Here is a 72,089-nt window from a genome sequence, read left to right on the forward strand (position 1 = left end):
CAATAGCTAAAGAAGTTAAATGCTTTTCACCAACTAGGAAAGTTGAGTAGGGAAATACCTTTGAAGTAGACTTCAGCAAAGGCTGTTGCACTCCCCCCAGGGAGTCTCTGACGTCCTACAGCCCCTCTAAAGCCAGAGCCAGCAAATGTTTATATTAGTAGATAAGGACAGGAATTGGCCCTTCACGACCCAATAGTTCCTCACCCATATCCTGAAGACCATAACCAGCTGACCTGATAACTTCTGGAGGCAAAGTTAACAAAAGAACGTGCCCTCATGACAAAAACAGAATGTAATTTAGAAATTATGAAAGATCTGTACATCGCAGCCCGCTGACAAGGATATTTTGTGAAATGTCGCATCACCATGAATAAGATACTGGGACTCCCATATTTGCGTGATGCTCAGGAATCGAGAATTGCATATCTCTGACCAGATGCGTCCAAAACTACTCATGGGTGGGCTCAAAACGCACGTAAAATCATAGGAAAGAATGACGTTGTCATATGTTCATGATGGGTCACACCCACACGGAGTTATGAAAAAAATATGTATTTCAGGGATTAATATTAAACTTTAAATTAATTAGTGAGCCTCGTCCGTGTTAACATGAAACCATATTCTCTGAAGATTATATTAATAACTCATAAATCAGGTTTCAATTTACCATTACAAAATTGGTGGTGACAGCTATATGCATATTGTAGAGCTCTGGAGTGCGTTAGAACAGATCAAGTGTGTGAATTGAGCTTTTCGCTTCACATGCAGAAGCATGTGAAAAAGTTCCGTACAAATCAGCCTGTATTCTAACGACTGCCAGCTTGCAATACAGCAGAGTGTTTGAGGACCAGAGGCGGGATTGATAGGTATCGTCCCTTCTACTCTCTCTTTTTTTGTCCAGTGAAGGACAAATTGGTTTACAGTGCAGGGCCAGGCGGATTGCTGTAGAGTTGTGGCTGTGGCTCATGGTCGCTTTTCCAGTGTCTTGGAAAGTCACTCAACAATCTAAGAGCCTTCCTTCCTTGCCCTCGGCTCTTCCCCCTGCTATGTGACAGTATATGTTACGGAATTTAAAAGAATCCTGGAATTCGATCCAATAAAACCACCATTTTTCAAAATTTATCATGTGTACCTTTTACTCCAGCTCGTGAGTCAGTCATTCAATAGATTATAAATATGCGAAAGCGTATGTCTAGATGGATCCTTTCCCAGACATAGCTTTTCAAACTGGGTCTTTGGGCAGATGAAACCTTGGGGTTGGGGGAAGGATGTAGGGAAGTGTTGAAATTGAAGAATTCGCCACATTGAAAGGGCGTCTGGGTCCGTGACATTTGACTGAGAGCCAAGTTTCCTGTTGTATAAAATCAATAGCACAAATTTTTTTGTTGTCTAGCCATTTGCAAAAATCCCCGTACTCTAATCCCGGTGGAAAGCAGGGGTTTCCCCTAGATTAGGAATAGTGGAGAGGGGCCGGTGAGAGATCCTTTCTCTGGAAGACCTTCAGGGTCATCTTCAAAGTGGGACCAATTGTGGGGTGATCTTTGACTTCAGGGGGCAAGTCTCCTTATAACCAGGGTAGTGCTATTAAGGACACAGATGAGGCTCCCCCCTCCACAGAGACCCGTTGCTTGGTATCCCCATGTCTGTATGAATCAACCACTCTCTGTAAATTGGATGCTTGGTGGTATGCTCTTATGTCTTGAAGATCCAGATCCCCCTCCATTTTAGGCCTTACCAATGTGGGCTGAGCTATAAAATGGGTTTGTCTGCCCAGATAAATAAGTTAATTAGGAAATTCAGGTGTCTTAAAAATATTGATGGCATATTGACTGGAAGGGCCTGAAAAAAGTAAAGCTGTTTTGTCAGAATGTTCATTTTAAAGATCGAACATCTACCAAAACACAAGAATAACCCTTTCGTCCAAGCGTTCAAGTCAGTTTTAAACTTCCACAGTAAACCCGGCTAATTAGCTGAGTAAAGATTCTTCATATCTGTGGTTAGGTGTATACCTAGGTATTTTATGTGTTCTTTGACCCAACAAAATTATAAGGACTCTTTCAGGTGTGCTACAAAGAGTTGAGGTAGGGTAATATTTAGTGCAGCGTAGTGCTGATAATTTATTTTGAAGTTGGGTAATTAGGCATATCTTCTAAGTCCAGCTATTAAGTTGGGCAGTGAGACATGTGGTGCTAAGAGAAAGAACAAAAAATGGGCACAGACCCACTCGTCTGTATCCCTGAGATGTTGGGGTTGGCACGGACATGCCTTAGAAAAGGTTCCAGGAAAAGTACAAAAAGAAGGGCCAAGAGCGGGCAACCTTGTCTCATATAATTTGAAATATCAAATGATGAGGGGATGTGACCTTTGGTCCTCAACAAGGCTGATGGAGATGTGTAAAGATTTGAAACCCATCGCATCACCTGTGACCCCAGGCCAATATTTTGCAGGGTTTCCTCCATAAACTTCCAGTTCACTACAAATTCTTTAATAGTATCCGTGGAGAGGAGACATAGTGGGAGGGATTTTTTTTTTTAGCTATGTGAATGAAATTAACAGCTCTGATGGCGTTATCTCTTGCTTCTCTCAGGGGAATAAAGCTTACCTGGTCTCTGTGTATTATCTGTTGGAGGAAGGAGAATAATCTGCTAGCTAATACCTAAGTAAATAATATCCTCAGGGCCTCTACAGCACTTTGTTGAAGATGGCGACAACACAGTCGTAGAGCGCTTCTGGAGGGACGTCCTCCAGTATACCCCTTAACTTCAGATTGTTGTGCTGTCCCCTATTTTCTACATCGTGTAGATGCAGAGTTAGGTGACTCAGCTGAGCGTGAAGAAAGTCCCCTGTCTGAGATAGTTGCTCAAACTTCAGAGGTAGACTTGGAGGCATTTTGTTCTAACTTTAGAATCTGTTCTGATAGTGATTGGACTTTCTAAGACATGGCTTCAATGGCTAATGCATGTTTTTCTTCTATCCACCTGAGCTGTGCCTCCAAGTCATCCTTTTTGGGCAGTGCACTCACCATCTTCCATAACTTCTGCAATGTATAAGAAATGTCATTGAGCGTGGAAGGAATGTATCTGCCCCTTGTCTTGGAGCACCCTGATTGCATGTGTCTGCTCCTGTGAATGGAGTATGAGAAGCCAGTGTCCAGAATAGAGCTGGCAAAGCTGAGGTTACCCTCCAGTTGACCCATGCCTGCTGCATGGTCTTCAATACAAGGTGTCTCCCTGCTTCTCCTCTGTGCTTCTAGTGACAGGGTGGGGGAATGTGGGCTCTCAAACTGACCTCTAAACCATTCAAAGGGGGGTGAAAGAGCAGAGCCCTGTGTCACTCTCTCCGTTTGGACTATATCTCTACAGCCATCCCCCTCTCTTCTCAGGGACCTGTCCTTTTATCTGAAGGGTATGACTCTCTCCCCTTCAATTGCTGTTCTCCCTTCCAACTGTCAGGCAAGGTGTCTTTGGGCTGTCCTGCTGGCTGATCTCTATATCCCCATGCAGGGGGGCTCTCATGTTGGGCAGACCTGTCTCCTGAGTGTAGAGTTATACTCACCCCCTTCTGATGATCCTGAGCTGGCTGTTCCTCCATGTGATGTGCAGCATTCAGCTTGTTCAACATTGCCTCCTGTCTCTCTGCAGCACTGCTCACCCCTCTCTCAAAGTTCCCTGTCAGTGTGCCTTGCGGGGAGACATTGACAGCTGCCTCTTTATCTCCTGGCTTGCGAGCTGCCACATGGTCTGCCGGCTCCATTACAGTTAGCTGCTGGCCTGCAGAAGTTGTAGCCGTGCTCTGCATATAGTGGCTCGGCGGTGTATCAGCTGCTGCCACTGCCGACCCCCTCTTCTTGTTGCCTCAGGCCATGCTTTTAAGTTTTCTTTATGGTCCTGGAGTATGGTGACCAGGCAATAAAATTGTGTAGGTCCGGGGTTCTTCCTTCTAGCACCCACTCACCGCCATGCCCTGAATTCATACAGTTCATGATGTCTTTAAGAGTTTCTTTCCACATAATGCACATGGTAATTTGTCAGAAACAATAATTGTTGTAAAATTAATTTCTGATTCTGAATGTGATTTAGGTTTAACCCCTTAAGTGGCACTCCCGGAAATTTTCCGGGATGAGCTCCACCGCCCATAGTCATATAGCCTGGAAGATTTCCGGGCTATGCTTCACTATGGGACCTGCAGAGCACAATGCCATAAATTGTGACATTGTGCTCTGCCTGCCCAGTCCCACGCAGAACAGTGCAGGACTTTAAACAAAGAAGCAGGAATATATTGCCATCTGCTGGCAACCTCCCGCTTCTGTTTTTAAACTCCTGCACTGCTTTGTTTACAGGTTGCCACAGAGACCATCGGCTTGTCAGAAGCCGGCCGTTGGTCTCCTTGGCAGGGAGAGCTGGTGCTTGGCTCTCAGAGGATAGCCAGGCACCAGCTCTTACACAGCAGAGAATGGAGAAAACCTCCGATCTCTGCTGTGTTAACCCTTTACATGTCGCGGTCTATACGATTGCAGTATGTAAAGGGCTGTCACCATCGGACCCCTGGAATGTGATCAGGACGTCCTGATGGGTCTCTGTAAAAGTCCCCTAAAGGGAGAACATTTTTTAAAAAGTTAAAAAAATTATAATAAAAATAAAAACAATGTACTGTTAGAAAAAATGTCCCTGCACTTCACGATATTGTTGTGAGAAAGCTTGTCTAATCCAGAAATCGGTAGTGGACAGAAATTACAGTTACTGGACAGGAGGGGAGTATGGTGACCAAAAGCCCTCTCCTTGAAGTGTCAAGTCGCAGTCAAAGAAAATACACTGGGATCGGGAGGATATGATCCAGTACTTTAATATGAAAGGCAACGCGTTTTGGTGCTTAGACCTTGGCACCTTTTTCAAGCCAACAGATAAAAACCACATACAAACACTCACATGTATATAGAAAACCAAATACATTACATTGCATTCTGTGCTGCGTGCAGAGTCATCCTGGACGTGACATGACACGTTTGACCACGTAAGTGGCGGCTGCATCATCACGCTAACGTGCCACGTCATCACGGGATGTATATTTGGTATTTCAGCCGCACTTAAGCAGCGCTGCTGATTAGAGCCACCTGATTGGCTCTTCGGCACCACGTGACTACACTGCGTGCACACGGATTGCCTTAAGCAGCCGTGCACTACACACTACAGTTAAGAAGCCGTGCACTACACACTACACTTAAGTAGCTGTGCACAGACCCCCCTTTGGAGATGTGCACGAGTGCTACTTCACGAGACCCGCGGGGGGTTAGGGTTTAGGGTTAGGTTTAGGGTTAGGGTTAGCACGGCCCTTCATGCACGGCTGCTTAAGTGTAGTGTGTAGTGCACGGCTGCTTAAGTGTAGTGTGTAGTGCATGGCTGCTTAAGGCAATCCGCGTGCACGCAGTGTAGTCACGTGGTGCTGAAGAGCCAATCAGGTGGCTCTAATCAGAAGCGCTGCTTAAGTGCGGCTGAAATCCCAAATATGCTCACGGGATGGTAGTAACGTGCCGCGTCATCACGGAATCACCTGACAGGTCTGTGTAACACGTGACATACCGTCAGGATCTCTTAATGGAACTCATATTTCATTTTATTCTCAATTAGCGAACTTACAATGTTAGTATGAATAATGCATATAATATAATGTGAGGTATTACATGCATTATTCATACTAATACCTAGAGGGTCATTTTCAAGTATTCGTTTTAGATGGTTTGATATTGTTTTTATTATCTTTCTATATGATAATTGATTTAGATATTTCATATATTGCAACCCACTTTGAGCAGTATACATGGGCATTGTAAATTCGCTCATAAAATAATTTTTACCATAAATTCATTAAGAATTATTCTGTTATTGCTCAACCCCTGACCGATCTTACCAAGAAGGAGGTCTACTTGGTAAGAGGGTCGCCAGAGGCCCTAGAGGCTTTCAGTCATCTCAAAAGGGTGTTTACTGCTGCTCCGGTGCTTGTACAGCCTGACACACGGCGACCGTTCTTTATTGAGGTTGATGCGTCTGAGGTGGGGCGGGGGCAGTATTGTCTCAGGAAGTTAGCGGGAGATCTGCGTATAGCCGATGTGTGTTCTTCTTGCGGAAGTTCAGTTTGGCGGAACATAACTATGACGTGGGTAATCATGAGTTATTGGCGATTAAGTGGTCTCGAGGTGGTCTTGAGGTGGCTAGGCATCCCATTACCATGTATACTGGTGATAAAAACTTGGTATATCTCGCCAATGCCAAGAGACTCACAGCTCGTCAAGCCAGGTGGGCGTTGTTTTTTGCCAGGTTTAACTTCGTCGTTACATATATTCCATGGGAGAAGAACGTGAAGGCGGACACCCTCTCACGGACTTTCAGTTCACCGGAACGTGAGACAGTGGCTCCCGAGAATATCTTGACACATGGGGTGGTAGTGGCCGCTGTAGAATCTGATCACGTTCCTTATCTACAAAATTGTCAGCAGGACACTCCCTGGGGGGTGCCGGAGGGCAGATGGTTTGTGCCAGAGACCTTGTGTCTCAGAGTCATTGAAGAGTCTCACTCATCTGTTTTCGCAGGCCATCCGGGGGTTATGGGGACTCTGGATCTTTGTACTAGACACTACTGGTGGCCAGGCAGGTCTCATGTGATCCGCTGGCGTACCAGTGGGTAGGATACCGTAATATCATTATTGAAACCTTTTGTCCCTTTTGTTACTCCCTGATAGGGCTTCCTATTGAATGACAGCCGAAAATTAATTATATTGTGGTCCCTATGCCTGCAGCCCAAGATTCTGTCTGGTTTGTTAGTTAATACTAAGTGCAGTGTGGCCCACCCTCTAGTTGGCTCTGGCACGAGTTGGGTAAGGTAGTTATCTTTAATTGTTCTCAAGAACTTATCACCCTTGTGAGATTTGCAGGTTTTGTCTTCCCATGTTATGTCTGGATAATTAAAGTTCCCCATAATAATTACTTCATTGTGGTGCAGGCAGTATTTCAGAGAAAAATACTTTGGAGGTCCTTGGATCCTAGGTCCCTGAAATCGTTTTTGAGGGCCCTCCATTGAACTCTAATTTGTTCATTGTTTCCATTGTGCACTATGACCGCTGGATCCTCACCAGCCACCCCCCCCCCCCATACCCCCAGTAATCTATCACCCGATTCATGATGTGTTGAACTTGAGCGCCAGGAAGAGAATACACCATTCAATGATCCCAATATTTGTGGCAGATTTCCCTATCAATCCCCCTTTTAATTGAGTCCTCCACCACTAGGACCTGTCTAGCCTGCCCTGCGCTCCCCTTTTTATACTACCCTTGATACGCCAGCCCGGGTGCCCTAGGTCTCACCCACAACCCCTGTCCCTGCTGCTTGCTTCCACTCCTGGCTAACCCCAGGCGGGCAACTGGGCGGCGGTCCCTACTCTCACTAGGGCCTGAAAAGGGACGCTGGCATACCTGGATGGAAAGGGTAGCATACCGACACTAAAGGCAGATGTAAATAACCAACATGAACAAAACTAAGCAGAACTAAGGCAGATGTAAAAACCTGGCGGACAATAGCGACCTATAGCAGACAAAAAGACAGAGGCAGGAGACCAACAGAGGCAGACTAGCTAGCACACTGAGGGAAACCAATAACTGGCAGTGATTGCAAGTCTCTGCCCGACCATTAAACAAAAGCCTCCGCCCAGGGGCGGAGAGAGGGAGACAGCCAACTCCCAACAGAACATAATAAAAGAGAGCTCGTGCATGGCAGCTGCACTCGCAGGTGCGCGAGCGAATGGTGCTGCGTGCCACCAGCACCATGCTGCCCACACCGGCTGGGCACCCGCGCCCCGGCAGCTGGACAACAAGCCAGGGGGACGAGCCCCAACCGCAGTACCCCGCACACCGCCACCCTGGGAGGACCAACAACCGCCGCATGGTAACAGTCATCTTCCTGGCGTTCAGAGGGCATGTCGTGCTGCAGCGCTGCTGACTCTGTAATGGCATCTCCCTGATCTGCCAACTTTGCAAACTTGTTGGGGTGTGCCAGTTCAGGACTACCTCCCTGGTTCTCTTCCCTTTACCCCTTCTAACTGTCACCCAGCTAACTGCCTGCTCCCCCTGCTCTTCATGTTGTTGATGGCTTTCAGTGTTGTCAGTTGCTCATTTAGATCCACGATTTGGGCTTCCAAATGTGTGATAAGCATGCATCTTGTGCAATAGTATGCACCCTTGATCGGCTGATAAAAAGACTGCATACATTGCACAAGCAGCACATTGGACAGGATTGTCAAGCATGGAGCTCATCCTAATGAGGATCTACAATTTATTTCTGGAAGTAGTAAAGATAGACTAGATCACATTCCTCCCACGCCTCTGCCCGTTTGCAAATGCTCATGTGCCTCCACCCATCTGCAACCACTCACGTGCCTCTGCTCATTCGCAACAACTCATGCTTTTTTTAAAACGCTCACACACTTACTGCTTGCTCTCACTCAGTTACCCAATTCTGCTTCACTTACACTTCACCCACAGGCACTTACTGACGGCACTCACACCCAGACACTCACTGATGGGCACTCACACACGCGCACTTACACAGACACTTACTTATGGGCACTTACACACACAGACACTTACAAACACAGAATATACTTATCAGCCCTTAGCAGCAGCAGCAGACTCTTCTTCAGCCACCGATGACATCATCCTAAGGCTCAACATCGGAACTTCTCTACCAGCGGACACACTCTCTGACCTTCTGCCATTCCAGGACCCACTCCTCTGTTTCTGCCCACTGGATGGATCGCTCCCTCGGTCTATTGGCTGGGGCGCCTTTGCCACTCTGTTTTCCTCTTCCGCCCTGCTCCCGGCTGGCTTCTGGTGTCTGACATCACTTTCGATCAGGCTCAGTAAGCAAAGATTGGAATGCATCACTGAAGGGTAGACAGATAGATAGATATCTAAGGATAAGAATTCCAACAGGTATGTGAAAATAGTTCTTGCTTTGTCAATTGAGATGCAAAGTAAGGCATTGTTTTAGCTAAAACACGAGTGTTTGAGCATATACAACAATCAGATAAGGTCTTCATGCGTGATACAGTCCCATGATGCTTAATAAACGTATTACTCCATCCCTGATTAACCTCACCTACACAATTATCACCACCTATGAGTAGAATAGATACACACATGTAAATTACAATGAATGTAGAAAGACATCTCTTTGTCTACCTCTCTTGAACTGTAAATCATTTGTAATGAGAGGCATGCATCTATTTTGACTTTCATTTCACTTTCACAAACATTAGGGTAATCAGACTTGATAAGGGCCCTCAAATAGTGGTTCCAAGGTTCTCTGCATGTGTTTCCAAATTGTAATCCAATCTCCTGGCTGCAGATTATGTGTACCTTGTAATGACAATGAATCTGGAGTAGAACTAAAGACTAGAGATTAGCAAACCTACTCGTTTCGAGTAATTACTCGATCGAGCACCACAATTTTCGAGTACTTCAGTACTCGGGTGAAAAGATTCGGGGGGCGCCGGTGGGCAGGGGGAGGCATGGTGGAGCGGGGGGTAGCAGCGGGGAACAGGGGGATCCCTCTCTCTCTCCCTCTCCCCCCCCCCCCACTCCCCGCTACAACCCCCCACTCACCCACGGCGCCCCCCGAATCTTTTCGACCAAGTACGGAAGTACTCGAAAATCGCGGTGCTCGGGCGAAAAAGGGGCGTGGCCGAGTAGGTTCGCTCTTCTCTACTAAAGACATGTTTGTAAATTTGCTGTAATGTTTTCTGCAAACCCTGCATATAAGAGTTTAAGTTTGAGTGGAGGATCTGTACCTATTGAAGAATGTATAGGCCTGTTTTTGGAGGTGCCATAAAGAGTACATTGTAAGGACTAATACCTTGATATTTGATGCTACCCAACCCATTTAAAATATAATTTTTTTTACCAACACTGCAGGTACCTGAAAGCGAACCTGAAATATTTTTTGAGCAAGAGTACAGGGTATTTGTTTACCAGGAGTATAGGCGAACCCCTGAAACATTTGTTTACCAAGAGTATAGGCGAACCCTGAAAAATTTGTGTACCAAGAGTATAGGCGAACCCCTGCAACATTTGTTTACCAAGAGTATAGGCGAACCCCTGAAAAATTTGTGTACCAAGAGTATAGGCGAACCCCTGCAACATTTGTGTACCAAGAGTATAGGCGCACCCCTAAAAAATTAGTGTACCAAGAGTATCGGCGTACCACTGAAACATTTGTGTACCAAGAGTATAGGTGAAGCCCTGAAACATTTGTTTACCACAAGAATAGGCGAACCCCAGAAAAAATTTGTGTACCAAGAGTATAGGCGAACCCCTGAAACATTTCTTTACCAAGAGAATAGGCGCAACCCTTAAAAATGTGTGTACCAAGAGTATAGGTGAACCCCTGCAACATTTGTGTACCAAGAGTATGTGCGAACCCCTGAAACATTTATGTACCAAGAGTATAGGCGAATCCTTGAAAGATTTGTGTGCCAAGAGTATAGGCGAACTCCTGAAAAATTTGTGTACCAAGAGTATAGGCGAAGCCCTGAAACATTCGTTTACCACAAGAATAGGCGAACCTCAGAAAGATTTGTGTACCAAGACTATAGGCGAACTCCTGAAAAATTTGTAAACAAAGAGTATAGGGGAAGCCCCTGAAACATTTCTTTACCAAAAGTATAGGTGCACAGCCTAAAAAATTAGTGTACCAAGAGTATCGGCGTACCACTGAAACATTTCTGTACCAAGAGTATAGGCGAAGCCCAGAAACATTTGTTTACCACAATAGGCGAACCCCAGAACAATTTGTGCACCAAGAGTATAGGTAAACCCCTGAAACATTTCTTTAACAAGAGTATAGGCGAACCTCTGAAACATTTCTTTACCAAGAGTATAGGCGCAACCCTGAAAAATGTGTGTACCAAGAGTATAGGTGAACCCCTGAAACATTTGTGTACCAAGAGTATGTGCGAACCCCTGAAACATCTATGTACCAAGAGTATAGGTGAACCCTTGAAAGATTTGTGTGCCAAGAGTGTATGCGAACTCCTGAAAAATTTGTGTACCAAGAGTATAGGCGAACACAACAGTTCAGACAGCGCCAACGGATAGTGAGTGGGTTCTCCGGTATGCTATTTTCCTATCCTCCGTAAAGGAGGAGAGCTGCAATGACAATGTGGGGGGCTCTCACCAGGAGAGTGGTCCCCCAATAAAGAACAAACAGCAAGTTTTAAGTAAAAAGAGTATGCGCTCGTGGAAAATGCAAACAAGTATATTAAAGTAAAGAAGTCCGTTTGGTGGAAAACGGAAAAGGAAAAGAAATAGAATGGTATCCTAGATATCTATAAATGTGAGTATGTTTTCCCTCTTCTATATGTATGCATTGGCTTGAGAAAGGTGCTTGTCGCACCGAAACGCGTTGCCTGCCTGTAACTTAATTTTATTTCACAAATAAAATTGGAAAAATCAACCTGCCTGCTGCAATAACATCCGCGATTGAGAGAATCTAGAGGAGTCAGCACTTAAAGGAGGGGGCTTCTTGTTCAATACACCCCCTCCTCCCGAATAAGTGCCATTCTATTTCTTTTCCTTTTCCGTTTTCCACCAAACGGACTTCTTTACTTTAATATACTTGTTTGCATTTTCCACGAGCGCATTTTTTTTAACTTAAAACTTGCTAAGAGTTTAGGCGAAGCCCTGAAACATTTGTTTACCACAAGAATAGGCGAACCCCTGAAAAATTTGTGTACCAAGAGTATAGGCGAACCCCTGAAACATTTGTGTACCAATGGTATGGGTGAACCCCTGAAACATTTGTTGACCAATAGTATAGGCGAACCCCTGAAAAATTTGTGTACCAAAAGTATAGGTGTACTCCTGAAAGATTTTTTTACCCACAGTGCAGGTGAACTCCTGATTTTTTTTTTTTTTTTACATGGAGCTCGAACATGCTTAATGGGATCCAGGTGGTGGTCCACCAACAGGCAAGCTACTGCCTGTCCTAGCCCAAGCCACTCCCTAAGGGGCTTGTTGACCAGTGCCCCAGGGAAAGACAGCATGTACTCTGAAGAAATTAGTGTCCAAACCAGGACAATTCATTCTGTCTTGGTGTCAGATAGCTGGACACTGCGCTGGGATACATTTGTGGATTCTGTGGGCGTATGAAGCTGGAACCAGCACGTTTGCTGAACTTTAGTGGTGAACCTCTTCAAAATTGGGGGGTGAGAACCTGGAGGCAGCCCTCAGAAAAAATTGTTTTGACAGAGCCTGGAGTCAGCCCTCTGAAAAAGTAGTTTTTACAGAGCCTTTTGGCCCTCTGAAGAATTGGCTGTTCAGCGTGCTGACATGCTGGTTTAGAAGGAGGAGGAGGAGGAAGATCAGAGAAAGCTACTACCCTTTTTTGGGGTGATAGAGGGTGCATGGTTCTCCAGTTTCAGCTTAAAGATACTTTATGTTAAGTTGCTTTCCACCGGTGGAGAAGAGAAATCTGGGGAAATCCAGGTTTGTTCATCTTAATAAGTGTAAGCCTGTCAGCACTGTCAGTTGACAGGTGGATACGCTTATTCGTGATAATCCTCCCATCAGCACTAAACACCCTCTCTGATAACATGCTAGCAGCAGGGCAGGCCAGCACCCCCAGGGCGTACAGCGCAAGTTCGGGCCACGTGTCTAGCTTTGACACCCAATAGTTGTATAGAGCAGAGGGATCATGGTGGACGTTGGTACGGTCTGCTATTTACTCCCTCACCATCTTTTTACACTGTTCCTCCTCCCTACTTAGCCTAGACTGGGGAGTGGTGACACAGTCTGGCTGGGGTGCCATAAAACTGGCAAAGGCCTTGGACAGTGTTCCCCTGTCTGCGCTGGACATTCTGTTTGCTTACCTCTTCTCCCCAGCTAGTTGGCTCACTGAAATATGTCCTCTACTGCTAGTGATGTCAGATGGGAACTTTAGTATCAGCTTTTCCACCAGGGCAGCACTCTCGTACTCCTTTCCTCTTCGGGAATAAGAGTGGAAAGGTTCTCCTTATACCGTGGGTCGAGAATGGTGAACGCATCTAACGCGAGGGTCACGGGAAAGGCAGCTTAACATGAAGTCAGCCATGTGTGCCAGAGTCCCAGTATACAACACATCGTTGTCCTCACTAGAAGAATGACTCTCAGTCTCCTCCTCCTCTTCAGCCCATACATGCTGAAAAGATGTGAAGGAAGTAGCATGTGTACCCTCTGCAGTGTGGGCAGCAGTCTCTTTCTCCACCTCCTCCTCAAATATGCGCTGAGAAACAGACGTGAGGGTGGTCCGGCTATCGAGCGACATATTGTCATCCGTCATCTCCTGTTCTATTCGCAATGAGTCGGCCTTAATGCTTAGCAGCGACCTTCCCAGCAGGCAAAGCAGCAGGATGGTTACGCTGATAATGGTGGCATCGCCGGTCACTATTTGAGTTGAGTCCTCAAAGTTTCCTAACATCACACAGATGTCAGACATCTATGCCCACTCCTCTGTGAAGAACTGAGGAGGCTGACTCCGACAGCCATGTTGCAGCTGGTATTCAACAATGGCTCTATGCTGCTCATAAACCCTGGCTAACATGTGCAAAGTTGAATTACAGCACGTGGGCACATTGCACAACAGTCGGTGCACTGGCAGCTGGAAACGATATTGCAGTGTCCTGAGGGTGGCAGCATCTGTGGTGGACTTTCTGAAATGTGCACACACGCGATGCACCTTGCTGAGCAGCTCAGACAAATTGGGGTAGTTTTCAAAAAAGCGCTGAATTACCAGATTGAACACGTGGGCAAGGCATGGCATGTGTGTGAGGCTGCCAAGCTGCAAAGCCGCCACCAGGTTACTCCCACTGTCACACACAACCATGCCTGATTGGAGGTTCGGCGGCGAAACCACAGATCTGCCCCCCCCCAGTCAACCCTGTAACAGCTCTTGGGCGGTGTGCCTCTTGTCACCTAAGCTCAGGAGTTTCAGCACGGCCCGGTGATGCTTCCCCACGGTAGTGCTGCAGCACCTGGAGCGACTGAGTGAAAGCGACATGCTCAGAGATGGTAATTGAGAGGTAGAGGAGGAGGAGTAGGGGGGGGGGGGGTTGGAGCAGGTGGCATAATAAGCCAGAGAAACTGTGACCGAGGTAGGACCTGCAATTCTCGGCATGGGTAGCACGTGAGCAGTCCCAGGGTCAGACTCGGTCCCAGCCTCCACCAGGTTAACCCAATGTGCTGTCAGGGAGATGGAGTGTCCCTGCTCGCCAGCACTTGTCCACGTGTCGGTGGTTAAGTGAACCTTCCCAGTAACCGTATTGGTGAGGGCACTGTTCATATTCCGTGACACGTGCTGGTGTAGGGCAGGGACGGCACAGTGAGAAAAATAGTGGCGACTGGGCACTGAGTACGACGGCTGCCACCATGACGTGCTGCTGTAGGGCGGAGACGGCACAGTGCGAAAAATAGTGGTGACTAGGGACTGAGGGACGGCTGCCGCCATGAGGTTGCGGAAATCCTCCATTTCTGCCAGCCTATATGGCAGCATCTCCTGGCTTAGCAGTTTGGAGATATGCACGTTTAGCTATTGTGCATGTGGATGGGAGGCTGCATATTTGCGCTTGCGCTCTAATGCTCGTATTATGGACAGCTGAACGCTGCGCTGGAACGCATTGGTGGAGGCAGTGGAGGTGAAGGGGTGGGTCCAGGCGCCCATCTTACTGCCAGGATGTGACACAGGGGAAGAGGCAGTGGTGTGTCCCGCAGGCTGTAAATAGCCTTTGTTACACTTTGTCAGGTGCTTAGCTATCATATGCCTGCACATGCTGGCGGAGGTCAGGCTGGTAGTGGTGGCTCCCCGGCTGATCTTTGTGTGGCACAGGTGATCCGCGCTCTCATTAAAAAAACCTCCGGACCTTTGAACCCCTAGCCCTCGGCACGGGAGCTTGTCACGAGGAGGTGCTGCGAAGCACAGTTAGGGAATTACTTGCTCTGGCCCTGCTTTTCCCTCTGGCCACCCCACTGCCTCTTCCAACCTGTACTGGTGCAGCACTTACCTCCCCCTCTGAAGCCCTGTCTTCAGTAGGCTTAGCAACCTAGGTTGGGTCAGTCACTTGATCATCCACCAGCTCTTTCTCTGAATCGTCAGCCTGCTCCTCCCTCAGACTTACTGCCCTAACAACAACCTCACTGAAAGACAACTGTGTCTCATCATCATCATCATCATCATCATCATCATCAACAAATACCGCTTGAGACACTACTTGGAAGTCCCCACCCTCATCACCCTGACACTGTGAAAGGTCAAACTTTTGGGCATCGGTCACAACAAACTCCTCAGGTGGCTCATGAACAATTTTTTCTGACTCAGGGAAGAGACCCGAGAACAGTTCCTGTGAGTATGCCTTGTTCTGAATCTCTTCTTTTCCTGGAGTGACTCATCTGGGAGGAAGGAGGAGCATAGTGAGAATTCACAGGGCCAGTCCCTTGGCTAGCATGAGTGGACTGCGTGGAAGACTGGGTGGTGGATAAATTACTGGACGCATTATCCGATATCCACGTCATCACCTGATCACACTGTTGTGTTTTTAATTATGGTCTATCACGCAGACCTGCAAAATGTGAGATGAAACTAGGGATCGTAGATACGCGGCGCTCTACTTCTCCCTCAGCAGCAGGCACTGTTTCACCCCCCCTCAGGACCTCTGCCTCTGCCCACATCCACATCCACATCCTCGACCTCGACCCTAACCCCTAGTCTTCACCATGTTGTAAAATGCACCTGGTCAAAATTCTACGCAAACTGCGAGGTATTTTGCGTATGCTTAAGGGCTCCCACACACTTGCGTTTGTGTTTTTTGTTAACGCGATTGTCAATGGGACTTTTTAATGTTAAAAACGCAAGTCAACGCAATGCACCAAAAACGCAAGTTACATTGCCTTGCGTTTTTAACATTAGAAAGTCCCATTGCCAACCGCGTTAACAAAAAACGCAAACGCAAGTGTGTGGGAGCCCTTAAGCCCAACATAGACACTGTAAATTATGTATAGTCTTGTTAGATAGTGTGGATTGACAGGACACACACAGGGGTATATAGCATTCGCTTTAAGCCCAAATTAGACACTGTAAACTGCGTACAATCTTGTTACATAGTATGCATCGACAGGACGCACACAGGGGTATATAGCATACACTATAAGCCCCCTGAAGAAATGTAAACTGTGTATAGTCTTGTTTGATAGTGTAGATTGACAGGATGCACCCAGGGGTTAATTTGGCATACGCTTTAAGCCCAAAATATACACTGTAAACTGTGTATAGTCTTGTTAGATAGTGTGGATTGACAGGGCGCACCCTGGGGTATATTGATCGCGTACGCTTTCAGCCCCCCCCCCCAAAAAAAAACCCCTGTAAATTGCGTACAGGCTTGTTAGATGATATGCATTGACAGGATGCACACAGGGGTATATAGTGTATGCTTTAAGCCCAAAAAATAAAACTGTAAACTGCGTATAATCTTGTTAGATAGTGTGTATTGACAGGACGCACACAGGGGTATATAGTGTACGCTTTAAGCCCCCTAAAAAATAAAAAAATGAAAAATGATAGGAGTTTTGTTACTTCCTATCTACTCTCTGTACCCCACTAGCAGTATACTACATAAAACTGGAAACAGTATGCAGTATACAGCGTGAATGCTTGGCGAGCACTACTGGTCCCAGCCAGTCAAACTGCTGATGCACAAAAGTACAGTTATAGTCATAAAAAGAACTGTTGGGTTCTTGCTAAGTGGATCCCTGCCTACACGCTCCTTCTGAACTACACTACCACTCTCCCTGATTGACAGCAGCTCTGTCCCTTAGCTAATCCAGCCTGTGTGTGAGGCAAGCATCAGGTGACCTGAGTTTTTATGCTCGTAGGTCACCTCATCCGGCCAGCCAGTCACTGCTATAGACTTGCACAGAGTAGGCACGTCATAGCAGGATGTGCTAAAGTCTTCCCTGCATGTTTATTGGCTAAATAAGGATGTGGGGAGGAGAGGGTGAAATTTTCTCGAGCACCTCGTGGTGCTCACTCCAGTAACAAGTACCTTTGAGTATGGTAATTTTCGAACGAGCATGCTAGCTAATCTCTATTTGTGACCCCTTTACTTTTCCTTTTTAGGACGTAAAGAATGGTCATGCCAAATTGTATGTTTGTACAACACTGGAAAGTTAGAGAAATAGTGGCTAGTCGGTCAGTCCGTCAGTAAGGGTTTTTGCCTTTATGTATATAGATTTATAGATCAATGCAGAAATTCAGCATAAATGACTACGATAACACCCCACATGGCTCATGCCTACTGCTGAAAGGGCAATAAAGGACCTACAAAGTACATTTGAGATACACAAATCTGGTTTTTTTTTCTCCAGTCTTGAAACTGCTTGAAATTCATTGAGTTTTTCTTTTACAAATGTAAAAAAACAAAAAAAAAAGTTGGTATGAAGATTCCTTATAGCAAACCTGAGAAATGTGCTCTGAGGTCTCTACTCTTATTTCCCATCACTGGGGTCCTGGAACTTAAATCTGACCAAGTACAACATCTTCAAGGAGATTATTTGGGTTCTTCCAGGATTTCCAGCTTATTTTCCCCCAAATCCACAAACCTCCCGATAGGTGAAAGGGATTATCCGATTACCAGACAACCCACCTTCAATAGGGCTGCTTGTATTCAAATAATAATCTGAGCTGTACAAACACCTATGTGGGGATCCAGCGCTGCAGCCCCACTACAGTCCTTATGTTTGTCATGATATCTGTGTTATCAGGAGTCAGGTGATTGCTGCAGCCAATCAGAAGCTGCAGTTTGACCACTCAATCCCCCAGCATTGGTACTCAAATCCTGAGCACCACGATGCCAGGAGTTATGGAACATGGCACTACGGCCTTTGATTTGGTGCAGCAGTCACCTGGGGGAAGGGAGGGGGGGGGGGTTGTTTGGGAACCTAATAATCTCTTTAATTGTATTATTACAAAATTGCCTCAGTGTTTGTGTGTTTTCTTTAGGGCTTATTCAGATGAACGTCCCATCCACTCCCATTGCAAAGAGTGCCGAGGGGCGGAGGGGGGCAGGAGCTCAGTGCACTGTTCCCGGCTCTTCCAGCCTCCTCCCCCTGCAGAGAGGGACGCCGTATATCGGCCGGCATGAATACGCGGCCGATATACGGTCGTCTGAATAAGCCCTTAGAGTGAATATTAGATTGTCAGCTTTGCAAGTGACAGGGATTATCTTTAGTGATGACAACCTTTATACAATACTGTGGAATATGTTTGTGTTATTAAGTAGCAGGAATGGAATAAATCTGTATAACACAAGGACGGCTGACTGGTTATTTCTGTTTCTTCATCTTGTTCTATAATTCTCTAATGTAAAAACGGTTCAGGCCACAATCATCGGGGAGCGGATCCAGAATGTTGTGTGATGAGAGCAGACAATGTAAAATATATCCCATCCTACTGTATAAAAAGAGGGGAGATGATAGCAGTCACCATAATGTCACTGATCCTGTGAGCTTTCTGTGTCACTGCTGTTTTTGCTGCTTCCATTCATCATATATGACTTATAACAGTATCTACTTCTTCTTTATCGCCATCCCATTCCTACATGGAGATGTTTAGTCTCCTTATTCTTAGTCTTCCATGGCTTTCTATAACACAATCATTCTGTGATCTCAAGATAAAAGAATTTCATTACACAGAGTTAAAATCTATTTATCAGGATGGAGACGTCATCATTGGTGGCTTGTTGACACAGGCCACAAATGTAAAGCGTGAACATAATCCAGGGGACTATTCCACAACTATATATTGTGCATCGTAAGTATTAGTGTCTTCTGGTCACATGATCTGTGATCTGGCTGCTGGCGCTCATGATGTTCATCATTGCCTCTGCTGGAGCATAAAGAAACACAAATTAGAAGATAGCGCTCCAGTGGAGAGGGATAGTGGGGGAATTCATCAAATGATGGAAATATTAAATCTTAAAACTCACCCCTATTTGGTCTCAGTACGTCAAAAATCCAAGTAGACAAGTGAAGCAATCAGACAAATCGATACTCCAGTGGTTGCAATCAGCTGGGTATCCGATGGTGCTGCACTGGTCCTATAGACATCCCATCAAGAGCGTCATGGGCCTGCTTTAGGTATATGCATATCTGAGAATGAAAATGGTGTAATGTATCAGTGGGAAAAACTAAGCCCCCAGCGCTCCAGCGATATTAATAAAGATTTAATAAACTTACTTCGCTGGGGTGCGCTGTCCTCGGCACCCTTCAATCCCAGAGGAATATAATGCCAAAAGTGCAGGAGATGTTCCAAATTCACATTGACAGATGTTTATTAAACAAATGCAATGCATTTCTGCTTTTGGATAAGCCATTGTCAAGCATAAAAACATATACATTAAACACACACACACACACACACACATATATATATAAGAAAATGTGCCAAGTCCTAATTACCTGTCCGTGTTACGACGCATGCTCATGACGCGACCGTCAGTCGTGTTCACGTGACCTGAGATTTCCTAGGTGGAACGCACTGGTGTGTTCCACCAATGTTCATGTGTAGTAACGTGATGACGTGGGTGGAGTCACGTGTCATGTTGTGATGACGTCACTATGTATCACGAGCTCATGGTTAGGAACTGATTAATACGTCTATTCTCTGCTTGGACGTGGGTGTATTCTGCATTCCCCACGTATAGTTATCATTGCAACAGAGCTTCATGGGGCAAATTTGATCTACACTGATTTACTCTCAGGGGGGTTAACCCATATGATATTTTGCTGTATCTCGCTAAATAGTTATTGGCCTGTTTTAAATCTGATTATTATTTAGGCTATTATATTCTAATTTATATAGAGAGAGCTTCTAAGCTATCAACCTCTAAACATACTTTAAACGATTAAAGAATATATACATGTATTATTATTAGAGATGAGCGAACGTGTTCTTCCGAGCTTGATATTCGTGCGAATATTAGGGTGTTCGGGATGTTCGTTATTCGTAACGAACACCATGCGGTGTTCTGGTTATTTTCACTTCCTTCCCTGAGACGTTAGCGCGCTTTTCTGGCCAATTGAAAGACAGGGAAGGCATTACAACTTCCCCCTGTGACGTTCAAGCCCTATACCACCCCCCTGCTGTGAGTGGCTCGGAAGATCAGGTGTCACCCGAACATAAAAGTCGGCCCCTCCCGCGGTTCGCCTCAGATGTGGTGTGAGTTAGATGAGGGACAGTGCTGTTTGTACCGGAGCTGCTGTAGGGAAAGAATTGGTAGTTAGTGTAGGCTTCAAGACCCCCCAAAGGTCCTTATTAGGGCCACTGATAGCTGTGTGTTGGCTGCTGTTAGCAGTGGCAAATTTTTTTTTCTCAAAATCGCCTCTGCAGACCGTTGCACCTGGCATTAGGGACAGAAGTGCTGCATAGGCAGGGAGAGTGTTAGGAGTGAGTGTAGCCTTCAAGAACCTCAACGGTCCTTTCTAGGGCCATATTTATCCGTGTGCAGTACTGTCCAGGCTGCTGTTAGCTGTGCTGCATTTTTTTTTGCTTCTCAAAATCGCCTCTGCAGACCATTGCACCCTCCATTGATACTGCAGGGAAAGAATTGTATAGGCAGGGCGACAACACAGTTGTTATTCATTGAATATACGCAGTGCTGCCTTTTGGTGCCAAAAAACTGAAAACAAATCTATTTGTCCAGCCTCTGTCCGTCCTAAGGGCTGTGGACACGTGTGAGCTGCGTGAACAACATTGCTAAATCAGACGCACCCAGCTATGCTTTACTGCTGGCTTCGCCATTTGCTTTCCTTACTTGGGAAAAAAATACCTGCTCTCCAAGAGTTATAATAACTCTGCTACCTTCACGTTCTGTGACACATTAGCAGGGACACAGCACAGTTATTAAACTTAGATTATTCATTCACTAGAGGCAGTGGGGCCTTTCGTTTTCCAAAAAGGGCAAAAATTATATTTGGCCTGCAGTCTTGCGCCAATTTATTTCCTGCCTGTGAAATCAAATCACTGGTAATACAGCATGCTGAGGGGTAGGGGTAGGCCTAGAGGACGTGGACGCGGCCGAGGACGCGGAGGGCCAAGTCAGGGTGTGGGCACAGCCCGAGCTCCTGATCCCGGTGTGTCGCAGCCGACTGCTGCGCGATTAGGAGAGAGGCACGTTTCTGGTGTCCCCACATTCATCGCCCAATTAATGGGTCCACGCGGGAGACGGTTATTAGAAAATGAGCAGTGTGAGCAGGTCCTGTCCTGGATGGCAGAAAGTGCTTCGAGCAACCTATCGTCTACCCGCAGTTCTGCGCCGTCCACTGCTGCCAATCCGAATCCTCTGTCTGCTCCTCCTTCCTCCCAGCCTCCTCACTCCACTACAATAACACCTGCTCAGGAGCGGGAACACTCCCAGGAACTGTTCTCGGGCCCCTGCTTAGATTGGGCAGCAGCGGTTCCTCTCCCACCAGAGGAGTTTATCGTCACTGATGCCCAACCATTCGAAAGTTCCCGGGGTCCGGGGGAAGAGGCTGGGGACTTCCGCCAACTGTCTCAACAACTTTGTGTGGGTGAGGAGGACGATGACGATCAGACACAGTTGTCTTGCAGTGAGGTAGTAGTAAGGGCAGTAAGTCCGAGGGAGCAGCGCACAGAGGATTCGGAGGAAGAGCAGCAGGACGATGAGGTGACTGACCCCACCTGGTGTGCAACGCTTACTCAGGAGGACAGGTCTTCAGAGGGGGAGTCAAGGGCATCAGCAGGGCAGGTTGCAAGAGGCAGTGCGGTGGCCAGGGGTAGAGGCAGGGCCAGACCGAATAATCCACCAAGTGTTTCCCAAAGCGCCCCCTCGCGCCATGCCACCCTGCAGAGGCCGAGGTGCTCTAAGGTCTGGCAGTTTTTCACAGAGACGCCTGACGACCGACGAACAGTGGTGTGCAACCTTTGTTGCGCAAAGCTCAGCCGGGGAGCCAACACCAACAGCCTCACCACCACCACCATGCGCAGACATATGATGGCCAAGCACCCCACAAGGTGGGACGAAGGCCGTTCACCGCCTCCGGTTTGCACCCCTGCCTCTCCCCCTGTGCCCCAACCTGCCACTGAGATGCAACCCCCCTCTCAGGACACAGGCACTACCGCCTCATGGCCTGCACCCACACCCTCATCTCCGCTGTCCTCGGCCCCATCCAGCAGTGTAGTTCAGCGCACCGTTCAGCCGTCGCTTGCGCAAGTGTTCGAGCGCAAGCGCAAGTACGCCGCCACGCACCCGCACGCTCAAACGTTAACCGTCCGCATAGCAAAATTCATCAGCCTTGAGATGCTGCCGTATAGGGTTGTGGAAACTGAGTCCTTCAAAAGTATCATGGAGGCGGCGGCCCCGCGCTACTCAGTTCCCAGTCGCCACTACTTTTCCCGATGTGCCGTCCCAGCCCTGCACGACCACGTCTCCCGCAACATTGTGCGTGCCCTCACCAACGCGGTTACTGCCACGGTCCACTTAACTACGGACACGTGGACAAGCACAGGCGGGCAGGGCCACTACATCTCCCTGACGGCACATTGGGTGAATTTAGTGGAGGCTGGGACAGAGTCAGAGCCTGGGACCGCTCACGTCCTACCCACCCCCAGAATTGCGGGCCCCAGCTCGGTGCTGGTATCTGCAGAGGTGTATGCTTCCTCCACTAAAGCACCCTCCTCCTCCTCCTCCTCCTCTGTCTCGCAATCAAGATGTGTTAGCAGCAGCATGTCGCCAGCAGTCGGTGTCGCGCGGTGTGGCAGCACAGCGGTGGGCAAGCGTCAGCAGGCCGTGCTGAAACTACTCAGCTTAGGCGATAAGAGGCACACGGCCCACGAACTGCTGCAGGGTCTGACACAGCAGACCGACCGCTGGCTTGCGCCGCTGAGCCTCCAACCGGGCATGGTCGTGTGTGACAACGGCCGTAACCTGGTGGCGGCTCTGCAGCTCGGCAGCCTCACGCACGTGCCATGCCTGGCCCACGTCTTTAATTTGGTGGTTCAGCGCTTTCTGAAAAGCTACCCACGCTTGTCAGACCTGCTCGTAAAGGCGCGCCGGCTCTGCGCACATTTCCGCAAGTCCCACACGGACGCTGCCACCCTGCGCACCCTGCAACATCACTTTAAGCTGCCAGTGCACCGACTGCTGTGCGACGTGCCCACACGGTGGAACTCTACGCTCCACATGTTGGCCAGGCTCTATGAACAACGTAGAGCTATAGTCGAATACCAACTCCAACATGGGCGGCGCAGTGGGAGTCAGCCTCCTCAATTCCTTTCAGAAGAGTGGGCCTGGTTGGCAGACATCTGCCATGTCCTTGGTAATTTTGAGGAGTCTACCCAGGTGGTGAGCGGCGATGCTACAATTATTAGCGTCACCATTCCTCTGCTATGCATCTTGAGAAATTCCCTGCAAACCATAAAGGCAGCTGCTTTGCGCTCGGAAACGGGGGCGGGGGAAGACAGTATGCCGCTGGATAGTCAGGGCACCCTCCTGTCTATTTCTCAGCGCGTACAGGAGGAGGAGGAGGAGCATGAGGAGGATGAGGAGGAGGGGGAAGAGACAGCTTGGGCCGCTGCTGACGGTACACCGGCTGATTGCCTGTCATCCTTTCAGCGTGTATGGCCTGAGGAGGAGGAGGAGGAGGAGGAGGAGGAGGAGGAGGAGGAGGAGGAGGATCCTGAAAGTGATCTTCCTAGTGACGACAGCCATGTGTTGCGTACAGGTACCCTGGCACACATGGCTGACTTCATGTTAGGATGCCTTTCTCGTGACCCCTGGCGTTGCACGCATTCTGGCCACGACGGATTACTGGGTGTACACACTGCTCGATCCACGGTATAAGGAGAACCTGCCCACTCTGATTCCCGAAGAGGAAAGGGGTTCGAGAGTGTTGCTATACCACAGGACCCTTGCGGACAAGCTGATGGTAAAATTCCCAGCTGACAGCGCTAGTGGCAGAAGGCGCAGTACCGAGGGCAAGGTAGCAGGGGATGTGCGTAGATCGAGCAGCATGTACATCCCAGGCAGTGCAACAGTCTTTAAGGGCCTGGCCAGCTTTATGGCTCCCCACCAAGACTGTGTCACCGCTCCCCAGTCACGGCTGAGTCGGCGAGAGCACTGTAAAAGGATGGCGAGGGAGTACGTAGCGGATCGCACGACCATCCTTGGTGACGCCTCTGCCCCCTACAACTACTGGGTGTCGAAGCTGGACACGTGGCCTGAACTAGCGCTGTATGCCCTGGAGGTGTTTGCTTGTCCTGCGGCTAGCGTCTTGTCGGAGAGGGTGTTTAGTGCGGCTGGGGGAATCATCACCGATAAGCGTAGCCGCTTGTCAACCGACAGTGCCGACAGGCTAACACTCATCAAGATGAACAAAGGCTGGATTTCGCCAGACTTCTGTTCTCCACCAGCGGACAGCAGCGATACGTAAGCAATACGTAGGCTGCACCCGCGGATGGAAGCTACGTTCTCTCTCACCATCCAAAACGGGGACATTTCTGCTTCATCAATCTGTGTCTAATATTCCTCCTCCTCCTCCTGCTCCTCCTCCTGAAACCTCACGTAATCACGCTGAACGGGCAATTTTTCTTAGGGCCACAAGGCTCACTCAAATAATTTTTCTGAACAATTTTTATAAGTTTCAATGCGCTTAAAAGCGTTGGAACTTTAACTTGAACCAATTTTTCGTTACACTGGGCTGCCTCCAGGCCTAGTTACCACTTAAGCCACATTAACCAAAGCGATTCACCTGCCATCTTGGTTGGGCATGGCCAATTTTTACTGAGGTACATTAGTACTGTTGGTACACCAATTTTTTGGGGCCCTCACCTACAGTGTAATCATAGTAATTTCTATGTTCTTCGCCTGCACTCATGGTACAGAAAGGTGTGTGGGGTTGGCCTACAGTTTAGCTACATAAATGTAACTTGTGCCTTGGCTATACTAAGGCTGCTGAAATTGAACGAAGACTGCGCTCCCGCTATACTGCTGCTTCAGAATTGTTAATGGGGCCTTTCCTGAGTGCTACTATTGCTTACATGGAACGAAGACTGCGCTCCCGCTATACTGCTGCTTCAGAATTGTTAATGGGGCCTGTCCTGAGTGCTACTATTGCTTACATGGAACGAAGACTGCGCTCCCGCTATACTGCTGCTTCAGAATTGTTAATGGGGCCTGTCCTGAGTGCTACTATTGCTTACATGGAACGAAGACTGCGCTCCCGCTATACTGCTGCTTCAGAATTGTTAATGGGGCCTGTCCTGAGTGCTACTATTGCTTACATGGAACGAAGACTGCGCTCCCGCTATACTGCTGCTTCAGAATTGTTAATGGGGCCTGTCCTGAGTGCTACTATTGCTTACATGGAACGAAGACTGCGCTCCCGCTATACTGCTGCTTCAGAATTGTTAATGGGGCCTGTCCTGAGTGCTACTATTGCTTACATGGAACGAAGACTGCGCTCCCGCTATACTGCTGCTTCAGAATTGTTAATGGGGCCTGTCTTTAGTGCTACTATTGCTGACATGGAACGGACACGTGGAGAGGACACGTAGTGCCTCAAAAACATCCCCCTCCTCCTCCAACAGGGAAAACATTGTTGGCAAATGCCTTTGCATTGGTTCGTCTGGTGGCAGTCCAAGAATTTCACCTTTACCGACACAACAAGAGAGCCCCCACACCATCCCCCCGCCACGGCCCACTTAATCCTGGCCACATTCCGAAAACCAACAAAATACAACCGTGCTACTAGGTCCGCAGTCACCACCACATTACCACCAACGCGGTTACTGTTAAGGTGCATATAACCACGGACACGTGGAGAGGACACGTAGTGCCTCAAAAACATCCCCCTCCTCCTCCAACAGGGAAAACATTGTTGGCAAATGCCTTTGCATTGGTTCGTCTGGTGGCAGTCCAAGAATTTCACCTTTACCGACACAACAAGAGAGGGAGGGGGGGGGGCCCACTCTTGCCGGTATTGTGGCTTAATAGTGGGACCTGTGAACTTGAGATGCAGCCCAACATGTAGCCCCTCGCCTGCCCTATCCGTTTCTGTGTCATTCCCATCACTTTGTTGAATTGCCCAGATTTTCACACATGAAAACCTTAGCGAGCATCGGCGAAATACAAAAATGCTCTGGTCGCCCATTGACTTCAATGGGGTTCGTTGTTCGAAACGAACCCTCGAGCATCCCGGGAAGTTCGTTCCGAATAACGAACACCCGAACATTTTGGTGTTCGCTCATCTCTAATTATTATCTTCATTAGAAATTATATCGTATGTATGTATAATAAATAAATTGTTTAAATATGTATTTCTAGTTTTACTGTTGTCTACATTTTTTCAAGCAGCTCATTAAGACCATGAGGATTTAATGTATTTAGTGAAAAAAATGTAAAACATCTCCTTAGCTCTAAGTGTGGTGAATTCACCTCAAGGGACTATTCTATTGGAGTGATTTTGATGACTGAAGGTTCAGAATTGTGATAAGTGAGGAAATGTTTAGAGATACTGTGTTTTATATAACCCCTTTTGATATTAAACCTATGTTGGTTGATGTGGTTTTGGTTTTGGTTTTGTGGTTTAGAGAATTTATTGTGTGGCCATATGTAGGGCATATGACAAGGACACTCGGTCAAATATATTAAGGGTTCCAAGCTGCAATCTGATGCTGTTTGATCTGAAATGCTGTATTGAGTCCTATTTCAATTGAATTTGTCTTATGGCAAATGCTCTTACAGCATTTACAACCAGAGGTTCCACATTTGAATGCTCCTGCGATGGAGGATAAGAAGGGGCCCCTTTCATGGAGTGTCATTTCGTGTGGGCGTGAGGGGGCTAGGATTTTACCTAATGTCTTACTTTTCCTAAAGATCAAACTCAGGTTGAGAGAGAGTTCTTCTGTTAGGAATAGGTCCCCTTTTACGATATTCCAACGATTTTTTAATATATCTCTCAATTCTTTTTGTTTGGAGTTAAATCTTGTAATAAAGCAGATATCAAATTTATTTTTGAATTTTTTGGATCCTGTTTCTTTTGATGTTGTTCCTTTGACATTTATTTATAAAGATCTTCCCTCACTCATGGCCATTTCATAAGAGGATTGTATTAGGGTTTCTGGGTACTTTTTTCCCTAAACCTACTGCGCAAGATCTCAATTCCTCAATGGTTGTGCAATTTCGTCAGATGTGCTTAAATTGTCCAAAGGGGACATGTAATTTCCACTTTTTAGCTAAAAAGCTTTTAGCATCCACCTGTTTAATATGTGTTTTAGTATAAATATTTCCTGGAAGTTACTGAACAGTACAAGACATTACCAGGAGACCAGGCTACTAAATTAAAAGAGGATTTCCATCACCTAATTGAGGATGCATTTGCAAAAAATTGTATCATGAAAGAAGAGAAAAACTTCCTATCCCCAGCTTACTCCGGGTAAGCTTATTTTTACAACTTACCTGAAATATACAAATCCTTTTCAAAATCCCCTGGGGGACCTATTATTGTGGGTATAGGCTCCCTTACGAGCTACCTATTGCAATATATTGATAGGCTGCTAAAAAGAATAGTTACGAACCTTACCACCTATCTAAAGGAAACTTCACATCTCCTATCCCTGCTACAGATATCCTGGAAAGAAACATGCATCGTAACATGGCTAGGAACGCAGAACAGACAGCAGACAGGTAATCAGGACTTGGCCCATTTCCTTATATATATATGTCTGTTTAATTTATATGTTTTTATGCTTGACAAAGTCTTACCCAAAAGCCCAACGCGTTGCATTCATTTAATAAATATCTGTCACTGTGAATTTGGAACATCTCCTGTACCTTTGGCTTCACTATATGCCTTCTGGGATTGGGGGGTGCCGAGGACAGGGCACCCCAGCGAAGCAAGTTAATTAAATATTTTTTAATATTGCTGCAGCGCTGGGGGCTCTCCCCCCCTCTCCCCGATACACTACATCTGCTGGAGCATGAGTTCTCCGCACTCCAGTAGGTCACATGATTCACTCTATGATGTCACTTATTATTCTGGGAATGAATATACCTAAGATTGTGTATAATACCAGCCTTACTCATCTGTACATTTATCTCTTTGCAGTATCAGGTTTGGGGGACTCATACAACCTCAGGCTTTTCTCTTCGCCATTTATAATATTAACCAGAATCCTGACATCTTACCCAATATTACACTGGGATACCATCTTTATGAGACATGCTCAGATGGACAATTGGCAATACGCTATGTTTTACATCTTCTGTCTGGTCCTAATAAGATGATACCTAATTACTCATGTACAGGCCGTGGCCAGCTGGCCGGTGTTATCGGAGATCGCCACTCATCTACCACTATTCTAGCAGCACAACTCCTTGGCCTATATGGATATCCTCAGGTATTATATACTCTGGGCATTAGGACACAATTATTATCTAGATTGTGTAGGATTGTGATGTCAATGAGTTGCACTTTAGTGCCAAAAAAATTATTATTTATTTTCAAAGTTGTATTTTTCCAACAGCGGACAGGGCTTAGTGCTAGAGGTCGTCACGGCTCACGATCTGTCATACTTATTACACTAGGGAAGAAGCCGGTGTAAACTCTAGCTGAACTATATGCCAGTTTATAGCGGCTCTAGATCTCAGATTCCATTTGACACAAATGTAAACCCAGCTTGTAGAGCGGTAGGGGAAGAACCATATGGACATATATGTGTACACACACTATGTTATATGGGTTTGAGAAAAGAGACATTTAGAGATCTCTGAAACACATTGTGTATCTGTAAGATCTTTCTTTATTAACCCCCTAGTGACCGGCCTATTATTTGCACCTTAATGACCAATCTATTTTCTTAATCATTTTCATTGGCGTATTGATAGATCCATAACGTCTCTATTTTTTCGTTGACATAGCCGGTTGCCAACCTGCTTTTTATGGGGCAAATTGCTCTTTTAATGGCATTACTTTAGGTTATATGTTAAGCATTTATAAAAGCTTAACATAAATGTTTAGGTTATATAAATGCTTAGGTTATATTTTGTTAAGCATTTATAAATTTGGGGTCCTGGCAGGGTGGTAGTTAAACTTGTGTGTTGTGGATAAAACAAGCTCAGAATTTTCTGAGCCCATGTTATTTGTGGTTGTTATGTTTTTGCAGAATGATTGTTCCTTTTTGCGTGCAGAATTGGTGTCAAAAAGACTTTGCATTGGCATGAAAAATGAGTTCCTAGGCCTGATATCGCGCTCGCCTATGTGAATGTAGCTTCAGTTGTGTAACTTGAGAAAAATTAGGCCTCTTGTTGTCCTTCAGTTGTATGTACATGTCCTTGTTGTGTGTGTTACACAGCCCCAGCGTCCACCAACGGACCCCCTAGCAACTGTTCAAGCACATTATATAGTAAGCAGTAGGTGGGTCCTTTACAGAAAATATATCTTTCAGCATATTTGCACACCAAAAGTTCCCATAGAAGTCAATGGTGATGCACAAATGCATATGCAATATGCTGGGGGATGCATGAAACACTGCATAATTGCACAGAAAAAAAGAACACATCTTGAACTCATTAGACTAATTAGCCATTTCAATGACTGGGAGCATTGGTGGGGTTTTTTCCGCACGCACAAATGCACATTTTTCTTGTGGTGTTATGGATTACCGATGACGTCCTACTAAGTAACTGACTGAGAACAATCTGTACAAAATGATTTTAGTTTTCTGTGTTTTGCAGATCAGCTATGGCACCTCCGACCCCTCATTATCTGATAGACTCCTCTATCCTCATGTTTTCCGAATGGTCCAAAATATCCACATCCACAATATTGTGATCACCAAACTGCTGGAGCACTTTGGCTGGACCTGGGTTGGGATTATAGTAATGGATAATGAAACTGGAGAGAATGAGCTGCAAGTACTAACAAAGTACATGAAAGAGCGCGGGATCTGTGCTGCCTTCATCATAACAATTAGAGAGGGAAATTATGACAAGATTTTACAAGCTTTAAAGAATCCACAAGTCTCCATCATTATAATGTGCGGGATCTACTCTGCTGATATACTTGATTTACTACAATATTCCGTATTTATATTTTTAGACAACACCCTCATCTTTTCACCATCCTGGATCTCTATTAATCTTAAAGGGTTAAATGTAGGACAATTGGTATTTAATGGAAGTCTAGCTGTGAAGTTTTCATCACCTTTTCTAGGTCTGGAGGATTTTCTAAAAATGTACATGAAATATAATGATTTGAACCAAGAACCATCCTACTGGACATTTGTAAATTATATAGTGAAGACTTATGATACAAATTCCTTCATATCAGACTATGACCTCAATAAAGAGCACAACTACACTCAGAACTATACTGTACCAAATCTGAGGGATAGCCTAATATCAGGGGTCGTCCCAAGACTGTATTCTGCAGTAGAAATTCTGGCAAAAGCTCTACATGAAATGTTCTTATTTATAAAAGACAAATATGAAGAAAACTCAATAACTGGATTTATACTCTACAGACAGAAGTTACAGCGCTACATACAAATGATGGCGTCCTCACCAGATTCAATGAGACCTTCATATTACTTTAATGAGCAGGGAGAAGCCGTACATCCATATAAGATAATAAACTGGTTATATACAGGAGATGCCATACAGGAGGTTGAAGTAGGAAATTTTACTCCGTGGGCCGTCAGTGGGGAAAAGCTTCACATAAATCAGCAGTCTATAACATGGAAGCACACAAAGGGGGTGAGAAGAGTTATATTATGTAGGTGATTATGTAAATCTTGTCCGCTCTATAACATTATTATATAGTTTACATGCTCTTATCATACATGTGTGTTTTCTCTTTATAGTAGAGGTTCTTGTCTTTTCCTACAGATCCCAGTATCCCGCTGCTCCGACCAATGTTCACCTGGAAGCAGGAAAAAGAAAAGACAGATAATCCATATCTGCTGCTATGACTGCGTCCCGTGTGCAGAAGGGGAGATATCCAATATAACCGGTATATGGTGGTATGTGCAATAGGTGATGATGACAATGGTGTATCAAAAGGATGTACATAGGAAATAAATAAGTGAACCCTTTTGAATTACCTGAATTTCTGCAATCATTACTAATAAAGTGTGTCAGGTCCATCACAATTATTGACAAATAGAAAACATAGTCAAGCTAAAGACAAAGACATTCTACCACAACCTGAATTCATGGTGTCCTAAAGCCCTCCGTATTCTTAAAGCAGATCACTAAGGAGCGACTGAGAGGGAAGATGGAGTGATGAATTTGCACACAAGGGATATTATGTTAGAAAATTGTGTGGATATCGACTTAGACATGAAATTATGGGCCAAGCTACTCGCCAGAAGACTTGAGCCTCTCATGCCTGGCTTGATCGATATCGAACAGGCGGGCTTTGTCAAGGGAAGGGAGGAGAGAGACAACTGCGTTAGATTACTCCACGCGACCCGCTACGAACAACATCATAAGATACCACTAGCCTTAGTAGGCACTGACGCGGAAAAGGCTTTTGATCGAGTAGACTGGCGGTATATGGAAAGAGTCTTATATCACTTTAACTTCCCATCTGAGTTTATCCGAGCAGTGTTCTCTCTCTATGCGTGCCCCTATGCTAGACTCAAAATTAATGATATCCTCTCCCCCCCTTTGATATAAGAAATGGTACTTGGCAGGGCTGCCCCCTATCCCCCTCCCTTTTCATCTTGGCATTAGAACCAATGTTATTGAAGGTCAGACAGGACTAGACAATCCGAGGACTGTCGCTTGACGGCCAATCCCTTCATACAGCGGCATTTGCTGACGACATCGTCTTCCTAGTAACTGACCCACAAAAGAGCCTACTGCGTCTTATAGAATTACTGGAGCAGTTTAGCTCCGTATCCAACTTTAAAATTAACTTCGCGAAGTCAACAGTGCTTTTTGTATCTATTCCCGAGAACAATGTAAGCTATTAAGAACCAATTCCCCATTTATATGGTCGTCCTCCTCGTTGGACTTCCTCGGTATTAAGCTGCCCAAGCACGCAGAGGACCTATATAAAGAAAACTTCACCCTCCTGTTGAGCCAAATTAAATATCTCCTCAAATCCTATGATGTGCCATTCATATCATGGTTTGGCAGGAAAAATATAATCAAATCATATATTTTACCTATCATTTTATATAAAATTAGAATGCTCCCAATTCACCTCCCAGCCAACTTCTTCAAGACAATACGCTCGGCTTTTTCGAGTTTCGTGTGGAGGCAGAGGAGGCCAAGACTGGCACATAAACTGCTGACTAAGAGGAGCTCCTAGGGAGGTATTGATCTCCCGGATACGTACGACTTCTACCGAGCGTCCCAACTATGATACTGGATAGACTTGTCACAGGGCTGCAGAGATACTCTTTTGACCACGCTGGTGGGGGATTACAGTGCAGTCGCACTGTCTGAGGACTTCTGGCTCCCGTCGGGGTCCCGCTATAAAACAAAAGCTTTCAACCCGTTACTCAGAGGTCCCTGCGGGGTGTGGGATGAGCTGAGAGCGGACTTGCGTCGCTCCCCCATCCTCCCATTGCACAATATTATCAATACGCTAGGTCTCTCGCCGGAACCGAGCACTGCTTCAGTCTGGAAAAGATTTAAATCGTTCACGATAGCTGATCTCCAAGCCCACCTCATCTTCATCCAGCAATCATTTTAAACAGACTACTACCATCTGAAAAATTCTCCTTCCTACACCGAGCCCATAGACTGGGGATACTCAAGAAATTCCTCCTAACATTTAGATCCACTAGGCCACGGACCTCCTTTGAGAAGGCCCTAGTTGAAAATAAAGCCTCCCTCAAGAAAATCTCCTTCCTGCGGAAAAACTTTATAACTGCCCCCTCATTTTATAAACCAGCATTCCTCACCTCGTGGGAGAGGGAGTTGAACATTGCACTTTTAACAAGCGATGTAGAGGCGATTCTAAAAACCTCCTTCGGGAGATCTCCATGTATACTCGCTCAGGAATCACATTATAAACTATTAGCCAGATGGTATTGGACCCCCCCCCCCCCCAATGGCTGCATGACCACAACCTCGCAACCCAGGGTTCTTGTTGGAGATGCGGGAGGGATACTGGATCATACCTACACCTCTGGTGGACGTGCCCATTAATAACCTCCTTTTGGAAAGAGGTAGAGAAAACTATTCAGAAACTGTCCCCGAATTTATCCATCTCACCAGACATGGTCCTCCTGTGGAGACCGTCACACCAGTTCCATCCTCTGAGGGACAAACTATTAGCCCTTCTATTTGATGCAACAAAATCCTTAATACCCTCTCTTTGGATGCAAAACACACACCCCTCGCTCAGACAATGGAAAGATAGAGTTGATAATCTCTATAATTTCGAAGAGCTACACAGTTGGTCCACAAACTCCCACGATAAATTCACTCAAATCTGGGCGTCATGGATGAGGCTTAGGCGACTGGTGTGCTGGGACGAGTGAGACGGAGCCCGTCGGCCCCTGGAAGGTTTCCCACCCTATACACCCTAATACCCCCCCTGCCCCCTCCCTTTCTACACCCCCCCCCTACGTCTGTACTCCCTAGTGTATTTTTGTCTTCTGTTGTCCCCCTGTTTGTCCTGTTCGAGGCTTTCAAGTTACGCTTAGGTGCAAAGAGAGACCCTTAGTTTTTGACATGGTCATATATGCAGCATGATAACTGATCTCGACGACAGCCGTTAAGCGATGACTCATAATAGTGACACATTATTTCTATGTAACCTCTCTAGTCTTTTCTGGATGATGTATGCCAATGATTAGCCTATGTCTTGTACCCCTTGTATGGTATCAAAAATCTTTAATAAAAATTTGATTTGAAAAAAAAAATAAAATTGTGTGGATGGACTCACCCGGCGTACCAAAGTCACCCTTAGTTAGGGGTGCTCTGGTACGTCCACGATCCTGATATGCAAGTTATAGGGTATATCATATGCTGGTTCTTAGGAGATTCAGTAGTGGTGAGCATTAATGGGTATCTGATTATGGAGATATCAGACAACAGGAATATAACAGAAATTAGTACACTGTGAAGAACTTACTTCACAGGGAATGCCTCAGAAGAGTGAAAGAAGCAGGAAAGAAGTTGTAGATACCACCATGCAATTACAGGTGCTTTATTCCAAGAAGTACGTGGAATGCGTTTCAGCTCAAAGGTGAGCCTTTTTTCAAGCATACAAAGCATAAAAAAAATATAGGATATAAAATTACAAATAACATAATTGAATACCTTGTGAAATCTCCTAATCATGTCTTGCAGGTTATTGGGATCGAGGCATCTAGTGATGACGTTGCACACACACAATGTCCGTACGTCCTGACCGATTGGGACGCAGGTGTGTGCTCCATTGGAGAACGCGATGATGGTGATAGCGTGATAGCGTCATTATGTCCTGACCTATTGGAACACAGGCGTGTGCTTCATTAGAGAATACAATGACGTCGATAATGTAATAGCATCATAGAACGTCTTGCTGTAGGCGTTGCTGCATATTAGAAGCATGCAGTGTGGTAACATGTAAAGGGATTGGAACAGAATTGGGTGTTCCCCTTGATAGAATACTGCTGTCAGGGCACTACAGGACGTCTCATAAAATACATACCATCTTTATCATTATTGAATTATACGTCCTATGCTGAATGTGAGCCAAGGGTTCCATACCATATTTCATTAATTTGGTTTCCCTATTATAAAGTACATAATTAATAGCAACAATGTGGTTAGCCTATAATAGTTATAGCACAAGGGACAATCAGGTAGACATATGATATCAGATAGACATATAACATTAGTTATTCAATATAAAGTAGGTCTAATGTATATAATGAATATAATAACTGACAACAAAGGTGTTATATTATAGATATTAAATAGCCACTAAAGTGTATAATATAAATGGAAACTAAAGCTAGTAGATAAGAAAAATACCAATGCGGAAAGGGAATGGATATTACATAAATTTTAAATAAATTATGTATACATTAATACTTAGAATAAATAGATTCAAATATATAAAAATGGCTATAATTAGAGATGAGCGAGCACCAAAATGCTCAGGTGCTCGTTGCTCGAGTCGAGCTTTCCGCGATGCTCGAGGGTTCGTTTCGAGTAACGAACCCCATTGAAGTCAATGGGCCACTCGAGCATTTTTGTATATGACCCATGCTCTGCTAAGGTTTTCATCTGTGAAAATCTGCAAAACCTACGAAAGTGATGGAAACGACACAGAAACGGATAGGGCAGGCAAAGGGCAACATGCAGGGCTGCATCTCAGTCTCCCAGGTCTCACTATTATGCCACAATAGCGGCAAGAGTGGGCCCCCCCTAACAATTTTTACTTTGGACAAACCCTCATTAGCAAGGCACACCTTAGCTAAGCACAACACTACCTGCAACCAAGCACAATCACTGCCTGCGGGTAACACAGACGGTACATAAATAAATCCCATTGCAGTGCCCCGCATAGCTGAGGTTATGTGAGAGGAAATACATGTTGGCCTCGGCCCACAATCCATGCCCTAGTCAGTTGGGGTTTTTTGGGGGGGCCAGATAGGTAGAACACCGCGATGGGAAGATTAGTGCACACATAGTATACACAGACCCCTGTAATATTCCTGTAGCAAAGGTATAAGCTGACCCCAGTAACATTTATGTTGCAGAAGTCTAGGGAGACCCCATTAACATTTCTGTAGTAACAGTATAGACAGACCCCAGTAACATTTCATTAGCAGAAGAATAGGCAGACCCCTGTAACATTTATGTAGCAGCAGTATTGGCAGACCCCTGTAACATTTATGTAGCAGCAGTATTGGCAGACCCCTGTAACATTTGTGTAGCAGCAGTATATGCAGAGCCCTGTAACATTTCAGTAGCAGCAGTACAGGCAGAGCCCAGTATTTGTAACTTTTCAGTAGTATCAGTATAGACAGACCCAAGTAAAATTTCTGTTGTAACAGTATAGACAGAGCCAAGTAACATTTCTGTAGTAATAGTATAGGCAGACCCCTGTAACATTTCTGTAGCAGCAGTATAAGCAGACCCCTGTAACATTTTTGTTGCAGAAGCATAGACAGACCCCTGTAACATGTCTGTAGTAGAAGTATAGGCAGACCCCAGTAAAATTTCTGTAGCAGCAGTATAAGCAGACCCCCTGTAACATTTACGTGACAGAAGTATAGGCAGACCGCTGTACCATTTTTGTAGCAGAAGTATACGCAGACCCCCTGTAACATTTACGTGGCAGAAGTATAGGCAGACCCCAGTAACATTCTTGTAGCAGAAGTATAGGCAGACCCCTTTAACATTTATGTGGCAGATGTATAGGCAGACCCCAGTAAAATTTCTGTAGTAATAGTAGAGGCCAACCTCTGAAACATTGGGACACCATGAGCGTAGGCGAAGGTCGGGGAAAAAAGGTTGTATAGGAGTGTAGGCGTGGGCCCTAAAAATTAGTGTACCAAGTTATCAACCGAGAGGGCAGGTGAGACCCATAAACATTTTTTTAAAGATACAGCTCACTGTTGCTTAATTTGTAACAGAGCCTGGAGGCAGCCCTGTTGAAAAAATTGTTTCATGTTACAGTCTCAATACTTTTGAAACTCAGAAAAATTGTAAAAACATTGGTAGATGTAGATGAGCCTTTTGGGCCACAGAAAAATTGGCCGTTCAGCGCGATGACATGTTGTTTCTGTAGGGGGAGTAGCAGGAGGATGACTAATGTCAGAGACAGATTGACAAAGCTAAATGCCCCATTTTACCGGTGATAGAGAAGAGTGCTTTTATCTGCGGTTGCAACAAAAAGAATCTTTAGGTTCTGTTGCTCTCCGTCGGTGGAGAAGAGAAGTCTGGGGAAATCCAGGCTTTGTTCATCTTTATGAGTGTGAGCATGTCGGCACTGGCAGTTGACAGGCGGGTACGCTTGTCCGTGATGATTCCCCCAGCTGCACTAAACACCCTTTCTGACAAGACGCTAGCGGCAGGGCAAGCCAGCACCTCCAGGACATACAGAACAAGTTCGTGCCACGTGTCCAGCTTTAACACCCAATAGTTGTATGGAGCAGAGGCATCACGGAAGACGGTGGTACGATCGGCTACGTACTCCCTCACCATCTTTTTACAGTGCTCCCTCCGACTCAGCCTTGACTGGGGAGTGGTGAGGCAGTCTTGCTGGGGAGCCATAAAGCTGGCAAAGGCCTTGGAGAGTGTTCCCCTGCCTGCGCTGAACATGCTGCCTGATCTCTGCGCCTCCCCTGCTACTTGGCCCTCAGAACTGCGCCTTCTGCCGCTAGCGCTGTCAGATGGGAAGTTTACCATCAGTTTGTCCACCAGGGCCCTGTGATGTTGCATCACTCTCGAACCCCTTTCCTCTTCGGGAATGAGAGTGGAAAGGTTTTCCTTATACCGGGGGTTGAGAAGGGTGTACACCCAGTAATCCGTAGTAGCCAGAATGTGTCTAACGCGAGGGTCACGAGAAAGGCAGCCTAACATGAAGTCAGCCATGTGTGCCAGGGTCCCAGTACGCAACACATCACTGTACTCACTAGGAAGATCACTTTCAGGATCCTCTTCCTTCTCTTCCTCGTCCACAGGCCATACACGCTGAACAGATGGGAGGCAAGCAGCATGGGTACCCTTTGCAGTGGGCCAAGCTATCTCTTCCCCCTCCTCCTCCTGCTCCTCCTCCTCCTCCAAAACGCGCTGAGATATAGTCATGAGAGTGCTCTGACTATCAAGTGACATACTATCTTCCCCCATCTCCTGTTCCGACTGCAAAGCGTCAGCCTTTATGCTTTGCAGCAAACTTCTCAGCAGGCAAAGCAGAGGAATGGTGAAGCTAATGATTGCAGCATCGCTGCTCACCATCTGGGTAGACTCCTCAAAGTTTCCGAGGACCTGGCAGATGTCTCGGTAAAGAATTGGGGAGGCTGACTCCCACTACGCCGCCCATGTTGGAGTTGGTATTCCAGTATTGCTCTACGCTGCTCATACAGCCTGGCCAACATGTGGAGCTTAGAGTTCCAGCGTGTGGGCACGTCGCACAGCAGCCGGTGCTCTGGCAGATTAAACCGATGTTGCAGGGTCCTCAGGAAGGCAGCGTCCGTGGTGGACTTGCGGAAATGTGCGCAGACGCGGCGCACCTTGCCGAGCATGTCTGACAAGTGCGGGTAGTTTTTCAGAAACCGCTGAACCACCAGATTGAAGACGTGGGCCAGGCATAGCACGTGTGTGAGGCTGCCGAGCTGCAGAGCCGCCACCAGGTTACGGCCGTTGTCACACACGACCATGCCCGGTTGCAGGCTCAGCGGTGAAAGCCAGAGGTTGGTCTGCTCAGTCAGACCCTGCAACAGCTCGGGGGCCGTGTGCCTTTTGTCACCTAGGCTGAGTAGCTTCAGCACGGCCTGCAGACGCGTGCCCACCGCTGTGCTGCCACGCCACACTGACTGCTGGCGACGTGCTGCTCACATTTCTTAATTGAGAGGTAGAGGTTGCGTAGGAGGAAGAGGAGGAAGAGGGTTTAGAGGAGGTGGCATAGACTGCCGCAGATACCAGAACCGAGGAAGGACCTGCAATTCTGGGTGTGGGTAGCACGCGTGCGGTCCCAGGCTCTGACTCGGTCCCAGCCTCCACCAAATTCACCCAATGTGCCGTCAGGGAGATATAGTGGCCCTGCCCGCCAGTACTTGTCTACGTGTCGGTGGTTAAGTGGACCTTCCCAGTAACCGCGTTGGTGAGGGCACGATTGATGTTGCGGGAGACGTGCTGGTGTAGGACTGGAATGGCACACCGGGAAAAATAGTGGTGACTGGCGACCGAGTAGCGTGGGACCGCCGCCATCATGTTTTTGAAAGCCTCTGTTTCCACAAGCCTGTACGACAGCATCTCCAGGCTGATTAATTTGGCAATGTGCTCATTAAAAGCTTGAGCACGTGGGTGCGTGGCAGCGTATTTGCGCTTTCGCTCCAACGCTTGCGCTAGCTGGACGCTGTGCTGAGAGACATTGCTGGATGGGGTCAAGGACAGCGCAGGAGAGGGTGTGGGTGCAGGCCGGGAGGTGCTCGTGCCTGTGTCCTGAGAGGGGGGTTGGATCTGAGTGGCAGGTTGGGGCACAGGGGAAGAGGCAGTGGTGCGACCCGGAGGCGGTGAACGGCCTTCGCCCCACCTTGTGGGGTGCTTGGCCATCATATGCCTGTGCATGTTGGTGGTGGTGAGGCTGGTACTGGTGGCTCCCCAGCTGATCTTGGCGCGACACAGGTTGCACACCACTGTTCGTCGGTTGTCCGTGCTCTCACTGAAAAACATCCACACCTTTGAAGACCAAGCCTCTGCAGGGGTGCTTTGGGAAACAGTTGGGGGAGTCTTTGCTCTTGCCCTGCCTCTACCCCTGGCTACCCCACTGCCTCTTCCAACCTGTCCTGCTGCTGCACTTGCCTCCCCCTCTGAAGACCTCTCCTCAGTTGGCTTAACGAACCAGGTGGGGTCTGTCACCTCATCGTCCAGCGGCCCTCCCTCCGAATCCTCTGTGCGCTCCTCCCTCGGACATACTGCCCTTACTTCTACCTCACAGATAGACAACTGTGTCTCATCATCATCGATCTCCTCCCCCACTGAAAGCTCTTGAGACAGTTGCCGGAAGTCCCCAGCCTCATCACCCGGACCCCGGGAACTTTCCAAAAGTTGGGCATCGGTCACAACAAACTCCTCAGGTGGGAAAGGAACCATTCTTTCCCAATCAAGGCAGGGGCCTGAGAACAGTTCCTGGGAGTCTGAATGCTCATCAGAATGTGTGAGGAGGCTGGGAGGAAGGAGGAGCAGCAGCGAGAGGATTCAGATTTGCAGTAGTGGACGGCGAAGAAGACTGGGTGGTCGATACATTGCTGGATGCATTTTCTGCCATCCACGACAGGACCTGCTCACACTGCTCATTTTGTAATAAAGGTCTACCCCCTGGACCCAAAGATTGTGATATAAAGCTGGGGACCCCAGAAACTTGCCTCTCTCCTAATCCCGCAGCAGCCGGCTGCGATTCATCTGGACCAGAAACTTGGCCTGTGACCTCACCCTCACTTGGACCTCCGCGTCCTCGCCCGTGTCCATGGCCATGTCCTCTAGGCCTACCCCTACCCCTCAGCATGGTGTATTTCGAATAGAGCAGACACAGAGCGATCTGAATAATTATGCAATTAGTGGCGTGCAGTTGGAGGCTGACAGCGGTTATGTTACTCACACTGCTGTCCGCAAAAAATTATGCGCAAGGCTGCAAAAAGGCCTAGCTGGGTAATAGTGAGCCACTACAACTCCCAGCAGCCACACAGTAAACTGCACATGGTCACAGGTAGCCCTAAGAAGGAGCTTTTTTGGGGTACTTGTTGACAGGATTCTACACTACCACTGTCCCTGCCTCACCAGTACTGCCCCTTTACTCTGTATAATTGACTGCAGACTGAGAACGCAATAGTCTGCACAGCCCAAGATGAAAAAAAAAATTGTGCAAAACTGCTTCCCGCAGCCACAGCAGTAATGCAGATGGTCACAGGTAGCCCTAAGAAGGATCTTTTTTGGGGTACTTGTTGACAGGATTCTACACTACCACTGTCCCTTCCTCCCCAGTACTGCCCCTATACTCTGTATAATTGACTGCAGACTGAGAACGCAATAGTCTGCACAGCCCAAGATGAAAAAAAAAATTGTGCAAAACTGCTCCCAGCAGCCGCAACAGTAATACGCACGGTAAGATGTGGCCCTAAGAATGACTGCTGGGGTTCTTGAAGACGCTAACAGTAGCATAACACTCTCCCTATAGCAGGAACAGCAGGAACAGCACTCTCCCTAATCTCTGCCAGTATGTGTCTGAGGCGAGCAGTGGGCGGGACTGCTTTAAATACTCAGCGGTCACTTGATCTCACCAGCCACTCATTGCAGGGGGGTGGGATAGGGCTGGGACGTCACAGGAGGAAGTTGTAATGCCTTCCCTGCATGTCTATTGGCCAGAAAATGGCGCAAAACATGCAGGGAAGGAAATGGAATTGACTCGAGTACCGCGTGGTGCTCGTCTCGAGTAACGAGCATCTCGAGTACCCCAATACTCGAGCGAGCATCAAGCTTGGACGAGTACGTTCGTTCATCTCTATTAACAACCCTTTTATTTATCTTAGTAATAACTTTTTAGTTTCTTCTTTTGTTTTTGGTGGTCTATAGAAAACCCATATCAGAATTTTGTTAATTTTCGCTCCCTGAATCTCTACCCACAGATATTCCACATGTTTATCACCTACCCCTATCTTCCTACCTCCATTCTATCCACTAAAGCACCACGCCATGATGTACGGATGCAGGACTGTGTCTTTTTAAAACCCGCAAATATACTTTTATAGTATTTGCAAGGACCAATTACACCTCTCCAGGTGATGATGGAAGGACCCCTGTCCCTTACTAATCAGGGAAAGTGGGGAATCTCTGCCTAAAAGCAAGGTAATCGTCCTGATAAGGTCAGCCCCACTGTCTTCATCTGGGACCTGGCTATCCCTGATTAGGAGCTTGGAGAGATGAACTAAAAACACACAAAGGACACAACACTGTTCACACTCACTGAATACAGAACAGGACTGGATATGTCTGGCCACCTTGCACAGACATAACACGTCACTGTTCACACCAACATACAGAGTAACACAACCCACACAGAATAGAACTGCACATAAAGCACATGTCTGGCCACTCGCACAGACATACCACACACGTCACTGTTCACACCTACATATCAGGTTGTGCATACAACATATAACAGGAACCCAGCGCTCACATGCATACAGATGGTGAACCATAGCCAGTCCAAGTGTCCTCACTCCAAGTGAATAGAAAGTCAGCCAGCGTGCTGACATAGGGAACAGTGTCAGACATCACCCATCTGACACACACATAAGACATAAGACGTCTGGAGGCCGCACCTGCCAAGGGGTAGGGAGAAACCTGTGAATGTGTGCTTCTGTTAAGTCATCATACAACACACTACTCAATGCATGCACCCCAGAACGCAAAGAGGGGACGGACAGCAGGTGTCCAAACTGACTTTAAGGGAAGAGAGAGGGACATTACAGACAAGCATGCACCACCAGCTCTAAGTGGGCTCAACACAGAGTAAAGCACTAAAATGACCAGCAATCTTTCACAAGAGTTTGCTGGTATTTATCTGTCGCAGGTGAGGGGGATTGACTGGTGGAGAATACCACACCCAGCCAGCTCAATTAACCCCTACCTGTGATGGTGTGCACAAGGAAACCTGTAGAACCACAGGTCCCAGACGCACAATCTTAACATGTATTTATTCTTCTAGCCTTGGCATTAAGTAGGATTTAACATACCGACACCCCTCTTCCCCTTCCTGAGTTCCATGTTTTTTTCTGAAGAGATTGAAACTCTATAAATTCACTGCCCAATCGCACTTATCATCAAGCAAAGTTTCTGTTATTTCTATTGTGTCTTAATTTTGATAAGACATTCTCTTTCACTTTACAGATCAGACTTCTTGTATTCGTTACCATACCATTTATACAGTTGTTCTTTGTATTTATATTCATTATGTTACTTACGGTCTTATTAGCTGTTCTATGAGTTCTAACTGTACTAACCCCACCCCCCGCTCAACCTACCCATTCCCATTCCTTGGTCGCAGGTCACTGTCTACATTGTCTTCGTCCCTATTGCTCTTTTTGCCTTCCCCCAGCCCCTAGTTTAAGTACTCCTGTAGCCATGAAGATGAAGTAATAATAGACAAAAAATGATGCAACTCCTCTATTTCTTATGGGGAGAGACATCACACCTAAAAAAGAAAACAAAAATGAAAAGAAAGCCAATAGAGATGAGTGAGCATGCTTGTTTAAGGCTGCTACTTGATCGAGTAGCGGTCTTATTGAGTAACTGTGTATTGGCCCGAGTAGCATGCAGTGGGGGTGGGGAGCAGGGGGAGCCAGAGGGAGCAGGAGGAGAGTAAGAGATCTCTCTCCCCCCCTCCCCACTTTCCCCCAGGTGGCCCACGCTGCCCCCCCCCCCCCCCCCCCACATGCTGCTCGGGCGAGTACACAGTTACTCAATAAGACTGCTACTCGATCGAGTAGCAGCCTTAAACGAGCGTGCTCACAAATCTCTAAAGCCAACAATCTTTGAAATTCAAGGCAGCTATCCATTCATAACCGTACTAGCACTTTTACCACACTGGCTAATGCATTTCAACATTCAAAAGCCACTATAGACTAGTCTACAGGACTCACACCACCTCTAAAACTGCTATAATTGAATTTTTAAATGATAGCTGAGAATAAAGTGAACTGAACATCCCTTCAATCCCAATCATCCTCTTTCGCTCAAGATTCTGTGACTGATCAAGGAAAGAGCTATACTTCAGCATCCTTTAAGATGGACTGGATTGTCTCGCTTTAGAGTCCTAAGTAAAAGGTTTCATCAGATTTTATGGGTAATGTGGCATGTTCCACGCGCGTCTAGGGCGAGGACATGAAGGGCCTGCTACCTGAGGCTTCTCCACCTGGATTTTCACCCTCCTGAGTGCTCCATATGCTTTCTCAAGTGATTTGACCAATTACAATCTTCGGTGAAGCTGGAAGTGGAGTGTTGAAGAGGAAGCCCCATTTGTATATAACATTGGCTGAATCCAGAGCCTGCGTAATTGGCCAGAAGGCTCTCCGTTTAGCCAAGGTTGATGGGGCTGCATCCACGAACAGCTGAACCAAGGTAGGCAGTCCCAGAAGTGTTGAAAAATCCCTGGAAGCCCACAGCGGCTGGTCTCAGACCTTGTAATAATGCAATTTTAGGACTACATCTCTTGGGAGGTCCGGATTAGTAGGACAGGCCAATGCTCTATGGATCAGGTCAATCCTCAGAGATGCTTGATTAATTTGCAGCAATAGAGCAGAAATTAAATTGATTGCTGTCTCTTTGAGGGCTATGATTGATTCCGGTAATTCCCATATATGTATATTGGAGCGACGAGACCTGTTCTCCAAGTCCTCATATTTGGTCTCCAAGAACTCGATTTTAGCTTCCAGATTTGCCACATGGCTTTGATCTGCCTCCATAGTGTCGACAATATCATCTGCCTTTCCTTTTAACTTGTCCATCCTCTGACCCAAGTCCTGGATCTGCTCCAAAAATTTGTTTACTGCGGCTGATAATTTAGTCTTAAAGATTGCCTCTATCTGATCTAGCAGAGTGGAAAGGTCATTGGGGACATGACTTGTTGCCATAGCTAAGTCCCTTTTGAGGGCCCTATGTATTGACCTCAGGTTTCAGTGAGCTCTGAGAAATTGGGGAGGGAAGGTCTGTCTAAGATTGAGAGGTGAACATTTCGGGCAGCGTAGTCCTAGATGGGGTCTGATAGATGCTTAGTGTTTTGTTTTTGTTTTTGGTCATAGATATGTTGAATTCTGAAAATCCACCAAAGGGTGCTAGTATGTGTTGAATTTAATTTTATAACATATCAGAGTGATTATGTCCTGATGGAGCAGAAATTAAGGATATATTCTCCAATCCATCCTATTCTGTTCAAGCACCTTAGTGGTGTCTACTTTCTTAGCAGTGGAACCAAAACTCTGCACTGTATAGACAGTAGGTGGCAGCAGAACCCCATAGAAAAATGTAGGAGACTTGCAAAAAACTGTAATCCAGCCAACTCCGTACAGTCCACCAAACTAGTGATGTATGCCACTCATGTAATAGAAGAAAGATTTATTCATTAGTGGGGTTTTCCTATAAATCTGCACCCCCCCCCCCCCCCCTCCCCAGGAGACTGTGCAAACTGTTCTGTCAGACACACTCTTGGCTGCCAGCCAGAAGCAGTGGGAGATTCCTCAACTTCCTCCCTGGATCTCTCTGTGCCTCTATGTCAAGGACTTCCCGGCCTGCCCTGGCCTTGCCACCCCATGAGTCTTTTCTGCTCCCTAAGAGAGGCTTTACTTATGTAGTCCCTTATAACGGGGAGAAGAGGCACCTCTGCTTCCAGGCACAGAAGCAGCTGCATCTGGTGATGCTGTGTACAGTGGCCTCTTCACTTCCGGTGCTGGCACTCCTGAGACCCGCTCACCTCCTTCTCGGCGATGGCGTCTTACTTAGCAGTTAGCACCACTCCTGTCTTCCAACTCGGGGCTCCACGCTGACTTCCACAGGAGCCGAATGTGGCAGGCAATCCTCCTCCACTTCCGGGAACCCGCGTCCAGAACTCCAACTTGGCAATGCTCAGTACCAGGTAGGCCCCAACCTCTCTCTAGCATTCAGCTTAACGTGGAGGGTCTGAATCTTTTCCTCCAGGTCCGGGAAGAGCAGTGCTGGGGTTATGAAGTCCTGGCAACCCTCCAGGATCCTGGGATAATGCTGCTATTCTCTCCCAGCAATGGAGCTCTTCCAGCTGCTTTGTGGTGTGGAATTCATTCAGTGGTGCCCTGAAAACCAATTTGTGTTCCCTCCATTGTAGGCCTAGCATTGTGTCCTGTCAGCAGATTTGGGATACAATGGGATATTTATGAACACAGAATACAATCTGCGTCAGTTTTTCCTGCTTGAAAAATTTAAAAAGGCCTTGGAAGTTACATATTTGTGGAAAAAAATGAAATATTTATTTTTCACCTGCTTTATAAAAATGTTTGCAAAAATCTGTGGGATTTGAATGCTCAGTACACACCTAGATAAATGGGCTAAGAGGTCGAGATATCAAAATGGCATAATTAGTGGGGGGCGTTCTATCGTTTTGGCAGTTTGATGGTTCTACAAGTGAAAAATGGGGCCTTGAATTTATTCAGTTGTGCCCTGAAAGCCAAAGGGTGTTCCCTCCATTACCGACCTTGTCATGTATCCAGTAAGCAGATTGGGGCTACAATGTATATATTTTAATACAGGAAAACAAGGGTATCCATTTTAGGTCACAAGTCTTCATTCATTTGTGTGCTGTACAAAGAAAACTGTTTTTAAAATGACACAATTGCCAAAAAATTAAAATCATAATTATTTTTCCATCTGCTTGGCTTAGATTCATTAAAAAACTATTGGGTCAAAACATATAGTAAATCCCTTGGTGAATTTGATAAGGTGTATAGTTGTTTTTTTTTTTAAATAGGGTCATTGTGGGAGTCCTCTATCGTTTTGGCAGTCTTCTACAAGTCTGCAATGGGGCCTGAAACACTTTCAAGCAAAATTTATTTTCTGAAAGCACCGGCTGTTCCTTCTGTTCTGGGCCCCCGTTGTGCATTCAGATATAATATTAGGGCCACAATGGATATGTTTCTGAAAACAGAACAAACACTGGTATCCATTTTGTGTTGCAAGTCTTCATTTTCAAGTGCATTATAGAGAAAAAGAACAGTTTTTAAAATGACATTTGCAAAAAACTATTGTGTCAAAATACTCATAACACCCCATTAACCCTTTCCAATCCAATTTGTATCCTGGTTTTCCTAGGGGGCTTACTCTTTTTCTGCTATTATACAAAGGCGCTATATGCTGGCTAAAGCCAGTACTGCATAAAGTGACACGTTGGATAGGCTCCGACAGCAGAGAGGCTGGCAATATACAGTAAGGGAACCCCAACGGACGTCTTCCAACATCGGAGCTGTACAGCCTTAAATCATAATGTCTTCAGAGGTCAGACAGTGGATTGGAAAGGGTTAATGTTAATAACCAATGTTAAATTTGAATGTCTCCTAAAAGGTTTAAAAAAAAAAAATTTTAAAAGTGCTACTAGACCAAAGTACAGTAAAACCTTCACTAGCACTGACATCTACTAAGTTCAATTTTGAGTCAGGCTGTTTTTTTAGCCAAACTTTTGTCTCTAGTAACATAGATTGCCTCTAATAACACTGGCATGTGCCGGCCCACGTGACCTTGCTGCTGAACCTACGTAATCTCCTGCTTAGCCTCTCCTCCTCCTGCTGCTAATGCAACCCCATATTCTCCATCATCGGCAATGGGTAATACACTAGTACAATACAGTACTGTACAATTGCACTCCAATGCAACAGCACAGAGAACACAGTGATAACGCTGAGGACAAATACTGATGTCACCTGCAGTCTTATGTAACACCACAGAAAACAGTAATAATGCTCAAAACAGATGATATACTGCAGTACAGCAGATGTCACCTGCAGTCCTATGTAACAGCATAGAGAACACAGTGATAACGCTGAGGACAGATGATGTAGTAGATGTGACCCACAGTCCTATGCAAATAAGAAAGATGGGAAAATACCTCTACAGCGCTATCTATTGGATGGCAGCATTTCTTCAGATCAAAGTGACTTTATAAGTCATATCAATGACTGGAAATAATAAAGCAAGCCAGAAAACCATGCTCAAACAGACTGTTTCAGGGTGATTGCCCCTCATCAGTGTGCAGCAGGCTTCTAGCTTAATCTGTGAGTGGCCTATGATGTGAAACAGAAGCTGTCTAATGTCTCTTTAAGGAGAGCACCCAAAAAGTGTTTGGAGACACCTAGGGGTGAATGGGTCAAGGAATGGTATAGTCTTTCCCCAAGAAGAGCACCAAGAAGGGTGTGAGGACACCTAAAAGATGAGTAAGGAGACTTTATAAGGCAGTGCTCCTCTGGGAAATTTATGCAAATAAGAAAGATGAAAAAATACCACTACATCGCTTTTTATTGGATGGCAGCATTTCTGCAGATCAAAGTGACTTTATAAGTCTTATCAATGATCGTGAATAAGAAACCAAACCAGAAAACCATGCACAGACAGACTGTCTTGGGGTGATTCCTCTTATCAGTGTGCAGCAGACTTCTGGCTTAATCTGTGAGGTGCCTTTGATGTGGGTCAGAAGCTGTGTTGTGTCTCCTTAAGGAGCACACCCAAAAAGTGCCAGAATCACTTGGAAATTCAAAACCTTTACAGAGTTATTCTAAGTTAAAGTGACACGTGTCAGATTTCCAAAATGTGTCCTGGTCATTAAGTTGTAAACTGGCTTGGTCCCTAAGGGGTTAATAGACTCTTAAAAAAATATGAAGAGTTCAACTGTATTTGTACTATTAATTTTGTTAGGGTCCTTTTAGACAAGCCGATTCTCATTTGAAGGAGCGAACTAGCGAGTGACGTTACAGCTAAGTCGTTCGCTCTCGTGCAGCCTGTTTATACAGGTTGATGCATCATTGGTCGGTTCACATAGGAATCCTTTCAGAATTGTTCAGTCTGGCACATTTGTTGTGTAAGCATATGAGACGGACTGAACGATTGCTGTTTAAATGAAACGTTAAGTGAACGAGCCAACAATGGTTTTTATGGCTGCATAAAATGAATGACAAAGGAAAAGTGCAGGATTCTCGTACATCGGTCAGTCATTGGATTGCACTTAGACCCAACGATTATTGTTCACTACTGCTTGTTTGAATGATTTTTTCAAACGATAATCGTTCCATCTAAAGTCACCCTTACTAGACATGTGCATTAGCCATGACAAAATACCAAAGGAACAATAGAGAGTAATCCACAACCTAGATGTGATAAACATAGTAGTGATGGGATTATATATTTCCCGACTGCAGTCAATAAATTGGTTCTATGTAAGGTGATTTTAATTACAACTAGTGAAAGCAATATAATAAGTTAACCAATGCACAATTGACATTATTGACATCTCAGGGGGTACAGAGCTTTCTGCATGGTTTTCCTCAGGTTACTATCTGCGGAATAGTCACCAGCCACTATAGAGGGTGTAGAACAGTGAAAAAAATAGAACTTAGTAAAGGGTCATTGCTTGGAGTGGAACTACAGGCATTAGGCAGACAAACCAGAGTATGAGTCTGGAGTGTAGTCAGGAAAAAGACAAGATCTGAACTAATCCCGGAGTAGGGCTATAGATGCCAGGCAGATGTTAAGGGCACGGTCAGGAACAAGGTCCAGCTTGGACTGGCCTATTAGTTGGCTAGTGATTTTCCGCCTTGGACGGCACACTAGAATATGCTGGACAACCAGCAGGGGATGAAGGCTGGAGAGGGCCCAGTGTTAGTAAAATCTGCGGTCGCTCAACAGGATGCATGAGTGATAATGTGAAATATTGCATTTGCTAAGTTTCCTTTCAGCCACACTGCATGTCATGTTGGTGCCAGGACCGCAGGGTAGCATTAGAGATTATAGACACATCCAGTCAATCAGCAGCTGTACCTTGGACCTCTAAGGCCTCATGTCCACTTAATAAATTGAATTACCAAATCCGCGCGGGTGTCCCACACACGTGATCCCCGCCCATAGGGATGCATTGGACACCCGCAGGTAAGTAAATACCTGCGGATGTCAATTTTCCCTGCCGCACGGATCGCACATGCGGGAAAACATCTACAGCATGCTCCATTTTTTGCGGGTCTCCCGCGTGGACGGCTATGGAAGCCGTCGGTATCCGCGGCATACCCGCAGCTGAATTTCTGCTCTCCGGCGCGGGAGTGCGGGAGACCAGGAGTTAAAAAAAAAAAAGGGCACGGCGCATGTGCGCAGCACGCTTCTGAGTGCCGAGCACATCCGCCGGGCTGAAGAAAGAAGATCCGGCCGCGACGGAGGGAAGATCCGCTGCGCTTGGACAGGTAAGAAAAATTCAAATTTTCAGGCCTCATGTCGCCAGGAAAGGAGGACCCGCTGCGGGATTCTGCATGGAGAATCCGCGCGGGCCCGAATTTCCTAGTGGACATGAGGCCTAATGCTACCCAGTGGTCCCAGCGCCGACATGACTTGCAGTGAGGCTGAAGGGAAACTAACAAATTCAACACTACACTTTTCTAACTGCCTGTTAGCTCTCCTTCCATTCTGCTGGCCTCACAGGTAAGAAGCTGTTAATTCTGCAGTCAGCGGCCAGCAGACTCAATGATATATTTTGTTGATCTGGCACTCATATACGTCATCCTGAGAACACAAGTCAGGCTCAGCATTTCAGTATAAATCAAGACCTCCAGGATAGGAGGGGTTAAGCCTGCAGGCTGATTTGTAGAGGCCATAGCCAGACACAGGGGGCTGTGAAGAGTGTATATGGGGACATGGGGGAATTCTAGGGTAGATGCGTTTTTTAATTCTGTGTAAGGCCTCAGTCAGACAGGTGTTTTATGTGCGCATGTTACTTGTGTTTGCGATCTGCATCTATTAAGAACTAATGCTTTTCAATGGCAACAGTCACATGCCTGATATTTACCTGCGCACAAAAATGTGCAGTGGTACATATAGGGCAGCAGATTTTAAAACGCAGGTAACTGTGGCATCCGTATTTTTTGGATGTGAAACATCCAGAGGTTTAACCTTGTGCTCAGTGGGGCTGGTGGCAGCAGTGCCGACCACATTAAGAACATACAGTGAAGATCGCAATCCTCTGGCACAGCTGTGACAGCAGTGGCACAGGAGCACGATGTTGTCCGACTGAATTCAATGGAGCAGGCACTATAGCTTGCTCCATTGAAAGCAATGGGCTGCCGGCAAGCCCTGCAGTGATTTTCGGGGAAGGGCTTTAAATATAAGCCCTTCCATGAAAATCATCCCTAAGGTGTTTGAAAAATAATATATATATATACTCACCTCTCCACAGCTGCTGGTCCTCAGGCGCATCCAGCCAGGTCTTTCCCCTGCACTGCTCTGAGGTACTTTCAGCAGGCAGGAATTTAAGATTCCTGCCTGCTGAAAGAGTTGCCTCTGATTGCCTGACCACTGTGGCCAATCAGAGGCAGCACTCAGCCATTGAATGACAGCTAAGTGCTGCCTCTGATAGGTCGCAGTGCTCAGGCAATCAGAGGCAGCATTTTCAGCAGCCGGGGATTTTAAATCCCCACCTGGTGAAAGCACTTTAGAGCAGTGCAGGAAGAAGACCCGGCTGGATGCACCCGAGCCCCGGCAGCTGGGAGAGGTGAGTATATATATATATTTTTTTTTGTTTTGTTTTTTACACATTTTAGGGATGGTTTTCAGGGAAGGGCTTATATTTAAAACACTTCCCTGAAAATCGCTGCAGGGGCTGCCAGCATCTCGCTGCTTTCAACAGAGCCGGCTGTAGGGACAGCTCCATTGAATTCAAAGGGGTAGCATTGCGGTCCTCTGCCACAGCTGTGACATCTATGACAAAGGATTTCTTCATCTCCGTGGGGAGTCCCCTTGCCACTGTATACTGTGACAATGCTGTCACAGTGTCCAGTGACAAAGTAACTCCCCGCAGAGATGAAGAAATCCTCTGCACAGCTGTCACAGCTGTGGCAGAGGATCGCAATCTTCTCTGTATGTCAATGTAACCACCGCCGCTGCCGCCGGCCCAATTGATCAAAGGTGAAACCCCTGGATGTGACAGCATCCAGGGGTTTCACCTCCAAGAAATCAGCGGGCAGTGTACTTTATGTGCGAATAAATGCAGCCAAGTGCGTTTTTTTTCAGCGCGATGCCTGCTTTAGTTAAGCAAATTTTTTGTACTGTTGCGTTCGGCGCACAAAAACTTCCACTTTAAAATGCACATCTGACTGAGCCCTAAAGTGTGCATTCTTTTGCAGGAAATAGCCAGGTTATACCACTATATATGGTGTATAATTTGTACCAGGTGTACATATATAATTATATACAGGAGATACCAGGTCGTAGCAGCATAATCCATATCACTGTATATATGGGATGTATAGCTTATACCAGCTTGAAATATATAATTATATATAGTATATACCCAGGGTATATCAGCATGTTCTATAACACTATACACAGGATGTCTATATATGTACACTAGCTCTACATATAGATATATAAATTATTGGGAGTTACCTAATAACAGGCTGCAGAGTTCCCCAGCATGTGGTCCTCACTTCCACTGAGAGATTGCAGTTATGATTGGTCACAACCACAGTCTATCAGTGGACTGCTGGCCGTGTGATTGTTCTGGCCGGTGGTGCACTGTCAGTGTTGGGGAGTGGAGGAAAAGAGCAAGATATACTATATCTACTGCATTTACTTGATTAACCCAGAAACTATACTATAAGGAGAATAAACTGGTTATATTGTATACAGTGATATAGACCATGCTAATATGTGCTATATGCAAATTACTATATATATCTCCTTGTATATAGCTATATGGACCATGCTGTTATAACGTAGATATCTCCTCTATATAATTATATATGCACAGGTGGTATAAGTTATACATCCCCTTGTATATAGTGATATGGACTATGTTAGTATACGCTGGGGATCTTCTGTATTTGATTTCACACTTTATATATGATTAAAAAATGTATAAAAAATATGCAGTTTTGTGATGTGTCTTTACTTGTGGTTCAAAAATGTAACAACAACCATGAAAACAGCCTTAAGGTCTACAGATTACTTTTCACGTTGCTCAGGAAATGAGTCATGCTGGAAAAGCTTATTCCAAAGGATTATATTATGTATTAAAATCTGTTGTACAGCTGTATGCAGCAGATAGGGGTATGGGTACAGGAGGAGTGGAGTAAGGGGACTGGAAGGGGGGGGGGGGTAAGCGAAACCTTTGCACCTGTATACTTCTACCCAGTGGTAGTTTCAGCACTGTTAGATGTATATGATAGATAGATAGATAGATAGATAGATAGATAGATAGATAGATAGATAGATAGATAGATAGATAGATAGATAGATAGATGTAACATTTAATATGTTATGAAATATTCCTACAGATGCTGAGAGCTGCAATAAATGCAAAAATGATGAATGGCCAAATGAGAAGAGAGACCGATGCCTGCCAAAAGTCCTAGAATTCATCTCTTACCAGAATGACACAATGGCTGCTGTATTTTCCTGTGTCTCGGTCTTCGGATGTCTTGTGACTGGCTTCATATTTGGAATATTTATCTTCTATCAGGACACTCCTATTGTTAAAGCTAATAACCGGAACCTGAGTTATCTTCTCCTGATCTCCATCATCCTCAGCTTCCTCTCTATCTTCTTGTTTCTTGGTTGTCCCAGTGATGTAACTTGTAGATTACGGGAAACCAGTTTTGGGATTTTTTTCTCAGTAGCCATCTCTTCAATTCTCGCCAAGACTGTTATGGTTTGTGTTGCTTTTAAGTCCACCAAGCCTGGAAGCCCCTGGAGAAAATGGCTTAGTGTGAAGCTGCCCTATACCATAGTGCTGTTGTGCTCATCTATACAAGTTGTCATCTGTGTTTTCTGGTTGTGTATTTCTCCCCCATTCCAGAACCTGGACACTCAGTCTTATCCTGGGAAGATCATCATTCAGTGTAATGGAGGATCAGATATCTGCTTCTACTCCATGTTGGGTTATATGGGGCTCCTCGCAGCGGTGAGCTTTTTTCTGGCTTTCATGGTGAGGACATTACCGGACAGCTTTAATGAGGCCAAGTACATCACATTCAGCATGCTGCTGTTCTGCAGTGTCTGGATCTTCATGATCCCGGCTTATCTGAGTACCAGAGGGAAATACATGGTGGCGGTGGAGATATTTGCAGTAATAGTGTCCAATGCTGGACTTTTAGGTTGTGTGTTTTTACCAAAATGTTTTATCATTTTGTTCAAATCTGAAATGAATAGAAAAACTGATCTGCTGGGTAAAAGGAAGTAATGTTTGCAAAATTTTACCCCCTAATAATAAAGAGCAGTAGAGCGTGTACATGTCTCGTCAAACTGCCCACTTCTGGGAAAGTGAAAGCTGCCCAACCACTTATCACATCTCGTCTACACCCCCCCTACCTGTAGTAGTGCTGATGGCCCCATCCTTAAACTCATCAACCCGCCACAATCAATGGAGTAGTAATCGCTCAACCCTACAACTTACCAAGATTCTCCTGACACAGGAGTTACTTATTTCCCACACTGGAGGCCTTCCCTATTCTCTCCACCATCCTCAATTGCTATTATAGTAGCTGCAGTATGAAAATTTACGCAGAACTTTGTTAAAAAGTTTAAAGTATTTATTGAACAATCACAAGTATACAACAAGCACATGGAATTACGCACAAAAATATGTGTTTTATTTTGAACGATGTAGTGGCTAGAATTTATATGCAAACATCATATAATATTCATATTTAGATAGTTTTGGCCCGACTGTGGCTTTGATTTGTATTATGTACCCATTACAGCATGTTAGATCTGGGAATAGGAGCGCACTTGTAAATAAAATTGCTTTAATCATTCCATGTTGTAATATTTCTGCTCTGGAACAGTCTGTTTTTTGGAACAGTGTGGTAAGTTGATTGTTGCGGTATACTACCTTTGATACGCCAGCCCGGTTGCCCAAGTTCTCACCCACAACCCCTGTCCCTGCCTGCTTGCCTCCACTCCTGGGTAACCCCAGGAGGGCAACTGGGCGGTGGTCCTCACTCTCAGTAGGGACCGAAAAGGGACACTGGCGTACCTGGATGGAAAGGGTAGAATACCAACAGAAAAGGCAGATGTAAATAACCAACATGAACAATACTAAGCAGAACTGAGGCAGATGGAAAAACCTGGCGGATAATAGCAAACTATAGCAGACAAGATGACAGGAGAAGGAGACCAACAGAGTCAGACTAATTAGCACACTGAGGGAAACCAATAACTGGCAGTGATTGCAAGTCTCTTCCAGGCTTTTAAACAAAAGCCTCCACCCAGGGGCGGAGAGATGGAGACATCCAACTCCCAACAGAAGATAATAAAAGGGAGCTTGTGCACGGCAGCTGCACTCACCGGTGCACGCGTGCATGGTGCCGTGCGCCACCAGCACCACGCCTCCCACGCCGGCCGGGCACCCTCGCCCCTGGCAGCCGGACAACAAGCCGGGGGGACTCGCCGCGATCGCGCGACTACGTACACCGCCGTCCCAGGGGACCAGCAACCATGGTAACATTGATATGCTGTAAAACAACACGCGATTTCATCGCCATAATGTGTTCTTCATAATCTTGGATGCTGTCATCCCTTTTTACCCTTTCTAGCTGAATGCTGGTAAACCCAAATATTGCATAGAGGACTTTGCGTGATGCTGTCCGGCATAAAAATGTGGATGTGTAACTCCCAGAAGTGTAAAAAGAGGTCCAGTACACACAAGTAACTATGCGAGTTCTTTTATAGGCAAAGGGCAGAACTTTTAAGGCCTCAGTTGGCAAGACTATTCAATTGTGCTAGAACTTTAATCATTTGCATAACTGCCCGAGATGTCAATCTGAAGAGCTCAGCATGCTTCTTTTATGTAAGAGATGTGAATCAGCGTAGCTGTCACCTCAGGAGCTGGTTTACCTACTAATGTAGTGGCCTACAAAATTGCCATTGTTGTAGTTGTGATTACAAAATTGAGCTGAACTAAAACTGTGAATCTCCAGCTAACTAATCAAAGCTACCAGGACTCATGTCAGTTATTTCATCGATAACCATAGAAGTCCCTGATGAGGTGCTGGCATCAGGTGACAAACCACCGTTAGTATTTAAAGACTGCAAAAACCTTTTTGCCACTGTGCAGCAACCAAGTCAGGCACTTTTGCCGCCATTGCCGGGAGAGATCACAGAGCCACCCATGACATCCATCTTGCTTTCCCGTGGTCTCCCCCATATTGGCGCACCCTGCTCGAACGCTGCATACGTGCTTTAGCAACAGGATATAAAAATGGCTCTGTGCCCCACAGACGTGGTTGCGGTAAAGCAAAAATTTAAAGGAACCACATCCTAAAGTAAAAGATTGTTTAAAAATGTCAGACAAAGAACTAAACCAACCCAGCAACCAACAAACGCCTGCTAATGCTCCGTTAGTTGCCCCAGACCTTGCGCTTGCTGCCACTCCAGTTGCCACAGCGTCTGCAGATGCTGCTCAGATAATCCCTAGCACATCTGTTGTCACGCCATTAACCATTTCATACTGTCTAGGTGCTCTATGGCTGCCAAAGTATAGCGGAGAGAAGCATACTCTAAGAGATTTCAAAGGAAAGATGGGAGCTGAATTTAGGCTGTATCCATTAGCAGCAGAACAAAAAGTTGAGATCCTAATATAGACATATAGACTATAAGACATAGCTCCACCCCCGTCCCGCCCCTCCCATTGCAAACAGTGGTGGGGGTGGAGAGGAGGCGGGAGCTCAGTGCACTGCTCCCGACTCTTCCAGTTTCCTCCCCCTGCAGAGAGGGACGCCGTATATCAGCTGGGCATGAAAACCCAGCCGATATACAGTCGTCTGAATGCACCCTTAGGTTGAATGTGATTCGCGTAACTCCATCTTGCTTGTGGTTTTTACATTTGAGACACAATAAAAATTGACCACCCGGGGGAGGATTTACCATTCTAATCATGTGTTCATAAGGAAGTGTCCGCATAATCATGTGATCTAATCAGCTGCTATTGAAGAACAACCATTTCATTTATGAATAGTACCCCCTGAGGAAGCTTGGGGCAAAACATGTGTGGGGGTGCAGGTGTATGGGGGGCTCTATACACTATGTTATTGTTTTGTATAAGATAAGATATAGTTATTAGTATACTTGATGTATCATTTTATACAATTGTATTATTGTTGATATATATTTTTGTATACATGCACATAGAGCATACGGCCTCATGTCCACGGGGAAAATCGGGCCCGCTACGGATTCTACATGTAGAATCTGCAGCGGGTCCCTCCTGCCCCGCGGACATGAGCGCTGAAAATACAAATAAATGAGAATAAACTCACCTCCCATCCGCTCCGTTTCTTCTCTTCGCGGCGGCGTCATCTTCTCTCGTCGCGGCCGGATCTTCATTCTTCGGCTCGGCGGATGTGCACGATGACGTCGGTGACGTGCCCCGCGCATGCGCCGGGCCGAAGCAAAAAGGATCCGGCCGCGGCTGAGAGAGGATGGCGCGGCGCCGAAGAGAAGAACCGGAGCGGGTAAGTAAAATGTGATTTTTGTGTCCCGCGGATCCGGACGGCTTCCATAGGCTTCAATAGAAGCCCGCGGGAGCCGTCCCCGCGGGAGACCCGCATGAAAATGGAGCATGGTCCAGATTTTTTCATGCTCCATTTTTTTTAAAATCACTTTTATTGACGATCTGCGGGTATTTATCTACCCGCGGGTGGTCAATGCATCCCTATGGGGTGCGGATCCGCGCGCGGGAGAAGAGTTAAAATCTGCTGCGGATTTTAATTCTTCTTTTCCCCGTGGACATGAGCCCTACATATATTTCTATGAATTTGATATGCTGAATGCCTTCCTTGCGCCTGGCTGCTGGACGTTGGAGACTCATCTCTGTTGTACTGGAATATGTTTTCAATGGTATTTAATTGTAATAAATAAATATAGTAAAGCTGTTTTATGTAAGCTTTTCTTGCTGACCCATTTTTTTGATTGATTGTGTGGCAGAGCGCGTGCTCATGGTTGTGGGGATACAACTGTGGTTTATTATATTACCATAAGGAGTCAGGTACCCTCAGCAACCAAGTTGTTTCTGTGGTACAAAGGTCAGCTTCTGTGGAAGTATTACAGATTTTGCTGCCCCAGTATCTACTGGAAAATCAAGTATCCTGTCCTGTAAGACGACTTTGACCATAGGCGCAGGCCCTACAAATGATGGGGCAGACACTGTGTACAAACCACATGCAGGGTTGCCAACTCCCTTTGCATAATTTGAGAATGATGGAGGAAGGGGAGCATCAGGCAGAGGAAAAGGAACATCCCGTGAGTGCGGGGGGCTTGACAGTACCTCCTGACATACTGCAGTTATAACAGACCATGCTGCAGTTTTTGCGTTTTCCATTATCTCTGCCTGTGGGTTGAAAATTCATCACCCATCTGGGTGTAGACTTCAGATTATGTTCTACTCCTTTAGGCCTCATATAAATGAGCGTGCTTTTTTGCGCAGCTATGTGCACGAAAAAAAGGACTGCTCGCATGAACGGAAAACGTGTAAACGTGCAAAGGTTCATATGCCCATTCAATGGAGCAGTTGCTTCACGAAGGTCCCCTCATCACTGAACACTGTGACAGCACTGTCACAGTGTTCAGTGATGATGGGACTCCCCGCAGGGATGAAAGAATCACCTGCCACAGCTGTCACAGCTGTGGCAGAGGACCGTGATGCTATCCCATTGCTTTCAATGGGGCCGGCGCTGATGCCACCCCATTGAAAAAAATGGGATGAAGGTGAGCCCCGCCGGGATTTTTGATGAAGGGCTTGAAATATAAGCCCTTCCCTGAAAATCAACACATGGGATGTGGTTGGAAGCTATTTAGTTATTCCATTAGGAAACAGAAATATATATCTACAAAGACATTCGCAATTAGGCTAGAAGTCGCCTCACTTGTAATAATTATAATTTATTGCAATACATTTATTATCATTGATTATTAACTAAACAAGACCAGTGTCATCTTAATTGTCAGGCAGACTTCTCTCAGTCCAAAAGGAGCTATTTCTCATGGGAATTCTGTAAAATGGCCTTCTCATGTGGTACACTGCTGATAGCACCAGAGTTGTGTAGTCTGGTCCTCTTGTCACGAAGTATGGAGTGTGTGGGAAGTTCTAACTAGAGATGAGCAAGCACCGAAATGCTCACTACTTGAATCAAACTTTACGTAATGCTCGAGAGCTCGTTTTGAGTAATGAACCCCATTGAAGTCAATGGGGGACTCGAGCATTTTTGTATATGACCGATGCTCCGCATAGGGGATGGTTTGCAAAACACCTGAAAACATCGGAAAGTCATGGAAACACCACAGAAACAGATAGGGAACGGCAGGGGCAGCATGCATGGCTGTATCTAAGCAAAAATTGGGGCAAGAGCCTGGCGGTCACCCACCTAACTATTTACTTGGGACAGAACCTCATTAGCAAAGCAGATGTGCTGGCACATCTTAGCTAAGCACCACACTAGCTACAACCAAGGACAATTACCACCTGTGGGTGACACTGGTGCCTCTTCTCCTAGGTTACATGCTGGCATTGCTGTCCAACCACCGCATGACCCTGCGTCCACAGCGCACCCAAAATTTTCCCTACACAGCGTTCAGCTGGCCTCATGCCACACGCTCGCTTCATAGCCAGACCACCCTCATGTCGATTTATAAGTGCGTCTGCGAGGAGGAGGAGCCAGAGGCACACACTGCAGAGGGTTGGCAGGGCCAGGCAGCGACCCTCTTTGAAAGTGTGGGTGATAGCCCACAATGCTGATGACAATTGATGATAAATTAACGTACGATCATCATTCCAATCCTGTGCAAAACGTGGGCATAAAGGGGACTCAGGTGCCAGAACTTCTACATATCTCCACAATGCAGCAGCACATACTAAAAACAAAGATTGGTTTGAAGCAGGAGGTGTCGCAAAAGTAGCCACCACAGGTATACAGTGACCCTGTGAAAGTCTCATGAAATCACTAATGCTTCCTGTGAATGCTTCAATCCAGTATCTCGGAGAACTGTGGTTACCCTAATTCCCAGACCCCAAGCAGGAGGATGAGGTGGCATAATAAGCCCGAGAAACCATAACCGAGGTAGGACCCGCAATACTCTGTGTGGGAAGCACATCACCGGGCCCAGGGTCAGGCTTGGTCCCAGCCTCCACCTTATGTGAATCCAAGGTACCGCGAGTTACATAGCAATAAGAAATCCATGTGTCCTCACACAACTCATTCTGTGTAGGTGTCAGATAGCTGAACACCCAATGGAAAAGACTTACCCAAGTCAGTCAGTGTATTTGTGCCGGATAGCTAAAACACTGCAATGGAAAAAATGGGTAGCGCTCCAAGAAATGGATAGAGAGTATGGTATTAAATAAAAGGTATAGGATACTGTGGAGAGAAGACTCACCCCATGACGCCGGGCCCGTTTGATGGGCCCCGGTACGTCAAGATCCGGAATTGCGCATCAACCCACAATATAGAAAGGCTTCCTTGCACTGGTCATAGGAGACATCTCGAAGAGAGCGTCATGGTTAATCCCAGAAGCGAAAAAGCACACCACGGGATAGACAAAGCAAATAGGTAGAGTACAGAAAATTAACCAGCGCTCCAGTGTTTGGAAAGTAATAAGCAGAGGGTATAAGGATGTATTGCGAGATCTGGTTGTACAATATATATCACTTACTTCACAGGGGTGCTTATTGAAAAGCACCCCTGGATCCAGGAAGGCAGGCAGAATTCAAACAATGTAATCGGAAATCTTTATTTGCGACGCGTTTCGGTGTGTCCGAAGACGTCAATCGTGACGTCGCAGTCTGTAGGGCAGTATCACGTGATCGCGATCGTGTCACCAGTGACGCGATATAGCGCGGGTCATGTGACTCAGCTTTCTGTGTATGTAGAGCGATAACACGTATATATGTTTTCAGATACAATAGGATATGCAGATTAGGAACATGAAATTATATACATTCACTTATTTATATACATATATTTGCCCATGTCTATATATATATATCTTTTATATGCTATTTATATATATACCACACAATTATTAATATGTGTTTTATTAGACAGTTATTCACATGTAACCACATTAGTTACAATGAACAATTATGCAGTGTACATCTATCTTACCTAGGCATCTTTCTCTGATATTCACTTCCTGCTGAGTATGGCAGGCTACTGCTTTCAGGCAGACAGTGCTGTTGTACCATCTGTGACGTCTTTAGAGATGAGCGAACGTACTCGTCCAAGCTTGATACTCGTTCGAGTATTAGCGTGTTCGAGATGCTCGTTACTCGAGACGAGTACCACGCGATGTTCGAGTTACTTTCACTTTCATCTCTGAGACGTTAGCGCGCTTTTCTGGCCAATAGAAAGACAGGGAAGGCATTACAACTTCCCCCTGCGAAGTTCAAGCCCTATACCACCCCCCTGCAGTGAGTGGCTGGCGAGATCAGGTGTCACCCGAGTATATAAGTCGGCCCCACCCGCGGCTCGCCACAGATGCATTCTGACAGAGATCAGGGACAGTGCTGCTGGTGCAGGAGCTGCTATAGGGAGAGCGTTAGGAGCTATTTTAGGCTTCAAGAACCCCAACGGTCCTTCTTAGGGCCACATCTAACCGTGTGCAGCAGTGTGGAGGCTGCTTTTTGCAGTGTTGCACATTTTTTTTTTTTTTGTATATCGGCCGTGCAGAGCATTGCGTCCTGCAGTAATTCTACATTGTCCAGGGCCAGTAGTGGTGAGGCAGGGACAGAAGACATATTTAGTGTATATAGGCAGTGGGCCTTTCCAAAAACATTTGGGAAAAAAAATCTATTTGGGCTGCCTGTGACCGTGCTCAGTGTACTGGGTCTCTGCTGGGGGTAGTTCTCCTAATTCATACGCAGCCAGCTAAGTGTTACAGCAGGCTTGCACAAAATTCTTTCCTGCCTCTGTGTTGCCTCTTACATCACCACTGTATTCCTGTCCACAAGTGTACTGGGTCTCTGCTGGGGGTAGTTGTCCTAATTCATACGCAGCCAGCTAAGTGTTACAGCAAGCTTGCGCAAAATTCTTTCCTGCCTCTGTGTTGCCTCTTACATCACCGCTGTATTCCTGTCCACAAGAGTACTGGGTCTCTGCTGGGGGTAGTTGTCCTAATTTATACGCAGCCAGCTAAGTGTTACAGCAGGCTTGCGCAAAATTCTTTCCTGCCTCTGTGTTGCCTCTTACATCACCGCTGTATTCCTGTCCACAGTGAAACAGTCTGCAGTAATTTTACATTGTCCAGGGCCAGTAGTGGTGAGGCAGGGACAGAAGACATATTTAGTGTATATAGGCAGTGGGCCTTTCCAAAAACATTTGGGGAAAAAAATCTATTTGGGCTGCCTGTGACCGTGCTCAGTGTACTGGGTCTCTGCTGGGGGTAGTTCTCCTAATTCATACGCAGCCAGCTAAGTGTTACAGCAGGCTTGCGCAAAATTCTTTCCAGCCTCTGTGTTGCCTCTTACATCACCGCTGTATTCCTGTCCACAAGTGTACTGGGTCTCTTCTGGGGGTAGTTGTCCTAATTCATACGCAGCCAGCTAAGTGTTAAAGCAGGCTTGCGCAAAATTCTTTCCTGCCTCTGTGTTGCCTCTTACATCACCGCTGTATTCCTGTCCACAGTGAAACAGTCTGCAGTAATTTTACATTGTCCAGGGCCAGTAGTGGTGAGGCAGGGACAGAAGACATATTTAGTGTATATAGGCAGTGGGCCTTTCCAAAAACATTTGGGAAAATTTTTTTATTTGGGCTGCCTGTGACCGTGATCAGTGTACTGGGTCTGTGCTGGGGGTAGTTCTCCTAATTCATACGCAGCCAGCTAAGTGTTACAGCAGGCTTGCGCAAAATTCATTCCTGCCTCTGTGTTGCCTCTTACATCACCGCTGTATTCCTGTCCACAAGTGTACTGGGTCTCTGCTGGGGGTAGTTGTCCTAATTCATACGCAGCCAGCTAAGTGTTATAGCAAGCTTGTGCAAAATTCTTTCCTGTCTCTGTGTTGCCTCTTACATCACCGCTGTATTCCTGTCCACAAGTGTACTGGGTCTCTGCTGGGGGTAGTTGTCCTAATTCATACGCAGCCAGCTAAGTGTTACAGCAGGCTTGCGCAAAATTCTTTCCTGCCTCTGTGTTGCCTCTTACATCACCGCTGTATTCCTGTCCACAAGTGTACTGGGTCTCTGCTGGGGGTAGTTGTCCTAATTCATACGCAGCCAGCTAAGTGCTACAGCAGGCTTGCGCAAAATTCTTTCCTGCCTCTGTTTTGCCTCTTACATCACCACTGTATTCCTGTCCACAAGTGTACTGGGTCTCTGCTGGGGGTAGTTGTCCTAATTCATACGCAGCCAGCTAAGTGTTACAGCAGGCTTGCGCAAAATTCTTTCCTGCCTCTGTGTTGCCTCTTACATCACCGCTGTATTCCTGTCCACAAGTGTACTGGGTCTCCGCTGGGGGTAGTTGTCCTAATTCATACGCAGCCAGCTGAGTGTTACAGCAGGCTTGCGCAAAATTCTTTCCTGCCTCTGTGTTGCTTCTTACATCACCGCTGTATTCCTGTCCACAGTGAAACAGTCTGCAGTAATTTTACATTGTCCAGGGCCAGTAGTGGTGAGGCAGGGACAGAAGACATATTTAGTGTATATAGGCAGTGGGCCTTTCCAAAAACATTTGGGAAAAAAAATCTATTTGGGCTGCCTGTGACCGTCCTCTGTGTACTGGGTCTCTGCTGGGGGTAGTTCTCCTAATTCATACGCAGTCAGCTAAGTGTTACAGCAGGCTTGCGCAAAATGCTTTCCTGCCTCTGTGTTGCCTCTTACATCACCGCTGTATTCCTGTTCACAGTGAAACAGTCTGCAGTAATTTTACATTGTCCAGGGCCAGTAGTGGTGAGGCAGGGACAGAAGACATATTTAGTGTATATAGGCAGTTGGCCTTTCCAAAAACATTTGGGAAAAAAATCTATTTGGGCTGCCTGTGACCGTCCTCTATGTACTGGGTCTCTGCTGGGGGTAGTTGTCCTAATTCATACGCAGCCAGCTAAGTGTTACAGCAGGCTTGCGCAAAATTCTTTCCTGCCTTTGCTGTGCGTTCCGTAAGCGAAGTCAGCCTCCAACCACAGGCCAATAAGCGGCACATTTAATTACAGCGTTCTGTTTCTGCACTACTGGTAATACACCATGCTGAGGGGTAGGGGTAGGCCTAGAGGATGTGGACGCGGGCGAGGACGCGGAGGCCCAAGTCAGGGTGTGGGCACAGGCCGAGCTCCTGATCCAGGTGTATCGCAGCCGACTGCTGCGGGATTAGGAGAGAGGCTCGTCTCTGGCGTCCCCCATTCATCTCACAATTAATGGGTCCACGCGGTAGACCTTTATTAGAAAATGAGCAGTGTGAGCAGGTCCTGTCGTGGATGGCAGAAAGTGCATCCAGCAATCTATCGACCACCCAGAGTTCTACGCCGTCCACTGCTGCAACTCTGAATCCTCTGGCTGCTGCTCCTCCTTCCTCCCAGCCTCCTCACTCCATTACAATGACACATTCTGAGGAGCAGGCAGACTCCCAGGAACTGTTCCCGGGCCCCTGCCCAGAATGGCCAGCAATGGTTCCTCTCCCACCGGAGGAGTTTGTCGTGACCGATGCCCAACCTTTGGAAAGTTCCCGGGGTCCGGGGGATGAGGCTGGGGACGTCTGGCAACTGTCTCAATAGCTTTCAGTGGGTGAGGAGGACAATGACGATGAGACACAGTTGTCTATCACTCAGGTAGTAGTAATTGGAGTAAGTCCGAGGGAGGAGCGCACAGAAGATTCGGAGGAAGAGCAGCAGGACGATGAGGTGACTGACCCCACCTGGTTTGCTACGCCTACTGAGGACAGGTCTTCAGAGGGGGAGGCAAGTGCAGCAGCAGGGCAGGTTGGAAGAGGCAGTGCGATGGCCAGGGGTAGAGGCAGGGCCAGACCGAATAATCCACCGTTTCCCAAAGCGCCCCCTCGCGCCATGCCACCGTGCAGAGGCCAAGGTACTCAAAGGTCTGGCAGTTTTTCACTGAGAGTGCAGACGACCGACCAACAGTGGTGTGCAACCTTTGTCGCGCCAAGATCAGCCGGGGAGCCACCACCACCAGCCTCACCACCACCAGCATGCGCAGACATATGATGGCCAAGCACCCCACAAGGTGGGACGAAGGCCGTTCACCGCCTCCGGTTTGCACTGCTGCCTCTCACCCTGTGCCCCAACCTGCCACTGAGATCCAACCCCCCTCTCAGGACACAGGCACTACCGTCTCCTGGCCTGCACCCACACCCTCACCTCCGCTGTGCTCGGCCCCATCCACTAATGTCTCTCAGCGCACCGTCCAGCCGTCGCTAGCGCAAGTGTTGGAGCGCAAGCGCAAATACGCCGCCACGCACCCGCACGCTCAAGCGTTAAACGTGCACATAGCCAAATTTATCAGCCAGGAGATGCTGCCGTATAGGGTTGTGGAAACGGAGGCTTTCAAAGGTATGATGGCGGCGGCGGCCCCGCGCTAGTCAGTTCCCAGTCGCCACTACTTTTCCCGATGTGCCGTCCCAGCCCTGCACGACCACGTCTCCCGCAACATTGTACGCACCCTCACCAACGCGGTTACTGCCAAGGTCCACTTAACAACGGACACGTGGACAAGCACAGGCGGGCAGGGGCACTATATCTCCCTGATGGCACATTGGGTGAATTTAGTGGAGGCTGGGACAGAGTCAGAGCCTGGGACCTGTCACGTCCTACCCACCCCCAGAATTGCGGGCCCCAGCTCGGTGGTGGTATCTGCGGCGGTGTATGCTTCCTCCACTAAACCACCCTCCTCCTCCTCCTCCTCCTCCTCCTACGCAACCTCTGTCCCGCAATCAAGATGTGTCAGCAGCAGCACGTCGCCAGCAGTCGGTGTCGCGCGGCGTGGCAGCACAGCGGTGGGCAAGCGTCAGCAGGCCGTGCTGAAACTACTCAGCTTAGGAGAGAAGAGGCACATGGCCCACGAACTGCTGCAGGGTCTGACAGAGCAGACCGACCGCTGGCTTGCGCCGCTGAGCCTCCAACCGGGCATGGTCGTGTGTGACAACGGCCGTAACCTGGTTGCGGCTCTGCAGCTCGACAGCCTCACGCACGTACCATGCCTGGCCCACGTCTTTAATTTGGTGGTTCAGCGCTTTCTGAAAAGCTACCCACGCTCTGCGCACATTTCCGCAAATCCCACACGGACGCTGCCACCCTGCGCACCCTGCATCATCGGTTTCATCTGCCAGTGCACCGACTGCTGTGCGACGTGCCCACACGGTGGAACTCTACGCTCCACATGTTGGCCAGGCTCTATGAGCAGCGTAGAGCTATAGTGGAATACCAACTCCAACATGGGCGGCGCAGTGGGAGTCAGCCTCCACAACTCTTTACAGAAGAGTGGGACTGGTTGGCAGACATCTGCCAGGTCCTTGGAAACTTTGAGGAGTCTACCCAGATGGTGAGCAGCGATGCTGCAATCATTAGCGTCTCCATTCCTCTGCCATGCCTCTTGAGAAGTTCCCTGCAAAGCATAAAGGCAGATGCTTTGCGCTCGGAAACAGAGTCGGGGGAAGACAGTATGTCGCTGGATAGTCAGAGCACCCTCCTGTCTATATCTCAGCGCGTTGAGGAGGAGAAGGAGGAGCATGAGGAGGATGAGGAGGAGGGGAAAGGGACAGCTTGGCCCAATGCTGAGGGTACCCATGCTGCTTGCCTGTCATCCTTTCAGCGTGTATGGCCTGAGGAGGAGGAGGAGGAGGATCCTGAAAGTGATCTTCCTAGTGCGGACAGCCATGTGTTGCGTACAGGTACCCTGGCACACATGGCTGACTTCATGTTAGGATGCCTTTCTCGTGACCCTCGCGTTACACGCATTCTGGCCACTACGGATTACTAGGTGTACACACTGCTTGACCCACGGTATAAGGAGAACCTTTCCACTCTCATACCCGAAGAGGAAAGGGGTTCGAGAGTGATGCTATACCACAGGACCCTGGCGGACAAGCTGATGGTAAAATTCCCATCCTACAGCGCTAGTGGCCGAAGGCGCAGTTCCGAGGGCCAGGTAGCAGGGGAGGCACAGAGATCAGGCAGCATGTACAGCACAGGCAGGCGAACACTCTCTAAGGCCTTTGACAGCTTTCTGGCTCCCCAGCAAGACTGTGTCACCGCTCCCCAGTGAAGGCTGAGTCGGCGGGAGCACTGTAAAAGGATGGTGAGGGAGTACGTAGCCGATCGCACGACCGTCCTCCGTGACGCCTCTTCCCCCTACAACTACTGGGTGTCGAAGCTGGACACGTGGCCTGAACTCGCGCTGTATGCCCTGGAGGTGCTTGCTTGTCCTGCGGCTAGCGTCTTGTCAGAGAGGGTGTTTAGTGCGGCTCGGGAATCATCACGGATTAGCGTACCCGCCTGTCAATCGACAGTGCCGACAGGCTTACACTCATCAAGATGAACAAAGCCTGGATTTCCCCAGACTTCTCTTCTCCACCAGCAGACAGCAGCGATACCTAAGCAATACGTAGGCTGCACCTGCGGATGGAAGCATTGTTCTCTATCACCATAAAAAATGTGGACCTTTTAGCTTCATCAATCCTCCTCCTCCTGCTCCTCCTCCTGAAACCTGACGTAATCTCGCCGAACGGGCAATTTTTCTTAGGCCCACAAGGCTCAGTCATATAATTTTTGTAAACAATTTTTATGCGTTTCAATGCTCATTAAAGCGTTGAAACTTTCACCTGAACCAATTTTTATTTTAACTGGGCTGCCTCCAGGCCTAGTTACCAATTAAGCCACATTAACCAAAGCGATTAATGGGTTTCACCTGCCCTCTTGGTTGGGCATGGGCAATTTTTCTGACGTACATTAGTACTGTTGGTACACCAATTTTTTGGGGCCCTCGCCTACAGTGTAATCCAATTAATTTTGTGCCCACCTGCATTAAAGCTGACGTTACATCAGCTATGCTGGGCACTGCAATGGGATATATTTATGTACCGCCGGTGGGTTTCAGGGAGCCACCCATGCTGTGGGTCCACAGGGAGTTGTAACTGCATGTGTCTACTTCTAAAGAACCCCAGTCTGACTGGGGCATGCAGTGTGGGCCGAAGCCCACCTGCATTAAACATGACATTATCTCAGCTGTGATGGGCAATGCAATGGGATATATTTATGTACCGCCGGTGGCTTCCTGGCACCCACCAATGCTGTGGGTCCACAGGGAGTTGTACCTGCCTGTGTCTATGAATTAAAAACCCCGGTCAGGTTGGGGCAGCAGTGTGGGCCGAAGCCCACCTGTATTTAATCTGACGTTAGCTCTGCTGTCCAGGGCACTGCAATGGGATACATTTATGTACTGCCGGTGGGTTCCAGGGAGCCACCCATGCTGTGGGTGCACACGGAATTCCCATTGCGGAGTTGTACCTGCCTGTGACTATTTATAAAAAAACGCGGTCTGACTGGGGCATGCAGACACCTTGACAGAATGAATAGTGTGTGGCACATAGGTTCCCCATTGCTATGCCCACGTGTGCAGCTCCAGATGGAGGTGGCACAGGATTGGATTTCTCATTGCTTCTGTACAGCATTGTGGACTATCGCCCCGCCCCTTTTAAAGAGGGTCGCTGCGTAGCCGTGCCAACCCTCTGCAGTGTGTGCCTGCGGTTCCTCCTCATGGCAGACGCACTTATAAATAGACATGAGGGTGGTGTGGCATGAGTGCAGCTGAAGGCTGCGCAGGGACACTTTGGTGTGCGCTGTGGACACTGCGTTGTGGTGGTGGTGGTGGTGGGGGGGGTTGGGCAGCATGTAACCCAGGAGAAGTGGCAGCGGAGTGTCACGCAGGCAGTGATTGTGCTTTGTTGGAGGTAGTGTGGTGCTTAGCTAAGGTATGCAGTGCTAATGAGGGCTTTTCAGAAGTAAAAATTGTTGGGGGGGGGGGGCACTTTTGCCGCTATTGTGGCTTAATAGTGGGACCTGGGAACTTGAGATGCAGCCCAACATGTAGCCCCTCGCCTGCCCTATCCGTTGCTGTGTCATTCCCATCACTTTCTTGAATTGCCCAGATTTTCACAAATGGAAACCTTAGCGAGCATCGGCGATATACAAAAATGCTCGGGTCGCCCATTGACTTCAATGGGGTTCGTTACTCGAAACGAACCCTCGAGCATCGCGATAATTTCGTCCCGAGTAAAGAGCACCCGAGCATTTTGGTGCTCGCTCATCTCTAGACGTCTTCCATCAGGTGACGCTCTAGCTGGGTGAGCGACGTGACCTGCGATATACGTGTTATCGCTCTACATACACAGAAAGCTGAGTCACATGACCCGCGCTATATCGAGTAACCGGTGACGCGATCGCGATCACGTGATACTGCCCTACAGACTGCGATGTCACGATTGACGTCTTCGGACACACCCATCTTGAACTGACGTCTTTAGACACGCCTACAATGAACTGCGGCGCCAACATTGACGTCCGCAATCATGTGACGGTATTATTTATTCAAGTGACGCCCAATGTGCCACGTCACTGGTGACGCCAAATTACAACGCCCCCTTTTGGGATTCCCTGAACGCTATGCTATAAACTACGTAGCGGATTTAATGCACATATTGGTGAGCTACCTAGCTCTATTTCTGGCACACGATCCTTCCCATGTATTGCAGCTCACACGCTACGGCGTCATCTAAGGGGGCCATGACCTATTGTCCTTAACTTCAAAGATGTATGTACTATAAATTGCTAGCATGTTTTATGTGTTTTATGCTTGAGAAAGGCCGACAGCTCGGCCGAAACGCGTCGCAAATAAAGATTTCCGATTACATCGTTTGAATTCTGCCTGCCTTCCTGGATCCAGGGGTGCTTTTCAATAAGCACCCCTGTGAAGTAAGTGATATATATTGTACAACCAGATCTCACAATACATCGTTATACCCTTTGCTTATTACTTTCCAAACACTGGAGCGCTGGTCAATTTTCTGTACTCTACCTATTTGATTAAACACTGCAATGGGAAATCTTTGTACACCGACAGCACAGGCGAGCCCATGAAACTCAAAGACAGTATTACACATGAAGAAATCAGAGTGCCCACACATGGCAGAGTTTCACCCCGCCTAGGACCTCGACCTTGGCTCACACCCTCAGTAATCGTGGGCATAAAGTGGACTCGGATGCTAGTACAGCTGTGAACGTCTCGTTAAATCAGTTATGGTTGCTTCCATCGGTCCAAAGACTAGATGAACCCCAAAGATCCACAGGCCACACCTGGCACAGTTGCCTTCACCCTCTGGACTTCAGTCTCTGTGCACACCCTCAGCAATCGTGGGCATAAAGCAGACTTGGATGCTAGTACAGCTGTGAACGTCTCCTTACGCTTCTTTTGATTGGTCTAAACCAGTGTTTCAGATGACTGTGGTAACACGAGAGCAAATACATGTCGACCAACGCTGATCCCCAGATCCCAAGCAGGAGGAAGAGGTGGCACTCTGCATCCTACCCAAGTCATTCAGTGTATTTTTGCCGGTTAGCTAAAACAACGCAATGGGAAGTCTTTGTTCACCCACAGCATGCGCGAGCCCATGAAACTCAAAGACGGTATTACACATAAAGAAATCACAGTACCCAAACATGGCAGAGTTTCACCCCACCAAGGACCTCTGCCTCGGCCCACGATTCTGCCCAATTCATTCTTTGTATGTGTCAGATAGCTGAACAACGCAATGGGGAAGCCTTTGTGCACCCACAGCGTAGGCGAGCCCATGAAACTCAAAGACGGTATTACACATAAGAATACCAGAGCGCCCAAACATGGCAGTTTCATCCCGCCCAGGAACTCAGCCCACACTTCTGCCCTAGTTATTCAGTGTATTTGTGCCAGACAGGGAAACCAACGCAATGGGAAGTATTTGTGCACAAACAGCATAGACGAGCCCATGAAACTCAAAGATGGTATTACACATAAAGAAATCAGAGTGCCCAAACATGGCAGTTTCACCCCGCCAAGGACCTCGGCCTCGGATGCTAGTATAGCTGTGAACGTCTCATAAATCAGTTACGGTTGCTTTCACAGCTCCAAAGATTGGATGGACCACCAAGAAGTTCCACAGGCCAAACCTGCCGCTGTTCATTCTTCCCCCCAGGTTCTATAAGTGTGAAATTTAGCACAATCAATCTTTTGTTTCTACATAAGAAAAGTAAAGAGGTTACAACCTGATTATACAGTTCTAAGTGCAAAAGTAAGTGATTGCCTATGTAATGTCAATAATAACACACATTTGTACTGCACAAACACGAAACTTGCCATGACCATTTTTTATGTCCTAATAGCAAAAGTAAAGGGGTTGTGCAATGGAAATATTCTTTAAGGCTATTTTGTAGCCATTAATCATTACTGATGTATATATATATATATATATATATATATATATATATATATATATATATATATATATATATAAAATGGTCAGGGCAAGTTTCGTGTTTGTGCAGTACAAATGTGTGTTATTATTGACATTACATAGGCAATCACTTACTTTTGCACTTAGAGCTGTATAATCAGGTTGTAACCTCTTTACTTTTCTTATGTAGAAACTAAAGATTGATTATGCTAAATTTCACACTTGTAGGACATTGGGAAGTTACATAACATAGGGGGTCACTTACTTTTGCAATTAAAATTGAATAATCAAGTTGCGACACATTTACTTTTGCAATGTATGACCTAAAGAATGGCTGGGCCAAATTTTACATTTGTACGAAACCGGGAAGTTAGATAATTAGATTAGGTACATAACATAGTGGGTCACTTACTTTTGAACTTAGAATTGTATAATGAGGTTGCGACCCCTTTACTTTTCCTATGTAGGACCTAAAAAATGGTCATGCCATATTTCACCTTTGTTTGACACCGGGAAGTTACATAACAAAGGTGGTCACTTATTTTTGCACTTAGCATTGAATAATCAAGTTGCGACCCCTTTACTTTTTCTATGTAGGACCTAAACAATAATTGTGCCAAATTTCAAGCTTGCACAACACCGCAAAGTTAAAAAAAACATAGGGGGTCACTTACTCTTGCACAAAGCATTGAATGACACGTTGCGACCGTTTTACTTTATTTTATGTATGACCTGAAGAATGGTCGTGCCACATTTCAAGTTTGTACAACAGTGGAAAGTTACATAACACAGGGGGTCACTTACTCTTGCACTTAGAATTGAATAATCAAGCTGCGACCCCTTTACTTTTCCTATTTAGGACCTAAAGAATGGTTGTGCCAAATTTCTCGTTTGTACAAACACCCGGAAGTTACATAACATAGGGAGTCATGTACTTTTGCAAGTAGAATTGAATAATCAAGTTGCGAACCCTTTACGTTTCCTATGTTGCAACTAAAGAAAGATCATGACAAATTTCACACTACATTGGGAAGTTGCTAGAGATGAGCGAGCACCAAAATACTCGGGTGCTTGTTACTCGAGTCGAACTTTTCGTAATGCTCGAGATCTCGTTTCGAGTAACAAACCCCATTGAAGTCCATTGGG

General features: G+C 46.6%; 1 protein-coding gene across 1 annotated transcript; it reads left to right on the forward strand.

Moving 5' to 3' along the window:
- The first annotated feature begins 27,478 nt into the window (after nt 1-27,478).
- Nucleotides 27,479-53,709, forward strand: LOC136573463 (vomeronasal type-2 receptor 26-like). The gene is made up of 5 exons (XM_066574754.1): nt 27,479-27,519; nt 28,192-28,483; nt 29,820-30,848; nt 30,972-31,095; nt 52,805-53,709. The coding sequence occupies exons 1-5, from the start codon at nt 27,479-27,481 to the stop codon at nt 53,707-53,709; spliced, it is 2,391 nt and encodes a 796-aa protein (XP_066430851.1).
- Nucleotides 53,710-72,089: the final 18,380 nt, after the last annotated feature.

This window comes from Eleutherodactylus coqui, chromosome 7 (assembly GCF_035609145.1).
Source record: "Eleutherodactylus coqui strain aEleCoq1 chromosome 7, aEleCoq1.hap1, whole genome shotgun sequence".
NCBI lineage: Eukaryota > Metazoa > Chordata > Amphibia > Anura > Eleutherodactylidae > Eleutherodactylus > Eleutherodactylus coqui.

What these genes read in the sequence shown, in the direction of transcription:
- LOC136573463 (XM_066574754.1), top strand. Translation starts at nt 27,479, where the DNA reads ATGAAAGAAGAGAAAAACTTCCTATCCCCAGCTTACTCCGG. An exon ending in CTATCCCCAGCTTACTCCGG is followed by an intron (nt 27,520 to 28,191) that starts GTAAGCTTATTT and finishes ATCTCTTTGCAG; the next exon opens with TATCAGGTTTGGGGGACTCA. An exon ending in ACACAAAGGGGGTGAGAAGA is followed by an intron (nt 30,849 to 30,971) that starts GTTATATTATGT and finishes CTTTTCCTACAG; the next exon opens with ATCCCAGTATCCCGCTGCTC.